The 72,089-nt window shown below is 46.4% G+C and overlaps 2 protein-coding genes across 2 annotated transcripts; both read right to left on the bottom strand.

Moving 5' to 3' along the window:
* Positions 1-56,959: 56,959 nt before the first annotated feature.
* Positions 56,960-58,440, bottom strand: LOC142777109 (uncharacterized). Its single transcript, XM_075881399.1, has 2 exons — positions 58,229-58,440; positions 56,960-57,435 (listed from the first exon to the last, which is right to left on the bottom strand). The coding sequence occupies exons 1-2, from the start codon at positions 58,334-58,336 to the stop codon at positions 57,094-57,096; spliced, it is 450 nt and encodes a 149-aa protein (XP_075737514.1). The 5' UTR covers positions 58,337-58,440; the 3' UTR covers positions 56,960-57,093.
* A 1,313-nt stretch (positions 58,441-59,753) lies between these two features.
* On the bottom strand, positions 59,754-60,600 carry LOC142777108 (uncharacterized). The gene has a single exon (XM_075881398.1). It carries the CDS (start codon positions 60,473-60,475, stop codon positions 59,894-59,896), a length of 582 nt encoding a protein of 193 aa, XP_075737513.1. The 5' UTR covers positions 60,476-60,600; the 3' UTR covers positions 59,754-59,893.
* Positions 60,601-72,089: the final 11,489 nt, after the last annotated feature.

Here is a 72,089-nt window from a genome sequence, read left to right as displayed (position 1 = left end):
AGGGATCGAAACAATGTTTGTCTGTTCATGAGTTTCTTTTTTTAGCCTTTTAGAGCTTTGCTGAGCGACAAATGCGAGAAATCAAATAAAAACATTGACGTTGTTTCCACAGGGAAAATTGAAAACCGGCAATGAGTAAGTGGTTGCAAAATAGAGAAAAAGGTTTCTCATGGAGAAAATTTTACGATGCCACGTTCCACCAACTTAGGGTGTGCTGAAGTGCAAGGGCGCCCACAGCGACTTTGGCAGAAGATGTACCCGCTTGGGGGGGGGGGGGGTCATCCAGCACAGGCAGCTTTTTCCTACCATGAAATCACTGGCAAGCTTAGTCTGTGCTAGCTTGTGATGCGCAAAATTGGCTGGTGATTCTGTAGGTCATTGTACTGATCAAGCTGCGTAGCGTATTGTTATAAACTGCATAGGAAAATATATAAAGCACTGAGGGGGGAGGTGCGGGGGAGTGAGGCAGCCACCCCTCCCCTTACATCCTCCTCCGGACGCCCATGCTGAAGTGTAAGGAGGTATATCTTTCCAAGAACAGCATTCTTATGGCCTGCATATGCAACACTCTCAAAATCCATTTGTACGCATAAATATCTTAATATGTTGTCATTGAACTCTTCGATTGTCGAAGTTGGCTGCTTCGTTTAGGAGTGAAACGGGCCAAAAGTATTACCAACCAGCTGATGGTAGTTTTTTTTTCCGTTATGATTTGGTCTAATACGTACTCGTCTACTCACAGAAACACTATTGCAGTGTTCTACATTAAGGCGTGCTAGTAACATGGACCTGTCGGGCTAAGCCAGGCCTGCCCCTCATTGATAAAGCGAGTATGGAGCGGTGCGAGGAGTTGCTGGAGTTGCGGTGCGAGGAGTTGCTGGCTGCCCTCCATGGACTGAGGGCAGCCAGCATTGCCAGATGGGACTTGCGGACGAAGCTGGCCCCGCACCACAAAACCCTTTCCACGAGTAAATGTTCTTTTTCCTCTTCTTGCTTTACTTGATGACTAGTCAGGAGGTGCCTATTATATCGTCGACGGCCGCGCTTGTCAACCTTGTGCCTTCCTTCGTACTCGTCGGTAACTGCGCAGTTCTCTTGGCTATGTTGTACGAACAAGCCCAAGTGGAACATGGGGAAATTAGGAGATTGGTCAAGGTGGATGGCACTGCAGGCACGACGAGTTACATCGAAGTTCACGTTGGATAAACAAAGTCTCGCAATGACAAATGGATAAGGAATGACGTGGTATATATTGTAAAAAAAGGCAGTGAAGAACCTAATGTCTCGCTATACAGCCAACTCGCGCCTATAGTCTCGCTCAGGATGTAGTGCCGCCCCAATAGTGGGCCCCTTAACCCAAATGTGCGTTTCAACTTCAGAAGTTAACTGAAGAAAAAAATGAAAAGCTTGACGGCCAGAAGTAATATGTTGTTGTAGAGTATGCATCAAGGAAGGAACACGGCAGACACAACGTCACCTTTTGCTGTGCCAAATATATATATATATATATATATATATATATATATATATATATATATATATATATATATATATATATATATATATATATATATATATATATATATATATATATACTGCCACAGGGCAGTAGTGGGATTGGGGCATAAAGCCGTAGAGGGTCCCTGGCTGAAAGAAAAGACTACGAAGTGGATAGAGACTGGTTCTAGCCCACCAGTGCGCCAGGCATTGTCATCGCGTGTAATAGTTGTAAATATCTGTAAATATACGTTTTCTTGTAAGATTATTGGTGGAGGTGCCGGGGTACGCCTACCTGGCTTTTCCGGCAAACCAACACGGAACTTCGGAGTGGTCGCCACCTTCATTTTCCTGCAATGGCTCAACAGGCCTACCCACAAGAGCAACAGCAGCCGCAGCTGTAGCAGCAGCAGCACCAGCACCAGCACCAGCAGCACCAGCACCAGCACCAGCACCAGCAGCAGCAGCACCAGCTGCCTCCTCTGATTCTCCTGCCTCCACGAGACCCCGGAACCTTCTCGGGCACAGGCAAGGACAAGGTGAATGTTGAAGATTGGGTCGCTGTGTACGAGCGCGTGAGCGAATACTATAGGTGGGACCCTACGTTGATGCTGGCCAACGTTGTATTTTACTTGCGGGATACGGCGCTCACCTGGTATGAGACGCATGAGTCGGAGTTGACCAGCTGGGACGTTTGCAAATTGAAGCTTCTCGAGTTATTCAGCAGGCCATTTGGGCGACAGCAGGCCGCGAGGAAAGACCTGGAATGTCGCGTGCAGACATCGACAGAATCATATGTATCCTACATACAGGACGTATTGGGCCTCTGTCGAAAGGTGGACGAGAACATGAGCGAAACTGACAAAATCGCTCACATATTGAAGGGAATTGCCAATGACGCCTTCAATTTGTTGATCGTTAAAGATTGAGCCACCGTCGACGCGGTTGTGAGGGAGTGTCAGCGCTTCGAGCACGCCAAGAACCGTCGCATAACCCGCCAGTTTGCGCGTCTGCCTAATACTGCAGCCACTTCGACCTGTGAAGACAGCCCCAAGTTCACGCAAGCTACATCGTCTGAAAATGTTACCCGAATCGTTCGTCGTGAACTCGAAGCAATGGCTCCTGCAGCCATCGCCTCTGACGGTCCTCAAGACAACGCATCCACCGTCTCCCTCATCCAAGGCGTCGTTCGCCAAGAAATAGCAAATCTCGGCATCACACCTGTTTGCGCCGTTCGCACCACCGAGAGCTCGGCTTCTGTTAACCAGATTCCGGTGTACCCTTCACGCTACCCTTCCCGCTACCGGAACCCTGCTGAATGGAGAACGTCGGATGATAGACCGATCTGCTTTCACTGCTCTCGCGCCGGCCACATTGCACGCTACTGTCGCAATCGTTGGTGATCCAATTCATTTTGGAACACTGGGACATGGCGTCGCTTTGAAGGCAGTTCTCGCCGCTTTTCTACTCCGTACAATCCACAGCCTGCTCCTACTAACGTTCAGGGCCGAAGGTTCAGCCGGTCACCATCACCCCAAGGCCGCCGATCTCTCTCGCCGATGATTTCTCGATCCAGGTCCCCTGCACGACCTGGGCCCTCAACCTCGGGAAACTAGACCATGCAGCTCCCGGAGGTGACGCTGCATTAACGACCCATTCCGCAAATCCTCTGTTGACGATTCTTACACGCCACAATATTTTGGACCTTTTGGTGGATGACGTTACCGTTACAGCCCTCATAGACACTGGTGCACAAATTTCAGTCATGAGCGCTGCTCTCTGTATTAAGCTGTGAAAAGTGATCACGCCTCCTATTAAGTGTGCAGTAATGCTTGCCGATGGGAGCACATCTGCCGTTCTCGGTATGTGTACCTCTCGCGTGTGTATTGCTGGGCGCCCGACCGTCGTATTGTTCACCGTGCTTGAGCAGTGCCCACATGACGTGATTCTTGGCCTCGACTTTATCTCTGCGCACTCCGCCCTTATCGACTGCTCGACGGGTCTTCTTCAGTTGGAACTGCCTTTTGACGCCGCTGTTGCCGATGACGCTCAAAGTCGCCTTTGTGCCACCGAGTTCCTGCATCTTCCGCCGCAAGCCGCGACTTACGTGCAGCTCGTGTGTGATCCGCCTGTGCGCGATGGTGAATATGTCGTTTCACCTATTACCGACGTTGTGCTAAAGCACTCCATTGCTGTCCCGCACACCGTGGTGAGAGTATGCCACAATCAGACCCATCTGTCTTTTTTGAACTTTGGTTTCTCCACGCATGTGCTGCCTGCTGGTATTAAACTAGGCGTCATGTCGTCGTTGCAAGAGTGTGATATTTCTGAACTGTCGGCTCAGCAACCTACTCCACACGTCAACTTGCTCACTGCGCCCAACCTGTCAAGCATTGACATTGCCAAAATGATAGCGCCAGATCTTTCGCCCTCCGAAGCACAAGACCTCCACCGTCTGTTGACATCCTATGCGGACATATTCGATCTTGACAACCGCCCTTTAGGCCAGAAATCAGTTGTGACCCATCACATCAACACCGGCGATGCCAACCAAATTCATCGCCGCCCTTACCGCGTCTCCGCTGCCGAACGCTCTGTCATCCAGAAAGAGGTCGAGAAAATGCTCGCCAAAGGCGTCGTCGAACACTCATCTAGTCCGTGGGCATCCCTGGTCGTGCTTGTCAAGAAGAAGGACAACACATGGCGGTTTTGCGTCGACTATAGACATCTCAACAAGGTCACTAAGAAGGACGTTTACCCTTTACCAAGAATAGATGACGCTCTCGACTGCCTTCATGGCGCAAAGTTTTTCTCGTCCATTGACCTTCGACCTGGTTATTGGCAGATCGCTGTTGACCCACGGGACCGAGAAAAAACAGCATTTGTAACCCCCGATGGGTTATACCAATTTAAAGTAATGCCGTTTGGGCTTTGTAATGCGCCGGCCACCTTTGAGCGCATGATGGACTCCCTTCTGCGCGGCTTCAAATGGTCCACTTGCTTATGCTACTTAGATGATATAATTGTTTTTTCACCGACGTTCGCAAGCCATCTAGAGCGACTGTCCAGTATCCTCCAAGTATTTCGCAACGCTGGTCTCCTGCTGAACTCCTCCAAATGTCGTTTCGGCCGTCGCGAAATAACTGTACTTGGTCACCTTGTTAACGCATCTGGGGTACAGCCCGATCCGGACAAAATTCGCGCATTGACTCAATTTCCCGTGCCCTCTTCTCATAAGGATGTCCGGAGCTTCCTTGGTTTGTGCTCATATTTCCGCCGCTTCATCCGAAATTTCGCCGATATGGTGCGGCCTCTCACCGAGCTTCTTAAAAAAGACGTCCCATTTACTTGGAATTCGCCTCAGAGTGCTGCATTTTCGGCGCTCATTGCAGCCCTCACGACTACGCCAATATTAGCCCACTTCGATCAGACTGCCCCGACAGAAGTTCGTACGGACGCGAGTGGCCACGGAATTGGTGCTGTTTTAGCTCAGCGTCAGCATGGACGTGACTGTGTCATCGCCTACGCCAGCCGCCTTTTATCCCCTGCCGAGAGGAACTATTCCATCACCGAAAGAGAGTGTCTTGCTCTTGTTTGGCCTGTCGCTAAATTTCGCCCGTACTTTTTCGGCCGCAGTTTTACTGTTGTAACTGATCATCATGCACTCTGCTGGCTTTCCTCGCTAAAGGATCCCACGGGACGTCTCGGTCGTTGGTCTCTACGCCTCCAAGAATACACCTTCTCGGTCGTCTATAAATCTGGTCACCTCCATCAAGACGCCGACTGCCTGTCACGGTATCCAGTGGATCCACCAGACGCCACAGAGAGAGCTACGGAGGCTTGCGTCTTATCAATATCAGACTTTCTTGATATCGCTTCTGAGCAACGCCGTGACCCGGATTCACTTCCCATCATAGAAAGCCTGAGTTCCGCTACTCCACCCACTTCTCTGAACTTGTATTTCCTTCATGAAGGAGTTCTCTACCACCACAACATGCGCCCTTATGGTCCTGACCGCCTTCTCGTCGTGCCTTCCCATTTGCGTGTAGATGTTCTCCGACAGCTTCACGATGAACCTGCCGCTGGTCACCTGGAAGTCACCCGCACTTATGATCACGTCCGGCGCCGTTTTTTCTGGCCACGCCTATATCGCTCTGTGCAAAAGTATGTCGCCAGCTGCGACCTTTGTCAACGTCGAAAACGACCAACATCGCTTCCAGCTGGCCTTCTTAACCCTATTTAGATCCCTGCTGAACCATTCTACCGCGTAGGGCTCGACCTTCTCGGGCCATTTCCCACTTCTGCATCCGGGAACAAATGAGTTGCCGTGGCGACCGACTACGCGACACGTTACGCGATCACCCGTGCTCTTCCAACCAGCTGCGCTACCGATGTCGCCGACTTTCTGCTACATGACATCATATTGCATCACGGCGCTCCTCGACAGCTCGTTACTGATCAAGGCCGATACTCTTTATCTCGCGTCGTTCAGGATATCGTACGTTCCTGTTCCACGAACCACAAGTTCACAACGGCATACCATCCACAAACTAATGGACTTACAGAGCGCCTGAATCGCACTATCACGGACATGTTGTCAATGTATGTTTCTCCAGACCACCGTGACTGGGACGCAACGTTACCCTACGTCACCTTCGCTTACAACTCCTCCAGACATGACACCGCAGGCTATTCTCCGTTCTACCTTCTTTATGGACGGGAACCCTCTCTGCCTCTTGATACACTCCTTCCCGCTGGTTCAAGCTCCCCTGTCACATACGTCCGCGATGCCATAGAGCGAGCCGATGCAGCACGACAGATTGCCCGAGAACGACTCATGCTTTCTCAAGCCTCTCAGAAAGATCGATACGATCGTCACCACCGCGAAGTTTCGTATGCACCAGGTTCTCTCGTACTCTTGTGGACCCCATGTCGTCACATCGGCCTCTCAGAAAAACTTTAATTTCGCTATGACGGACCATACAAAGTCCTTCGCAAGATCACCAACCTCACCTACGAGATACAGCGAGTCGTCGACGAAGCGCACTCAATGCCACCACCATCCACTGTTGTGCACGTCGTCAGACTGAAGCCTTATGTGTCACCCAACACTCCCCTTTCGTGACAAGCGCCGGGTCGGCGCGTTAACGCCGCGGGGTAGTGCCACAAGGCAGTAGTGGGATTGGGGCATAAAGCGGTAGAGAGTCCCTGGCTGAAAGAAAAGACTACGAAGTGGATAGAGAGACTGGTTCCAGCCCACCAGGCATTGTCATCGCGTGTAATCGTTGTAAATATCTGTAAATATACGTTTTCTTGTAAGAATATACCATATATATATATATATATATATATATATATATATATATATATATATATATATATATATATATATATATATATATATATATATATATATATTTATATTTATATTTATATATAAATATATATATATATATATATATATATATATATATACATATATATATATATATATATATATATATATATATACGTAGATTATAAAGAGTGTGGCTTCGGTTGCCGTAGAATTAAATAAAACTAAGTATACGCCTCTAAAAACTGTTTATTGGTGACGTTTCGATCGGAGACTGATCTTCATCAGGCTGATGAAGATCGGTCTCCGATCGAAACGTCACCAATAAACAGTTTTTTAGAGGCGTATACTTATATATATATATATATATATATATATATATATATATATATATATATATATATATATATATTGCAAGCACAATATTGACAACGTTTGACCTTCATCTTCATCTGTATATATTCATCATCACGAAAAAACGTCGCCTTCGTTCGAAGGGTTGATCAGGCGATTCGGCCTAATAAATGCCGTCGAGACTCCAACGCTGCTACTGCCTTACAGAGTGGTGGAGGTGCTGGGTAGTCTGGGTGCAATCGAATGGCTTGGAGTTCATCAAGATGCTGACATGTCGTGATGACGTCCTCAACGGTGGTGGGGTTTTTAACAGCCAGAGCGTTAAACGCGACATGGCCTATCCCTTTGATGATGTGGCGAACACGATCAGCTTCTGTCATCGCCGAGTTCACGCGGTGGCAAAGGGCAAGGACGTCTTCAATGTACGAAGTGTACGTCTCCCCGGGAAGTTTGGCACGCCCATCGAGCTTTCGTTTCGACACTTCGGAATGGATGTTCGGTTTTCCAAAAATCCTACGGACTTGTTGAGCAAAAGTAGGCTAATCCGGGAAGCTGCTCTCGTGGTTAAAAAACCACGTTTTCGCGACATCGGACAGATAGAAGGCGACGTGACGAAGTTTTTGAGGCTCATCCCATTGATTATAAACACTGGCCATGTTGTATTCTTTTAGCCATGCCTTGACGTCGTCGCGTGGAAGACCACAGAAGATGGGTGGGTCGCGCTGCCGGGCGTTGACTATCCACGCAGGAATGGTTTGTTGGATAGGGATGCTGGATGTTCCGGGCAGCGGTTCTTGAGCCATGACAGCGGACGGGGGAAGCAAGTGGCGACCCGAACGAAGCTCCAGGGGAACGTGACGTCGAAGAGGACTTGGGGATCAAAGAACTTCCACCACTCTGTAAGAGTCTACTGTCTTACAATATATATATATATATATATATATATATATATATATATATATATATATATATATATATATATATATATATATATATATATATATATATAGGACATCATACTGTTAAAAGCTTTCTTTCGGTAGCATCAATGCTGCACGTACGCATGAACATGCCCCGCTGGCCACTATAGAAATAAGATTATCTATTAGCAGAGCGTAACTGATATTGATTATTGATATCATTCCAAGGCAACTGTTCTAACCCTGGCACTCGACCATGTCCACTTTGATTTTTAAAATTTGAGGAGCTTTAATATAAAACCACAACCCTTCCGGCAAAAAAAAGAAATTTTCCTACGGCAAGCGACATATTAAATTAGAAAAACTCGAAACATGGCTTGTAAAATGCGATGTCAAAAAATCTAGTATTTGATATAGGCTAAAACAAAATTTTCCTCAAAGAAGGTATACGTTTTTCACCAAGAATAATTGTTACGAACTCTTCATTTTTCGTGAGTCTTTTAAGTTGCCTTAATATGAACAATATGATCCATACTAGTGATTTTTTTAAATAAAAAGATGAAGTTCAGTGAGAAGCAATATTTGATATTAACTCATTTTCAGGAACATTTACTGTAAACAAAAGTAATTTCAGATTTATATAGTCAAGAGTCCGACGGAATCCTGTCTGGTCAAACAGAGTGCAAAATAACAAAAACGCCGACCAATGTGAAATTAAGGTAGACTGCCAGAAGTAATATGTTGTTGTAGAATATGCATCAAGGAAAGAACACGGCAGACACAACGTCACCTTTTGCTGTTATTGCGTAAGCGATCGAACAGGGAGCGGGATTTGAGCTTTCGTTGTCTGGTACCCAAGCCCAATGTTTTAGCAGCTACACCACAGGTGCATGCCTCAGCAGGCGCAATACGAGTATCAAACTTTTAAGAATGACACGTACGCGTACAAACGTGTACCTTTAGTCGCTTGGAACGTTCTCACGAAGCTGACGGTTTTTTTTTTTTCAAGTGAGGCGTGCGCTGCCACTGACGGCGCCGTTGACGACTCTTACCACAAAACACACGGAAAGATTTTAGAGTGAGAGTGTAAGTTGGGAGTATGGAGAAGATCAGGCCCCGCCGCGGTGGTCTAGTGGCTAAGGTACTCGGCTGCTGATCCGCAGGGCGCGGGTTCGTATCCCGGCTGCGGCGGCTGCATTTCCGATGGAGGCGGAAATGTTGTAGGCCCGTGTTCTCAGATTTGGGTGCACGTTAAAGAACCCCAGGTGGTCTAAATTTCCAGAGCCCTCCACTACGGCATCTCTCATAATCATATAGTGGTTTTGGGACGTTAAACCCCACATATCAATCAATGGAGAAGATCAGAAGTGAAAACTTGTTAGTAGAAACTGCAGAACACATAGAGGGCCGAAAACAAGTTCAGTGACATTACACTTCCCCTCAATTAAAACGGGATGCTCTTGACATATATTAATCCATGATTGATATGTGGGGTTTAACGTTCCAAAACTACCATATGGTTATGAGAGACGCCGTAGTGGAGGGCTCCAGGAATTTCGACCACCTGGGGTTCTTTAACGTGCGCCCAAATCTGAGCACACGGGCCATCAGCATTTCCGCCTCCATCGGAAATGCAGCCGGCGCAGCCGGGATACGAACCCGCGACCTGCGGGTCAGCAGCCGAGTACTTTAGCCACTAGACCGCCGCGGCGGGGCCATATATTACTCCACATACACACGCACCCTAAACCCCTCCGGTACTTTGATTCCCTTACTAATTCTACCGCACTTATCTTGCACTAACCACTCGGTACTGTCGTCTTTTTTGACACGATAGCGTTAGCGAGCTCGTTTCTCAGAAATTTCGCTGTCGGTGTCATTGGTTGGGAACAAAAAACCAGCATGTCCGTGGGCGAAAAATCGAGAAAGGTGAAAAAAAACTAAGCAATAAAAATCCTTGGTTCTACTGGCAATCGAACGCAGGCTTTCCGTAAGGCTTCGAAAAAGAAAACGCCATATGAATGCAATGTAATAATTAAGTATTGCGTGGCGTAAGCGTAGCATATTTAATCATCATCAACCGGGAAAACATCAACAAAGTGACCAGCTGCGTAGTGTTTGCATGCTGCCTTACAAGCGTGTATCGGTTACTTTGCTGATTCTCAAGAGAAAGAATTGTGGCGTAGAGGGCATTCCGCTATTGTACTTGCAGTAAGCATTGCAGGGTAGTCACAAATGGCTGATGTTACGCGTACACACGTTAGTTTTCTTTACACAGGAAGAGGTGTCCATCACAAGCGAAGCAAGGCCACCGATGGTGAAGGTGGCCCGATTACTCTTAACGCGAAGCTCGAGCGTTCTTCAAATTTCCTATTTTCTGCATATCTCGTATGAATTCAAGAGCCTGAAAGTTCAAGACGACCAGTCACGAAAGTAAGCAGTGCAGTGTGTCTCAGAGACAAGCTTCGCAGCATGCAGGTACATGACACGAGAAAGCTTAAACGGGAGTGGCAAGGGTGTACGAGGACCGTGCATGGTGAGCAGACGTGTGCGATTCCTCGCGCATAGGTATTGTAATTGGTGACGTACGCTGCGTTCAGAGAGCAGATGAATGCCAGGAAATCGGCGAAACAAAAACGGGCCTCGTCACAGGCACGGGCTGCAGAAGAACAACTTACCGCATACGTTTCTTATCAGTGTATTAGTGGCGTTTTCATCGTTTTACAGGAACGCGAAGCACGTACCTTTCCTTTTTACAACACTCGTAATGAAAATGAAGCCATTGCCAATTACAACATGGAAAAGCAGTTTCCAATAAAAATGAGCCAAATCCTGCACCTGTTTGAATCAAAATGAGCCAGATACACTAAACCAGCACTGCGTCAACAATTTCGAACAAAACAACCAACATCGTCTCATTCAATATGTTTATTTATTTATTCATTTATTATTTATGATTTCACACCAGCATCACCGCATTGGGCGTTACAGCAGGGGGGTTACATACAACAGATATACAAAGCAAACACACTCACAAACACGGTAAAATACATCGTCGTCCAAAATGTTCACAATGTTAGGCTATAGATAATTCCCTTCGCCCATGGCTTGTGGGAAAAAAGAATACATGAAGACGTCACCCCTAAAGAGCAATTCACGAACTTTCAGTGCGTGGTCGCGCATAGACGAGACGTAAGTGGGTAATTTATTACACCTTTCTCGCTCAATGCCGGTTTTAAAATGGTATATATCGTGAAAAACATTCAGACTAAGACTTTTCCACCTATCTTGCAAAGTCTTGCATGATAACTTATGTTTGCCTTCCATCATGCTTAATGTTTTATAACTGTTGAGTCAAACCAAACTGTCCTATTTTGCACCCTTTCAAGCTGCTCCGTGAGATCAGCTCTGTGCTGATCCCAACAAATACAACTGTAATCAAGTATGAAGCGAACGTACGTGAAATACAGCAGCTCTTTAAATTCCTGTGGTAACTGACTGAAACTACAGCGAAGGAAACCCAGTGAACTTATTGGTTTAATCTTTATATGCCGAATGCGTCTCCTTAAACCAGACGCTATAGAAATGCCTAGATATTTAAATTCTTCAGTTTTGTTTAGGTCATATTATTGTGCGTATATGTGCAAAACTGAAACATGCGTTTCCTTAAAAAGGTGACGTGAACACATTTTTGAAGATTTAATAATATTTCTTATTCATTACACCATGATCATATCATGGTGTAAATCAGCCTGCAGTGAAGTAATATGACTCTCTTGCGTATAAAACTATAAATCGCACAGTCATCCGCAAACATTAAAAATGAAAATTTGACGTCATTTACAATATTGTTTATACAAAGCAAAAACAAACAGGGACCCGAACTCATCCTTGCGGGACACCTGAAGTTACTGGAGCATACGCAGAAGAGAAACCATTGAGCACCACAGATTGGCGCACTGCACGAAGAAATCCGGCAAGCTACGAGACAAACTATTGCAGTTTTGAGATGAGAAAATCCCGCGAAGCTACATCAAATGTTTTTCGAAAATCGAGTAATACGCAATCTATTATTTGGGTCTTATCTATCGCTGAAGCTAGATCATGAAAACATTCAGCTAGTGGGGCAGAGCATGAAAAACCTTGTCGAAAACCATGCTGACAAGAGCTTAAAAGGTAAAGTATAAATTACTTTCTCCATTAGTTTACATGTTATATTTGTCAACAACACCGGCCTGTAGTTTTCAACGGCATTTCTCGATCCACTTTTGTGAATTGGTACGACACGTGCAAGCTTCCAATCGTGCGGTAATGAAAACCATGCAAATAAACCTTCTTGAAATAAACTAGAAAAGTAAAAACACACTATCCAAGAACATTTTTTTTAAGAATAGCTGCCGGAACATCATCCAGACAACATGAAGTCGACGGCTTCATTTTATGTAATAACTTGATTTGATATGTAGGGTTTAACGTTCCAAAACCACCATATGATTATCAGAGACGCTGTAATGGAGGGCTCTGGAAATTTTTACTACCTGGGGTTCTTTAACGTGCACCGAAATCTGCAGCACGCGGGCCTACAACATTTACACCTCCATCGAAAATACAACCGCCGCAGCCAGGATTCGATCCCGGGACCTGTAGATATTCTTTTTTTCAATTTTTTTTCTTTTTTTTCTGTCTTTTTCCTCTTTCCTTTCCCTCTGATTTGAGATTGTATAAAGCTGAGAACCAACAAACTGTACCTTTAATCCTGTTGAAGGCCAGACTCTAGGCCGAAACGTTGAAATAAACCATGTTGTGACCACTCACGGAGGATCTACTGGACTATATATGTATATATATGTATGTATATATATATATATATAAATATATATATATGTATGTATATATATATATATAAATATATATATATGTATGTATATATATATATATATATATATATATATATATATATATATATATATATATATATATATATATATATATATATATATATATATATATATATATGGGGTTAGCATCGTTTGGCATTTACAAATACTGCAGGCCTGTATTTGGCCGAAGCGGAAAGGGCAACATGATATAAATAATAACGTACATTGGAGCAGCACACAATCAAAAATACTGATAATACAATCACATGCTGCGAAAGCTAAACAAAAATCTCTGGCGAACTGCATATAAACCCTAAACAAGCATACTGTGCTATATACAAAAAAAAGTTTTAAGGCCCTTTCCGAAATCCTCTCCTTCAAATACATTCGCCTGCACTAAGTTCCAGTATTCACTATCCTTGAAAGACGTATACAGGGTGTTTCAAGACATGTGTTTTCTATTATTGAGAAATTACAGAAAGGAGGTATCTTCGAGCTACCTGCGGCGTTACCTTTATGTGGCTGAAAGCATCTTCCGACGTGTACAAACATTACTTACAGCAGTAATTAAAGAAATGAACTCACTTAACTTTTTTTAACCAGCGAAAACAAGCGGTCGAATCAAGTAGGCGCATTCAAGTTTTTTGTGCGAATAGTTCATGGACACTTTAAAATTTTCGAAAGGCGGTTACTAGTAATCACCAAGGGTTAACGAAACCTGGCTAATTTATGAGGCGAAACCGACCCATGCAAACAACGCATTTACCATTCACTTCGAAACGCCTTCACTGACGAGACTCTTTCCCTCGCCGTTACCAACCGTCAATGTAATACTTCGTTTTGTCGCAGTGCTTTCGTAAAGCATGCCCCCTAGACTTTATGCAAAACTGCTGCCATCTATCGGTCTGCAAAATCGGAACGAGAATGGCGTATAATAACAAAAAACACTATAACCGAAGCCAGCACAGAGATGTGGCGCACGTCGGCGGCAAAGAAAAGGAGCCTACAGTTATACCTCGAATACAAGCAGGCTCCAGACCGTGAGCCATTTTACAGGGGCGACCGGGAAAGCGCACTCCTGTTCCAAGCCAGGACGGGGTCACTGCCCACGCGGAAGCGGCATTGGGAACTGTTCGACACGGACCCGTCGTGCCGCCTATGCGGGGCCACGGAAGAAACCATCCAACATATCCTGATGGATTGCCCGCGACTCGGAGCGAGGGACCTACCCAAGATAAACCTGGCGGAATATCTGGGTCTCCCAGATGATCCCGTCGACACCCGAGTCGAACACACCGAGAGTGCCAAGCGACGTCTAAAACTCTGGGACAGACTGTGCTGGCAGGTGGACAAACACCCCGACAGTGTCCAGCGCAACGAAGGGCCGACAGAAAATATCTAAACGACGCCGACGCCACTGGATAGACTTGGCCGAGGGCACGTTTCCCCTGGTGGCGAAACTGGCAATTTACTACCAGACCTTTCTTTCTTCGAACAGTAAAGTGGAAAACGTGTGAGTGCGTGTTCGCGTGAAGTGCGTGTAAAACACAAAATGTTTTTTTTGACGGTGGCGCGGCAAGCGCCTGACTGGTGATGTGTGTGTGCGTGTGTATGGATGTGCGTTGAAGCGCACAACTTTGTCCTGTGGCGCTGCTGGCGCCTGCCCTGTGCCAAAAGGGATTAGGAGCACCTACTTACTTACTTACTTACTTACTATACCATTATGTTAGAGGCTCAGCGCGGCGCAGTACGCACAGTCCGCGTGCATTTACGCATACGTATACGTAAGGCATTTAGACGTGAGGCGTGTATTGGCCGCCAGCGTATCATTCATTGAAAACCTTCGCGATTGTTTTAGCCTAATTGCTTTACAATATACTGGCGCTGCAATACTACTCATGGGTGATTTTAACTTCCCCAACATTGTCTGTTCTGCCATGTCCCCGTTTTCAGTTTTCAGACCTATCGTCAACCGAGTCTAATAACTTTATCTCTTTTTGCGCCGATTTCACTTTGTCGCAGTTAGTTGCTCCACCCACACGCGTCACACAAAGTTCATCACTCCTTTTCAACCTGATTCTGACGTCAGTTAGTGACTCTGTTTCTTCGATAACCCATTTCTCAGGCCTTGGTGATCAGGACATCTTGACTTTCAGTATTACTATAACAAATGCAAAAAACACGTGAACAGTTCTAAACTGTCAAAGATTGTGGAAAAGCTAACTACGATGCTATCAATGAATAACTTAAATTACTCCTTGTTTTTCTACCTGGTGTATTCCAGCGCTCAGTGCAGAGCGATTGGAACATGTTTAAACCTGCTGTTTTAAAACTAGCTCAAGAATACGTACCTGTTCGTCGTATATTATCCAACAGTAAAGCCCCCCAGTAGAATAGGTACCTCAACTGACATTTTAACAAAAATAAACGTCTATTTTGTCCCGCCGCGGTGGCCTAGTGGCTAAGGTACTCGGCTGCTGACTCACAGGTCGCGGGATTGAATCCCGGCAGCGGCGGCTGCATTTCTGATGGAGGCGGAAATGCTGTAGGCCCGTGTGCTAAGATTTGGGTGCACGTTGAAGAAACCCAGGTGGTCGAAATTTCCGGAGCCGTCCACTATACGGCGTCTCTCATAATCATATCATGGTTTTGGGACGTTAAAGCCCACATATCTATCAATCAAAACGTTTATTTTGAAGGGCAAAACTTTCTCAAAAGCATCTGATTGGTTATCGTACAAAAGAGCTACTTCGTCCAACATTTCCGCTTTGAAGTGTAGCAAATCTTTATTATTTATTAGCACTCTTCTAAAGATGATTAAAATGAACCCAAAACGCTATTGGAAGGTGCTAAAAATGACAGTGACCATAAGAAAACGCTATCGTATCCATCTCGTTACCCAATGTCGACATTCTTTACGGCCCAGGTATTCAATGATACCTTCGTTAAATCATTTTCATCTGCGAAAACCAATGAAATACCTAACTTTCAACAACTCAGCTATCTTCTCATGGATCCAATTGTTTTTTATTGCGTTGGAAGAGCAAGGATAATTGACGGACTAAAACTTAGTTCCACATGAGACAGATCACATCAACACTAAATTTTATAAAAACACAAAAAATATCTGTTTACCTATTTTAGTTTGTATCTTTTCCCAATTTTATGACTAGTTCTCTACCTGGAGATAAGAAAATAGGCAAAATCGTACTAATTTTCAAATCCGCAAAAAAAGGGTGATCCCTTAAACTTTTCACCTATTGCACTTGCGTCAGTTTCATTTAAAGTTTTGAGCATACTCATATTTATGCATCTTGCCAATTACCTAGAGGACAAAATCACGTTTCTGTACCTCGCAACATGGCTTCCAAAAATCCTTCTCTTGTGAGACCCAATTGATTGCTTTCACAAACAACTTGCATGCGTACTGTACTCTGGTTTTACTGTAGATTACAACTTGTTTAGTTTTGCCAAAGCTTTCGACAAAGTTAGTCACTCATTGCTGTTACATAAACTAAGTGCTTGTGATATTGGCTCTGAAGTACTTACTTGGATTCGACATTTTCTCTCCTTACGTGTGCAGTACGTTACAGCCAACATTTTTTTTACCCTTAGTTGGCACCAGTTAGTTCCGGCGTACCCGAAGGGTCAGTCCTTGGCCCTCCGTTAATCTTGACTTATATAAACGACTTACCTGCTAACATTTTTTCCCAAGCTTGTGTATTTGCAGATGACTGTCATTTACCAAAAAATAACCAGTGATTCAGATCTGACATCATTACAAAGGGATCTTGATATTGTAACATAGTGGTGCCACACGTGGCACACGGAAGTAAACGTTGCTAAGTGCGAAAGCATGCGCGTGACCCGGCGCAATGCTGCTCCTCCGTTCTAATCTCTTAACAATATTCCATTACAATCTACCGCTTTTTATCGCTACCTTAGTGTCCACATTTGTAGTCACCTATAATGCGAACATCACGTTAATAACATATTAGCTAGAGTGAATCAGGCTTTAAATTACTTAAAAAATTTATCTTGCCTCCCTATCACTAAAAACTTTGCTTTATACTACCTACGTCCATACTCAGCTAGAATACGCCCCATTTGTCCCTGGGACCTACATAGCTCTACATTATACAAACAATTCAGGCAGTGCAAAATCACCGTGCTCGCTTTATTGCATGTAATTGTAATCACACTGCCAGTGTTACAGACATGAAAGCTGGTCTTAATCTTCCTTCACTAACAACCCGTATAAGTCAATCGCATATATGTTTTTTTTTTGTTTTTTACAAAATGTACTACCATAACCACGCACTTCGTTCTTTGTTCGTACACCCAGCTCTATTTCGCTCACACCAACTTCATCGTCATCATCATAGGGTTAACATACCATATTTCTTAACTAATGCCACCTCTAACTCATTTGTTCCTAGTTCAGCAGAAGATTGGAACCACCTAACTGCCTTCAGAACAGATATAACTGATGTAACTGCATTTAAAAATGGCCTATAAAGCCTACTGTAAGATTACATGTTTGTTTCTTCTACATTGCACGTTACTACTTCGCTAGATAATCGCTAACTTGCTTTACAAAATTTTTGTACTTCTTTATAATGCTTCCATTTTACTGTTATTGTTAGGCTTTTTTTTTGTTTTACTATGTACACCCCACCTCTTCTGCAATGTATTTATACCCTGAGGGTACTATTCTTAAATTAAATAAATAAATAAATAAATAAATAAATCATTAAATAAATAAATGAATAATCGCAATGCCGACATATTGCTTCATCCTTTGCTGCACACAGAGATGAACCCGAAATGCCGAAGGAAAAAAGGTTAGCCATAAACTATGCCCCTTGTTATTTTTTCAAGCTGATGACGTTTCCAGCATGTGCCCCGGCTACTGCTACCGAAACACGTGCTTGTGCTTTTCTTTCCAAGCAAGTAAGATGTGCAATAGCATTCGTACTCTTGTTACCTCAAATTGCTGCCCGCCGAAGCAAGACAGTTTTTGCAACGTTTTCGCTATCAGCCGTTGAACAAGTGAAGGCGACTCTTACGCTTCACGCAGAAGCCACGTTAACGCAATGAGCTTTATTGCAGCTAATTGCACCTGCCTGCACTTAAGTATAGCATGCTCATTCTCACTACATACTCATTTAAAAACAAAATACTCATCTGCGAATAACTCGACAAAGGTGTCTTTCAGTACGATGTCAAGTAAATAATTAGAAAAAATAAATGACCTAACCTACCTCGTGTTACACCACAGTGTAAAGATCATAATTGCATCTGAAGCAAGCAGGACATTAGGAAGTCAATGAGACAACATTCTTTCCGGTCGTGTTTATCCTTGTGCCCCTCCTCAAATCTAGAGATGGACGTCAAAATAATCTGTGACGATGCTTAACTTATAGGCCTGCATCAAAAAGACTATCTCGGTATAGTGACTGATATATATATATATATATATATATATATATATATATATATATATATATATTGAAAAGGAGTTTATTGGCGACTGTTGCGACGGTGGCCCTACGATGAAACCACGATGGGGACAGAGCAACGGTCAAGCAGATGCCGGCGATGATCAGCACGAGCCGAGCGAGAGAAGCCCAGCACCCAGTACCCAACCGGTGGCGATGTTGCTTGCCAACGATGCGTTTTCTTGACAATTTGCCCCTGCCGAAAAAGAGCCATCCTGGCAACCTAAGAGTCTGGAGGCAGAGGGCTATGATATGGCTTAAGGCGGGCGACGTGGACGATGTCATGTCCACGCTGGCGCATGTCGTCAGATGGGGAAAGTGGCTCAATGAGAAAATTTACCGGCGAGGTTTGCTCCAAAACGCGGTATGGGCCCTCGTACTTTCGAACAAGTTTTGAGGAAATGCCAGGGGTTTGGTAAGGAACAGCCAGCCATACAAGTGATCCCGGGGAGTAGCTGGGGCTTTGTGAAGAGTCGGCGTTGTTTTCTTTCTGGCACTGTTGTTCTTGTGACGTAAAGGTGCGTGCGAGTTCACGGCACTCTTCCACATTTCGGGCAGCTTCGGACACAGATGGGCATTCGGATGCGTCAGGACGGTATGGAAGGAGAGTGTCGATGGTGTGGGATGGTTCGCGACCATAAAGAAGAAAGAAAGGTGAAAATCCAGTGGTAGACTGTGCCGCGGTGTTATATGCGAACGTGATGAATGGAAGAATGCGATCTCAGTATGATCGGATGTCACATACATGGCGAGCATATCGCCAAGGGTGCGGTTAAATCTTTCCGTGAGCCCGTCAGTCTGCGGGTGGTATGCCGTGGTCTTGCGATGAACAACATGGCATTCAGAGAGCAGAGGCGTGACGACTTCTGATAGGAAGGCTCGACCTCAGTCGCTTAGTAGTTCTCGAGGTGCACCATGTCGTAGTATGAAGCGATGAAGGATGAAGGATGCTACGTCCCGCGCAGTGGCACTTGGAAGGGCGGCGATCTCAGAGTAGCGTGTTAAACGGTCCACAGCGACTATGATCCACCGATTTTCATCTGATGTTGTCGGTAGAGGGCCACAGAGATCAATTCTGATCCGATCGAAAGGTTTGGCAGGGTACGAAAGCGGATGATGCGCACTAGACGAGTGGAAAAGCGGTGATTTGCGGCGTTGACAGTCAGGGCAGCCTATAACGAATTTTCGAACAAAATTATACATTCCGCGCCAGTAGAAGCGATGGCGAATGCGTTCGTAAATTTTTAAAACTCCGGCATGACCACATTGGGGATCGTCGTGAAAGGAGGCGCAGATTTGTGATCGCAAGCTGCGCGGGACAACCAAGAGCCACTTACGACCTTCAGGAGCGTAGTTGAGTCGGTGTAGCAGCCGATCATGAATGACGAAATGAGCAGCTTGACGGCGGAGAGATCGTGTACCGCAGTGGAATCCAGAGAGACAGTTAAAAAAGGAAGCGATCCATGGGACCTTGTGTTGTTCACTGGCAAAGGAGTCAAGGACGAAAGATGCGACGGAGTTGGTACCAGTGGTTCCGCAGGCCGAGTCGGGAGGTAAAGGCGAACGCGACTGGGCGTCGGCGTCAGAATGCTTGCGTCCGCTGCGATAGATGACGCGAATGTCGTACCCCTGGATTTGCAGTGCCCACCAAGCTAGGCGGCCAGAAGGATCTTTCATTGTGGCGAGCCAACAAAGTGCATGGTGGTCCGTTACCAGGTCGAATGGACGACCATACAAATAAGGGCGGAACTTGCGAAGCGCCCACACTAGCGCCAAGTACTCTTTTTCGGTGACACTGTAATTGGCCTCAGCTTTAGTAAATGTGCGACTCGCATAAGCGACGACGTATTCGGAGTAGCCCGGCCTGCGTTGGGCGAGGACGGCGCCAAGACCAACCACACTAGCGTCTGTGTGAACTTCCGTTGCAGCTGTTGGGTCGAAATGCCGAAGAATTGGAGGAGATGTTAGCAGACTACGGGGCGTGGCAAACGCGACGTCGCAGTCAGGAGACCAGGATAAAAGGTCTGCGTCACCGCGTAGGAGGTTGGTCAGTGGTGACATGATCGACGCAAAATTTCGCATGAAGCGCCGGAAGTACGAGCATAGTCCGACAAAACGGCGTAATTCTTTCAGTGTAGTAGGTTTCGGGAACTCAGCGACTGCTCGAAGTTTTGCAGGGTCGGGTCGAACACCATGCTTGGACACGATGTGCCCTAAGATGGACAGCTCTCGCGCGGCGAAGCGGCACTTTTTAAGGTTCAGTTGGAGCCCAGCGTTGGTTAAACACGTCAGAACCAGTTGGAGCCGAAGCAGATGTGTTGGAAAATCGGGAGAGAAAACGACAATGTCGTTGAGGTAGCATAGACACACAGACCACTTCAGTCCACGCCGTGTGTTGTTCGTGAGTCATTCAAACGTGACAGGAGCATTACAAAGGAGGTCCCCTTTCAGCCTTGTGCTATGGGACCTCCTTCTGTATATTCCACCACAATGCGTGTATATTTTATGCGACAAATAAAAATATATTCTTCTTCTTCTTCTTCTTCTTCTTCTTCTTCTTCTTCTTCTTCTTCTTCTTCTTCTTCTTCTTCTTCTTCTTCTTCTTCTTCTTCTTCTTCTTCTTCTTCTTCAAATGGCATTACGTTAAATTCGTACAGGCCATCTGGTGTAATGAACGCAGTTTTCTGGCGATCAGCTTCTGCCATAGAAACCTGCCAGTATCCAGATCGTAAGTCTAAGGAGGAGAAGAATTCGGCTCCTTGGAGGCTGTCAAGGGCGTCGTCGATGCGCGGTAATAGATAGACGTCTTTCCGCGTCACCTTGTTTAATCGCCGGTAGTCGACACGAAATCGAATCGATCCATCCTTCTTTCGATCTAGAACGACAGGAGATGCCCAAGGACTGTGCGATGGTTGAATAACGCGACGGCGTAGCATCTCTTCGACCTGGTCGTTGATGACGTGACGTTCTGCAGCAGAGACACGGTACGGTCTTTGACGCAATGGCTGGTGCGAACCGGTGTCAATGTAGTGGTTCACTGCGGAAGTCCGACGCAATTGCGGCTGAGAAACGTCGAATGAATTCGCGAAGAGCTGGCGGAGATTAAGAAGCTCGGCGCGTTCATGGGCACTTAAGGTGTCGGCGATGGAACTCAAAAAGGTGTCACTCGATGAGTATTACAGCGGTGAAAGGACATGATTTCGGTTGCGGCGCTACTGCACGATTCGTCTGGCATGTTAAGAAATAAAGAGGAATCGAGGTACTCCACTCGACCGAGACATTCACTGGCAAGTAGCGTAAGTGGTGCAGAAAGGGGGTTGTGGACGAAAATATTGCTTCGGCCAGCAGTGACGTCAAGTGTAGCGAAAGGCAAGGAAACGGCTCTGCGGCTCATGAAAATGCCGGAAGGTGTAAACATTACTGTAGCATCGTTATAATCATCGCAGCAAGCAGGGACAACGGCAAGAGAGGGTGGCGGAGTTTCAGTGTCTTTACGTACGACGAGTTTTGGGGAGCGCTCAAGAGTTTCGTGCAAAGGTTCGTCAGACAGGTGCGAAAATTGAACTTCAGCGCGTGCGCAGTCGATGACGGCATGATGATGTGGCAGGAAGTCCCACCCGAGGATAACGTCATGCGAGCACACCGAAAGGACGATGAACTCGACAACGTACATAGAGCCTTGGATGAAAATGCGGGCTGTACAGGTGCCGAGAGGTCGAACTGGTTGTGCGCTAGCCGTACGAAGCGATAGTCCAGAGAGCGACGTGGTCACTTTGCGTAGGGAGCGGCAGAGCTGGGCGGCTATAACAGAAACGGCAGCACCTGTGTCAATGAGGGCAAAGGTAGAAACACCATCGACGGATATGGCAACGACGTTAGCAGGTGAAGTGCGAGGACTTGGGCATTTCGACGACGGCGCAGTTCTTGCCTCTGGAACTGCGGCGTTCAGTTTTCCCGGTTGAAGGAAGCGGGTCGGGGACGCATTGGGGACAGAGAACGCCTGCGAGGAGACGGCGAGCGGGGAGAGTGAGTCGGAGCTGGGGGCTGGGGTGACTGAGTCTTGGGAAGGTTAGTGTAGCCATACTGCGGTGAAGGATAGGGAGCAGGTAGGTGCGTGGGCTGCGGGTCATACGGTAACGGCCAAGTAGCGTTGTGTTGTGATTGGAAGCGACGACGACAATATCGTGCCACGTGTCCTGGAGTACCGCAGGTGTAGCAGATCGGTCGATTGTCAGCAGTGCGCCAGGAATTGCTGACTCGCGGTGCGGCCCAAGGTGTCGAAAGAGGGGTAGAGTGGGGAGCAACAGCAGGCATGGGTGGCAAAAGCTGCTGGCGGGGTCTGCTGCGTACCACCTGGGCATAAGTAAGAGGCGCGACCACGGGCTGCATAGCCGGTGCATGGAGAACAGGCATGGCCACAGGCTGCTGGTGGGCAGTGACGGGAACAGCCTGAGCTACCTCTTCGGCAATAACGTCGTGGAGTGGTGAGGGCAGACGAGGGGACGGCGGCTGCTGCGTGAAGGGAATCAACAACAGCTACCGAGCTACTTCTTCACGCACAAAGCCTTTAATCTCTTGCAGAGTTGGTGAGTAATCAGTAACAGAAGTAAGACTGGATAGTGAGTCGGCGTGTGAGGAAAATGGCCGAGTCAGGGCGCGCTGCTTCTTCAACTCGTCGAAACTTTGACATAAAGTCACAAGTTCCGCAACGGTGGCAGGATCGCGCGCCAGGAGCATCTGAAATGCACTGTCATTTATCCCTTTGAGGATGTGCTGAATCTTCTCCGACTCAAGCATGGCGGTGTTCACACGGTTGCAAAGACCAATAATGTCTTCGATGTAACTGGTGAGCGATTCAGATGGCTTTTGTGCGCGAGTCCGCAAGCGTTGTTCGGCTCTGGACTTGCGGACAGCGGGTCGGCCGAAAACGTCAGCAAACGATGTTTTGAAGACGAACCATGTCGTAATTTCGTTTTTGTGGTTGTTATACTACATTTCAGCCACGTCAGTGAGGTAAAGGATGACGTTAGTCAACTTGTCCGCGTCATCCCACTTGTTGTTTGCGCTCACCAGTTCGCTGTTAGAGAATCAGTCTTCCACGTCGGTCTCATCAGCTCCGCTAAAGACCTTGGGCTCTCGCAAGCGAAGAACGCCGGGGTTGCTGGAGGATGGAGCGGAAGAGCCAGGTTGCGCGCTGTTGGTGGCCATGATGGGAAGTAGCGTTCGGTTGCGCAGCTCCAGGTTTAGGCGACGGCGAATGGCAGCACCCAGGTTCTGTTCTGTTCTGTTCTGTTTTAACTGTTTTGCTGTGGAGAAGTTGAGGAGCCTATTGCCTCGGCTACTCCATATCACAAAGTTCTGCAGCGAAAAATAAAATAATAATACGGAACGGTACCCAAAAATTAACAATACGTAAAAGGAAAAAGAAAACACATAATAGCACCCAAGCTCAGGCGACGGGGATTCTCAGCACCCTCCACCAATTGAAAAGGGGTTTATTGGCGACTGTTGCGACGGTGGCCCTACGATGAAACCACGATGGGGACAGAGCAACGGTCAAGCAGATGCCGGCGATGATCAGCACGAGCAGAGCGAGAGAAGCCCAGCACCCAGTACCCAAGCGGTGGCGATGTTGCTTACCAACGATGCGTTTTGTTCTTCACAATATATATATGTATATATATATATATATATATATATATATATATATATATATATATATATATATATATATATATATTTATAGTCCAGTAGATCCTCCGTGAGTGGTCACAACGTGGTTTACTTCGACGTTTCGGCCTTGAGTCTGGCCTTCATCAGGATATATATATATATATATATATATATATATATATATATATATATATATATATATATATATATATATATATATATATATATATATATATATATATGAGATATAACAGACAGTAATGCCAAGGAACGTACAGGGGAAGTTATTAGAGCCAATGGAATGTAAATAAGAAGAAAGAAAAGTGGATGAAAAAATGGATGAAAAAATTTTCGAATAACGCGTTCGATGCTCTAACCACTGAGCTATCACAGCGGCCGTCCCTCCATCCACTTTTTGGGGTTTATATGTGAATTTAGAAGTAGGAGTGTTTTCACACTCGTTGTTTGGCTTATAGATGGCGCTGACTGTCACTCCTATACTTCTAAATTCACATATAAACCCATCATCTTCAGCAGCAGCATCGTGAAGGCACCATTGTCAATTCCTTTCATGACGTTCCGGGTCTTGTCTGATTCGGACATGCTGCAGCATGCCGTTGTATTTCTTGCACAAGTCCAGGACAGTCTAAAATGTCACTGGTGAATGATTCACCGGCCTGCTGAGCGCGTTCGCGTAAGCGCTGCTCGGCTTGCAGCTTACCAACGGCAGGGCGGCCAAAAACGTTGGTGATAACAGTCTTAAAATCAGACTAGGTGTCGAAATCGGACGCGTGGTTGTTGTACCACAAACTTGCAACGCCCGCAAGATAGAACACCAAGTTTGTTAAAGTTGCCGTCCTCGCCCCATTTTTTGGGTACGCTCACGCGCTCGTAAATTGCGAGCCAGTTTTCCACGTCAGTGCCATCAGCGTCCGTGAAGATGGGTGAATCGTGGATCCTGGGGGCACCGGGACAAGCGGGCGACACGGGAGGAGGTGTTTGCTGAGAGGCGTCGTGGGACGTGGTAGATGGCAGTGTACGTGATCGTAGTTCCTAGAGCATCGAAGAGGATAGTAGCACTCTCCACCAATTTTTTAGGGCGTTTATTAGCCGGCACACAGCGAGCATACACAATGGCGACTGTAACGGCCAAGCACGGACTCTCAGCGCGAGCGGCGTCCTTTTTGGGTAGACCCACTAGAAGGCCCCTGAGAGTTCGACATATTTCAGTGTTCGGAAGCTTCTCCACAATATATATATATATATATATATATATATATATATATATATATATATATATATATATATATATATATATATATATATATATATATATATATATATATATATATATATATATGAGATCTAACAGACAACAATGCCAAGGAATGTATAGGGGATGTTATTAGAACCATTGATATCTAAATAATAAGAAAGAAAAGTGGGTGAAAAAATAACTTGCCGTGAGTAGAAATTGAACCTATGACCTTGGAATAACGCGTTCGATGCTCTATCCATTGAGCTATCACGGCGGCTGTCCGTCCAGCCCCTTTATTGGGTTAATATGTGAATTTAAACGCGAGAGTGTTAGTCAGCGCCATCTGTAGCCATGGTGGCGAGTGTGGCACACTCTTTTATGAGCCTGTGTGGTGTCACGTGGCACGCGAACTTATTACGAGCGCACAGCTGACCAGTATTCTCTCGTATACAACCTAACGGCACCAAGTCTGCGAGTACGAGACCCTCGTTAATGAATTAGAGAAAGAAGTAAGTGGCAAAGGCACCCCGAAGTTTCTCCAGGGTTTTTAGGGCTGACGTTGATGACATGGGCCACACTTCTAACTACTATTGATTTTGAGAATGAGTTGACCAGTATAAGAAACACGTTCGTCCCCTTTTGAGCGAAGTCTATGTGCACGCGGGACCAACACAGGGTAGTGCCATGGTTGAAATGGAACAGGCAGTGCACTTGCTGTTACTGCTTGACAAACCTTGTATCTGTGCACGTATTGCTCAATTTACGAATTGAGCAATACGTGCGCAGATACAAGACAGGGTAGTGCCATGGTTGAAATGGAACAGGCAGTGCACTTGATGTTACTGCTTGAGAAACCTTGTATCTGTGCACGTATTGCTCAATTTCCAAATTGAGCTGGCCACCAAATTCCTGGCCACCAAACTTCTGGCTAGCAATGCCATGCGGCTTCCACCTGGGTGCTCCTCATGTTGCATGTTTAGCACGCGCTTCCTCAGCTGTTCCGGAATTACAACTCTTGGCTCCCATGTGACGCACCCCTGCTCAAGTGATGGCTCATCGCGGCGAACAGTGCCATTTTAATGCGTCTGCATGCTGCCAGGGCCACTCGTTTAGCGTAAACTGAGCCACTGATTGATTGATTGATTGATTGATTGATTGATCGATTTATATGTTGGGTTTAACATTCCAAAACCACCATATGATTATGAGAAACGCCGTAGTGGAGGGCTCCAGAAATTTTGACCACCTGGGGTTCTTTAACATGCACCCAAATCTGAGCACACATACGGGCCTACAACATTTCCGCCTCCATTGGAAACGCAGCCGCCGCAGCCAGGATTTGATCCCGCGACTTGCGGGTCAGCAGCCGAGTACCTTAGCCACTGGACCACCGCGGTGGGGCGTGAACTGAGCCACACAGCTGAGTGTTAAGCTTCGCTTTCAGAACATTGCAATCTCGTCCACGGTGAGTGGGAGGCACTGGAAAATTGAGAAGCACTCTGGAGCCTCGTCTTTAGCGACTCCTGGTTGAGGCAACATAGACAAGGCGTCTGCCGATTTTAGATTTTCACGCCTTCTAAATTTCAGGCAGTACCGGTAAGCTACAAACGTCAGGGCCCAACGTCGCATGCTCGCGGCAGCTGCAGTTGGAATACACTTATCTTGCCCTAGTAACCCTAGTAATGGCTGATGATCGCTGTATATGGTAAAATCTCGGCCATACAAGTACCGGTGAAATTTATTTTAGGCCATAGATTATGTTATGGACAGAAACAGCGCACAAACTCACGGGACGAAGTAAAGAGACACAAACAAGCGCTGACTCTCAACTGAATGTATCACCATAATGTACCACCAACTAGCCCAACTTTCAGCCTTGCTCCACAGATTATGGCCATAGCTTCTCGTTCAGACTGGTGGTGGTCAAACTTTATTGCCCCCCCCCCCATAAAAAGGGGGGGTCCTGAAGGACACTCGGCTAGACGTCAGGTGTAGAGGGCATCTCCCAGGTCGGAACAGAGAGCCCTGAGCATACCTTTTTTTCTGCTTTTGTCAGTGTACGCGACGGAAAGGCGACTGGCTTTTCATCACCTTTGGCTGTCCTGGTGAAAATAACAGCACCTAAGCTATAGGACGACTTATCGCAAAGCATTGCGAGTGGTTTCTGGACGTGATGGAATGTCAGCACCTTGCTGCTTGTCAGCAAGTGTCTCGCAGCTTTAAAAGCATCGCTGCATTTTTTTTCCATGCCCATTTTTCGTCTTTTTTTAGTAGTCGATAGAGCGGCTCCGCTACTGTTGAGGCGTTTTGCAGAAACCTGGAATAAAAAGTCTGTATTCCTAAATACGCCTTAAGCTCTGTAACTATAGTGGGCTCTGGTGCTTGTTATATTGCCCTCTTTTCTTTTCGTCTGTTGGGTACAAATGCTTTCTGCCGTAACCTTGTGACCCAAATATGTAAAAGATTTTTGGAAGAACCAGCATTTATCTATGTTGAGCGTTATGTTATATTCACTCAACCTTTGCAAGACACGTTCTAGTGTTTGCTGAAAATTGTCAGTGTCAGACCCTGTCGATATCCCGTCGTCGATATAGCATCCCACGCGTGGGATACCTCGAAGGATCTCATCCGTGATCACCTGAGAGATAGCGGACGCGCAAACCACCCCGTAAATAAGGCACTGGAACTCAAATAACCCTAGATTGGTGTTTACTGTCAACTACGGAAACGACTCTGAAGTAAGTGGGAGCTGTTGATATGCTGAGGACAGGTATAGTACACTGAACATTCTTCCACCAGCTAAGATCGTGTACAAGTCCCCTGGTCTCGGAAGTGGGTAATCATCTGTCATCAAAGAGAAGTTTACTGTTGTTTTGTAGTCCTCACACAACCGGACGCTGCCGTTCTCTTTTACAACCATGACCAGTGGCGTAGCCCAGTCTGCGCATTACAGGGTGCAGCATGCCTGTTTCCACCAGTTCCCGCAGTTACTGCTCAACTTTCTTCTGTAATGCAAAAAAGACTGGCCTATAACGGCAGAACACCGGCGTCGTGCCCTGCTTTAAGACAATCTTTGCTTGAAACTTCCTAATTGTTCCCAATTTTGTTGAGAACACGGCAGGGTACTTCTCTTTCAAGCCACAACTCGGTCTTCTTCCGCAATTTGGCCAATCTGCAGCCAGTCAATTTTTAGCCGTTCGAACCAATTTATCCCCATCAGAACGGGTAAATTCCTGCCATTGTCCTTTACAACAATCATGGGTGACGTCATACTCGGGTCTTTGTACTTAACAGCCTCGTCACACTGCTCTTTTTTGCTGTATATGCTCGCCTGTATAAGTGCGCAGTGGCATTTTGCACGGCCCACACTTCACGTGTGAGAACCGATAATCGTAGACCTGTTCCGGAATAATTGTTACTGTCGTCCCCGTGACTATTTGCATATTCAGTGCGCGCCCCTCTACTTCTATGCTCACGTCGTAACATGACTGGGTTGCTTTAACCGAATGGTACAGTTCATGCCCCGATTCCTCGTCAAAACATTCGAGCGCATGTTTGCTCTTTGGTCTCGCTCTGACATTTGGGCACTTTTTTTTTCAGATGAACTACTTCCGAACATTTCCGACAAGTAGCATTTTTGGACCAACACACTTCAGACAAGTGCCCTCTGCCACACCTTTCACAGTTTTCGCTCTTGCAGGCTCTGCTTTCCTTGGGCTTAAAACAGGTCTCTGGTCTTGATGGGATTGACCCTTGAAGACGTGCACTGGTGCCTCCTGTTCTATAGACTACATCTGCTCAGTGTCACGAGCCGCTAGCTCTCTGTCGAGGGCAATTCTGCGAGCGCCATCGAATGTCAGCTCTTGTTCAGCAAACAGCGCGCGCTGGGTTTCTTGGTTTCGTATCCCCGCAACCAGTCTATCTCGGAGGGCGTCTTGCAAAAAGGCACCGTAGTTTCACCCCTTCACTAAGTGTTTCAGTTCCTTGATGAACGCTTCGACATTTTCCCCTTCCTGTTGTACGCGCCGGTTGAACTTGCACCGTTCCGCTATGACAGAACTTATGGTGCTGTACTGCTCCTTCAGGAGACGTTTTACGTCTTCGTATGACTTTTGTCCCGGGACCTCTGGCACAACCAGACTTCTTAGTACTTCATGAGCCTGTGGGCCTATTACTGTCAATAAGACAGGAAGGCGCTTGGCCTCAACTATCTCACTAGCTGTTACCAAATGCTCAAAACGCTCCAAGTACGGCTCGAAGTTCTGAGTCTTTGGGTCAAACTCCTCTATCTTCCCAAATGGCGGCATTTCGAAAAAGTAGATGTTTGCTACTCATCGGTTTGATTTCCCTTGTTGTGAGCGCGACCTGCCGTCACCGTTGGTCCAGTGAGTGCCTCTGCAAAGGGTTCGGTGCCGCATCCCGGGAGCGCGTACGGAGCACACCGGCTGCCGCCTATAGTACGCGGGCACGTAGGAACCTCGTCGCCAGTTGTAATAATGCTGTCGGTGAGGTTGACGGGAATGGATTGCCCTTATTCAGCACCCACGTACATATATATACCGATAAATGACGTCACATGAATTCCGTAAGAGTGTGAGCCAGATATGGACGATGCGCGACATGCTGCGCTATCACACTTTCAACTTCGAAATCCAACACAGCGCATGGTCGTCGGTAACGAGGTCAACAAGATTACCATATAAAAAAAGGCAAAACTTGCCAACTACCCACACAATGGCCAAACGCTCTTTCTTTGTCACGCTGTAGTTGCTCTTGGCCTTGGTGAGAGTGCGACTCGCGTATGCCACGACATATTGACGCTGTGCGAGCACTGCACCCAGGCCTACGCCACTTGCGTCGGTGTGGACCTCAGTGGGAGCTTGAGGGTTAAAGTGGCGAAAAATGGGTGGCGTCATGAGGATACGTCGCAATGTTGTGAAAGCCTCGTCGCAGGTTGGGGATCATGATGACATATCTTGAAAGCCACCAAGAAGCTGCGTCAAAGGTGATATAACCGACGCGAAGTTTCGAATGAATTGCCTGAAATAGGAATACAGGCCAATGGAACTGCGAAGTTCTTTGATGGTAGTGGGTTTAGGAAACTCAGTAACGGCGCGCAATTCATCAGGATCCGGGAGAATGCCCTCCTTGGACACAACGTGTCCTAGAATGGTGAGCTGACGTACAGCAAATCGGCATTTCTTTGGATTTAATTTTAACTGGGTGTTTAGTTAAGCAAGTAAGTACGTGCTCAAGTCGGCGCAAATGTGTTGATAAATAAGGGCGAACAACACGGTGTCATCAAGGTAACATAGGCAGATTTTTCTTTAAGACAACGCAGAACATTGTCCATCATTCTTTCGAGCGTAGTAAGTGCGTTCCACAGTCCGAAAGACATCACGGTGAATTCATACCAGCCGTCTGGGGTGACAAAAGCGGTTTGGGGGCGATCAGCCTCGCCCATTGGCACCTGCATGTAGCCCGACCACAAGTCTGATGAGGAAAAGCATTCAGCACCCTTTAAACAGTCAAGACCATCGTCAATGCGAGGCAGTGGGTAAGGAGCCTTTAGCATGATCTTGTTCATTCTTCGAAAATCGGCGCAGAGCCGGATAGACCATCTCTTTTTTGTGGCGAGTACCCCTAGAGAAGCACATGACCTCTGCGAAGGCCGGATGACGCCTGGGCAGAGCATTTTGTCAACGTGCTCTTCAATAACCGAACCATCTGTAGAGGATACGCAATATCACCGTTGCCGCAACTGTGAGTGAGAACTAGTGTCAATATGGTGTTCAATGTGCCTGCACAACCTAGTGATGTTTGTGCAACCTCGAAAGAAGAGAGGAAGTGGTGAAGCACGGTAAAGAGCTGCCATGACTGCGAAGGCGTCAAATCTTCGGCGATGAACGGGCTGAATACATCCGTAGACGATGCAGCAGGCACGGAGAGAACACCCAGTTCATACTCTGCTTTAGAAGATACCTCATCGGGGACAGAGACGATTCGTGCAAAGTTGACCACCCCGACATTATCAAGGCAATCGCGAAGGAGGAATGACAGTGGTAACAAATAAAGGTTGTGAATGGGCATTGTGCCAAAACGTCCGGATAAAGAAGAGCTGCAAAATGCAATGGATGGGCTCTTCGGGTAAGAAAGTTTCGAGACGGCATGAAGAAGACCATCCTGTCAGATGTGGGGCTGCATGACATTTGTATATACGAATGCGTTAAAAAACCTCAGGTGGTCGAAATTTTCGGGGCCCTCCACCACGGTGTCTCTCATATTCATATGGTGGTTTTTAGACGTTGAACCCCAAATAACAATCAATCAATCTTTTATACGAATGCCGTAGAGCGCGGTGCGGTATGGGCGTCTTTCTCCACGATAAGCTTAGCGGCAGATTCATTGACGACGGAGGTTAAGTCGGCAAGGGAGGAGAATTCAACCTCCACACGAGCGCAATCAATTATGACATTGTGACGCGAGAGAAAGTCCCATCCTAAGATTATGTCGTGGGAGCATGATGAAAGCACAGTAAGTTGTATAGTGTACACAATTTCTTGAATGGTCACACGTGCTGTACACGCTGCGGTTCGTTGAAGGGACTGAGAACTTGCTGTTCGAAGCGACTATGCAAAAAGAGGCGTCGTGACTTAACGAAGTGAGCGACAAAATTCGGCATCGATTACAAAAACAGTGGTATCGGTATTGATAACAGCGACTGTTGTGACATTTTCGAATAACACAAGAATGGCATGGGTAGGTGAAAACGAGGACTTGAGGAAACCAAAAATTGCACAGTTCTTGCCTCAGAAACTGCGTCATCTAGTTTCCCTCGTTGTTTGAACATCGGGGATGAGGGGATGGTGAGCGGGCATGTTCAAATTGAGGACGGTGATCAACGTGGTAGCGAGGTTCCGGTGCGGCGGAGGGAGCGTAAGGCGCGTCGGAGTCAAGTGAGAAGTAGGCAATCGCTGACTGTAATTGAAGGTCTGAACGCGGTGGTGGCATCGCCTGGCGACGTGTCCGGGTATCTGCAGGCGAAGCATATGGAGCGATTGTCGAGCGTTCACCATGGGTTTAGGGGGGCAGTGTTGGACCAGGAAACAGGAGGAGGAGGAGGATGATGGCTCACAGGACGCTGGATAGGTGACACTGGCCCTCTGCGGGCGGGCATGGAAACTATAGCACATGTAAGTGGGGCTGCCACCCGATTTTGCTCGCGGGCAGCTGGCAGCACTTCAGTGACCTGTCGTGGGATGACGTCCAGAATGAAGGACGGCAGAGTTGAGGTAAGCTAACAAGTGAAGGGCACCAGTGAGAGCTGCCTTGAAACTTCTTCGCGATCGAACGCCTTGATTTTCGTTAAAAGCGACACACGTTCGGGGCCAATGGTGAGACTCGAGATTGGCGCCGCATTTGGTGGTGGAACTCGCCTTGCAGAGCTCATTGCTTGTGCAATTCATCGTAGCTCTGGCACAATCTATTAACGTCAGCAATTGTGGTCACGTTCTTCGCCAGCAATATTTGAAAATCATCGTCATTTCGTGACGTGCTTTATTTTGTCGGTTTTCGTCATGTGATCGTTGACACGTCTGCATACATCGACAGCGTCTCCTATGTAACTGCTGAACGCTTTACCCGTGTCCTGTGCAAGCGAGCGCAAACGCTGTTCGGCGTGCAGTTTCCTGATGGCGGGTCAGTAAATACTGCCGTGATTGCCATATTGAAGAGTGACTACGTTCGGACGTCACCCTCATGGCTCCTGAACCACAAACTGGCGACACCCACGGGATAGAACGATACCCGCATTAACTTCTCTGCGTAGTCCCACTAGTTCAGAGTGCTCATCCGTTTGTAAGTCGACAGCCAGGATTCAACGTCGTTGTCATCGGTTCCGCTGAAGGTTGGAGGCTCTCACAGCAGAACTCTTCCAGTGCAGGTGACGGTTGGTGAAGGAAGCGTCTGCTAGTCCGCGTCGGGCATGACAGATGGAAGTTTCTGAGAACGGTGTTCAAGGATGGTACAGCACTGCTCCATCAAAAATGAAGGTGTTTTATTTCACTGCAGCTGTTGGCTGATCGCGCACAGCTCAGAACACAGTCCGCTAGCTGGTGCCTCTGCTGAACACACGATGTTGCTGTCCTTGCGCCGATCTAGGTCTACTTCTTCATAACAATATATATATATATATATATATATATATATATATATATATATATATATATCTTTGCATTCAAGATCACCCTACAAGTTGGTGGGTAACCATCGTCAACACGGGTCAACACGGTTGCTCCCAAGCAATTTGTCGCCGGAACGCGTCTGCGAAAATATGCTCAAGCATAGCATCAATTCGAAGGCAGCGCATACCCTATATGATCGGCTTGGAGCGCGGCCCTCACGGCCCTGTTTTCACCACTTCCGAGCCCCTTCGACACTTGTTTTATGCTCATGCGGTCACGTAGGCAAGGTGCGACCGAAGACATCGCAACCTACATCTACGACAAGCTGTACCTTTTAAAGGCTTGCGACATGCCATGACCCTGCTCACCAGCCAGCCGTTACGTCATCGACGGACGCGGCTGCATTGTCGGTCTACACCCACCTGGCCGACATCTCCGCTTTTCTACGCAAGGCAGTGAAATTGCAGGACACTTTAATTCGTACCGGCACGCAACTACAGTCTTGCCACAGCATAGAGTTTCCTAAATATACACTAGAGAGAACTCTGGCGCTAGTGTCTACGGGAGCTGCAACGCATCGCGCTTCAGCGAGCACGGGAATGATGAGTAGCACACGGATTTCTCTCATCTGCGGACTTTTGGTTTCCTTTGTGGTCGCGTGGCGTGAAGCTTTTTTGTTACGAAACAAAAATCTACTAATGTTCAGCGGCTGCGCTTCACTACCCTATTTCTTTACGCTTACCATTTCAAATCGGGTAAGGAAATTCAAAAGGGACCATTTTTTACTTCGAAACAAAACCGAAACACAACAATAAATGAAGCCAAAAGTGTGATTCGCCGCCCGCAAATACGAAGACTAGGCAAATCCGTGAACTACCCATCATTCCCATGGTCGCGGAACTATCGCAGCGCCAGAGTCCTCTCTAGTTAATTTTGGGAAATTCTATGGCCCACAGGAGCCGCATCCGTCAATACGCGGGTGTTATACGTGTGGGAGTTTCATGCACGGATGTAAAAACGGCTCAAAAGGTCAGCATCCATTCCTGCAGTTTTAAGCACGCCCATTTCCAACACTGTTTGTACCCGTCGACAACATCAGAGAACTTACGGCTCTCGTCGACACGGGAGCCTAGCCTACGGCGTCACTTCGATGCCACGCCCCAGAAGATATCCAGCCTTCGACCTGAGCCAGCTCTGCGGGGCCTTGTTGGCGACCTACTACTTGTCGGTGCCTTGAACATGCAGCTACAAACTGACACTGGCAACAAGTCCTTGTCCTCGGTGCCCGTCTTCAAAGACCTGCCGGCAGACATGTTCTTAGGGTCCGGCTATATACCTGCCAAATGAAGTGTGCCTCATTCCGGAAAGAACTGGCGTCAGCCTCAGTCCCATGGCTCCGAGTACGCCATCAGCCGCTCCAAGTACGCCTTTGGCCCAGCCTCAAGGTGAGCTGACAACGTCAATTATTGCTGCTATACACGAAAGGCACACGTCGCTTTTCGAAACAGACAATCAGCATCCCGGAACCAGCGTGCTACAGCACCATATTACAACCGAGAATTATCCCCCGTTGTCAATAACGTTGCGTAGATACGCCGAACGAGAGCAGACTGTAAATTACCATCAAGTGCAAGAAAGGCTGGCCGCTAACATCATCAGGCCGTCTTCTAGCCCATATGGGTAGCATCTGTCGTCTTAGTCTGTAAACACGACGGCAGTCTCCAATTATGTGTGGACTACCGGGAGTAGAACAAACACACGATACCAGACTCGTACCCACCACCACGCATTGATTGATATGTGGGGTTTAACGTCCCAAAACCACAATATGATGATGAGAGACGCCGTAGTGGAGGGCACCCAAATCTGAGCACACGAGCCTACAGCATTTCCACCTCCATCGGAAATGCAGCCACCGCAGCCGGGATTTGATCCCGCAACCGGCGGGTCAGCAGACCACCCCGCATTGATGATGCTATTGACGCTGTACGCCATGCCATATTCTTTTCTTCTCCAGATTTAAAATCAAGATACTGGCAGATAAACGTGACTGAAGAAGAAAAATTTAAGGCATACTTTCCAGACACCATATGGCTTATACGAATTTAAGCGAATGCCTTTCGGTCTGCGAACGGCCACAATTACGTTTCATCGTCCAATGAACAAAGTATTGGACACACTGATAGACGGTATCTGTGTGTTTACCTTGACGACGTTCTAGTATTTGGGGAAACAGAAAAAACAACATCTGCAAATGTTCTATGAAATACTACGGATGTTGCATAACGCTGGGTTAAAAGTGAACCTCAAGAAGTGTCAATTCGGGTTGACAACAATATCTTACCTTGATTACAAGTGACCTCGTAACAGCGTACAACCCCTACCTTAACGCATAGACGCCGTAGCCAAATATCCCACGCCAACATATGTAAAACAGCTCCAGACACTTGACGTTGTATTTGCGCAAGTTTTTCCCGAACTTCGCGTCGACTGTTGCTCGCGTCTCTCATAATCATATGGTGGTTTTGGGACGTTGAACCCCACATATCAATCAATTGCTTCCCTCGAGGACTTGCTGAAAAAAGGCTCTCGATTTCAGTGGGATACTTCCCAGAATAAAGCCTTCCGAACCATCAATTACCAGCATACACAGAGCACGATATTCGGCCCCTTCAACGAAGATTTGGAGAGCGAATGAACACCGATGCAAGTCGGACTGGCTTAGGGGCAGCTTTGCTTCCGCGCTACACAAGTGCGACGGACACGTTATATCTTACGCCAGTCGTAAACTCTCAGATTCGGAACGTGATTACCATTCGAATGAGCAGGACTGTTTCTCCGTAGCGTGTAGTGTGGATGGAATGTTCTACCACTTGGTCGCCGCGTCACCGTCTGGTCAACAGTTCATGGTGGTAATAGACAACTCCTCAATTGCTTCGATGTTTCCAAAGCAGCATCTACGACACAAGTTTGCTCGACGAATGGTGCGGCTCCTATACACGTACGACATTCGTCAACATGCTGGAGCGCAAAATCAGCTTGCGGACGCGTTGTCACAAAATCATATCAACGAAGCCTCCCCACGGAATCGAGAAAGCTGGATTATCTTTTTTCAACAAAATCTGACGAAGACCCAACACGTCGACGAAGGTCTCGCATCCCTCATTAATTCCACTAAGGGTATGGTACAGAATGCTAAGTTCGTTTTACGGGGTGGTACGTTGTATCATTGTCACTGCACTGATAAGACGAACGACATTAATTTCTGGCCCCTTATGATCGAGTATTTTGGGTGCTATTCTTGACAGCCCCGAAGGAGGTCATGTCGGTTATTGAGCCACTTTACGCAAGGCCCAAAAATGATTTTGGTGGCCGAAGATGTACAAGAGTGTACGTTCGTACGTGGCTAGCTGCGAAGTGTGTCAACGACACAAACGAAGTCAGTGAGCTCAACATGGGTCCCTTACGCCCGTGGTTTCCTTACGCCCACGCCCATTACGCCGCCGGAGACAATGTTCCACACCTTGGGTATAGACCACATCGGGTCCCTCCTGATGTCGGCAGCGAGTTATCACTGTATTACACTCGCGGTAGAGTATTTGCCGAAGTTCGTAGAGGTCGCAGCCATGCCTTCACTTGCTACTAAATACGTCAACGAATTGTTAAGGAAACGCTTCGAATGGCGACATGGTCTTCATGACGAGTTCATCTCTGACCGATCAACCACTTTCCGCAGTCGCGAGCCCTGCAACAACCTTTATTACAATTACCAATTACCTAGTTGAGCCCCATTTCGCGTCGGCATACCATCCGCAAGCGAACGGACTGACGGAAAGGTCGAATCAGACTATCGTGGCTCGGCTCGTACTGTATTGTAAGAACCACATACGAGGAGAAGCTGACTGGGATGATCATCTCCAAGCGGCTGCATACGCAGTGAACAGGGCTGCACACATCTCTGCAAGAATGTGTCCTTACAAGATTGTTCATACGGCCAGCTACCGCAGCTAAATGCTACATGCGGTTTGGAGATGATCGTGAAAGTTGGATGCTCCATTGCATGCCAGACACTTTGTCGTGACATCCGAGCTGAGGCTCGCTGGAGAATTGTACGTGCTCGAGAGGTGCAAAAACGGTGCTACGACCGCCGCCACCATCAGACACTGAAATATAAAATAGACGACGAGGTGTGGCTGCAGCGAGGTGCATCGACGTCCGCAAACAAGCTGCGCCCAAAGTTCTTTTCGTAATTTCCGAGTGCCTAGGAGAAAAAACTTGGCGAGCGTGGTTCATGGCTCCCGATTCACGCGAGGACAACAGAAAACGAAACAACTTTGCTGTGTATGTGACACGAATTAAGAACTGTGCCGGTCGACAAACACGACGTTGGTGTACGTGCATTTCTAGCAGGAGTAGACTAGCTGCAGTGTGGCCGAGTGTGGTGAACAGTGGGGCCATGGCTTGCAGGTTGTAGAAGCAGAAAAGAAGGAAGAAACAATAAAAGAGTGGCGTGTGAGCGACGGAACGTCTCATTCCTACCGTCACAAGACACAGTGCCAGTGTAGTGTCGTTCGTTGTTTGTTGCAGCTGTATTTTCTGCCCTGCGCTTCGTTTACCATGAAGTATACGACGCTTCTTATACGCTTTAATTAAATGAGGTAATCTTCAATTATTAGGCAATTACAGACCCATCTTTTCAAAAGGGGGCAGGACAAAGCCCAAACTGAGCCGGAAATACGACAGAGTTCCTCAAAAACTAAGTGTATACACACATTGTTAAATACTTGAGCATGTTATCTTCAAACACATCATGGGATTCCTTAAAACAAATGAAATTCTGAGCACTTTCCAGCATAATTTCAGACGTGGTCTTAGCACCATTACTCAACTGACAGAATTTGTTCATGACATAAGCAGCCCCTTAGACAAAGGTGATCAGGTTGATACTACATTCATTGACTTCGCTAAAGCCTTCGACACTATATCACACCCTAAAATATTGTACAAACTGTTTGTTATACTAAACAATGCATCATTGGTTGGCTGAATAACTGACTTTGTTTTGCAGCGTTCGCAATATGTGTCCTTCAACTCTTCTAACTCGCATTCGATGCCGGTTCGATGAGCAGTTCCCACGGGTTCTGTGCTGGGACCCCTTTTATTCTTGCTTTATAATAATGACCTACCTCTGCACACTTCGGTGAAAAAACGCCTTTTCGCCGATGACTGCATCCTCTATCATGCTGTTAAATCTGCACTGAATTATACCATTCTTAATAATTCATTTCCTTATTTTCGTAGCTAGTCCGAATCTTGGCAAATGAATATCAACTTCGCTAAGACAGTAATGTCATTTACCAAACGTTCGTGCCCATTGACATTTGACGATGGTTTCAACAATGGTAGTTTGTGCAGAGTGTCCGAATACAAGTACCTTGGTATCTTTATGGCACATAACTTATCGTGGTCTAAACATAGATTTCACATGCAACAAAGCCCTTTAGAGTTTGACTTATTTACATCGTACGCTCCGTCTTGCTCCTCAAGAAAACTAACCACTTACCTACAAAAAATTTATTGGGCCTATTCTAGAATATGGTAGTGTGGTTTGGAAGCCCCATAAAAATGCAACATCAAAAACTAGAAGCCGTTCAACAAAGAGCTGTGCGCTTTGTATGCAAGAGATCTGACGGGCATTTATCTCCGACGAATCGCCTTCGCAATAGGTAGGTCTCACTACAAGTGTGAAATGTCGCCATGTTGAATGACTAAAATTTCTGTACATTTTAATTAATTCTTCTCGCTTTGGCCCTCTCGAAACATATCTGAAATTTTTGAAATTTTCATCTACGAAGAGTGGCCATGCCCTTAACACCGCAACTGTTTTCCCCCACACTGACATATTCAAATACAGCTTTTTCCCTTCAACTACACAAGCCTGGAATTCACTGCCCGGAAGTGTTCGTCGTCTACCCCTTCAAAATTTTCTGGAATCCTGCTGATGAATGTTCACTTGTTCTTGTTTTTTCTTCCCCCATCCTGCATTAGACTGATTGAGGCTGCAGTATGTAAAAATTAATAAATGAATAAAAGTCCAACTATTGCTCGGCAAGGAGGGGCCACTTCAGGTAATACGGTGTCCGACTTGTGCACCTAGTAATCATCATCATCATCATCATCATCATCATCAGCCTGACTACGTCCACTGCAGGACAAGGCCTCTCCCATGTTCCGCCAGTTAACCTGGTCCTGTGCTTGCTCCTGCCAATTTATACCCGCAAACTTCTTAATCTCATCTGCCCACCTAACCTTCTGTCTCCCCCTAACCCGCTTGCCTTCTTTGGAAATCCAGTCAGTTACCCTCAACGACCAGCGGTTATCCTGTCTACGCGCTACATGCCCGGCCCATGTCCATTTCTTCTTCTTGATTTCAGCTATGATATCCTTAACCCACGTTTGTTCCCTAATCCACTCTGCTCTCTTCTTGTCTCTTAAGGTTACACCTACCATTTTTCTTTCCATTGCTCGCTGCGTCGTCCTCAATTTAAGCTGAACCCTCTTTGTAAGTCTCCAAGTTTCTGCTCCGTAGCTAAGTACCGGCAAGATACAGCTGTTATATACCTCTCTCTTGAGGGATAGTGGCAATCTACCTGCATAACTTGAGGGTGCTTGCCAAATGTGCTTCACCCCATTCTTATTCTTCTAGTTACTTCGATCTCGTGGTTCGGCTCCGCAGTTATTACCTGCCCTAAGCAGACATAGTCTTTTACAACTTGAAGTGTACTATTACCTATCTCGAAGTGCTGCTCTTTTCCGAGGTTGTTGTACATTACTTTCGTTTTCTGCAGATTAATTTTAGGACCCACCTTTCTGCTCTCCTTGTCTAACTCCGTAATCATCAGTTGCAATTCATCCCCTGAGTTACTCAGCAATGCAATGTCATCGGCAAAGCGCAGGTTACTAAGGTACTCTCCTTTAACTCTTATTCCTAACTGTTCCCATTCTAGGCTTCTGAAAACCTCCTGTAAGCACGCGGTAAATAGCATTGGGGAGATTGTGTCCCCCTGCCTTACACCCTTCTTGATTGGTATTCTGTTGCTTTCTTTATGAAGCACTATGGTAGCGGTTGATCCCCTGTAGATTTCTTCCAGGATGTTTATATATACTTCATCAACGCCCTGATTCCGCAGTGTCTGCATGACGGCTGATATTTATACTGAATCATACGCCTTCTCGTAATCTATAAAGGCTATGTATAGTGGTTGGTTATATTCTGAGCAATTTTCTATCACCTTATTGATAGTATGAATGTGGTCGATTGTTGAGTAGCTTGTTCGAAATCCTGCTTGTTCCTTTGGTTGATTGAATTCTAATGTTTTCTTTACTCTGTTAGCAATTACCTTTGTAAATAGCTTCTACACGACAGAGAGCAAGCTAATCGGCCTGTAATTTTTCAAGTCCTTGTCATCTCCTTTCTTATGCATTAAAATGATGTTAGCATTCTTCCAAGACTCTGGTACTCTTCCAGTCAGGAGACACCTCGTAAACAGGGTGGCTAGTTTTTCTAACACAACCTGTCCTCCATCTTTCAGCAGATCTGATGTTACCTGATCCTCACCAGCAGCTTTGCCTCTTTGCATGCTCTCCAAAGCTTTTCTGACTTCTTCTATCATTACTGGTGGGGTGTCATCTGGGTTTTACTGCTAGTTCTTATAATATTAAAGTCGTGGTTGTCCCGGCTACTGTACAGATCTCTGTAGAACTCCTCCGCTGTTTTAACTATCCTATCCATATTGGTAGTTATTTTGCCTTCTGTGTTCTTAGTACATACATTCGATTTTTGCCTATACCAAGTTTCCTCTTCACTGCTTTGACGCTTCCTCCGTTTTTCAGAGCGTGTTCAATTCTTTCCATGTTGTACCTTCTTACATCGGATACCATACGCCTATTAATCAACTTCGAAAGCTCTGCCAGTTCTATTTTGTCTGTTGTACTTGAGACTTTCATAATTTGACGCTTCTTAATGAGGTTCTTCGTTTCTTGGGAAAGCTTGCCAGTGTCCTGTCTAACTACTCTGCCTCCAACTTCCACTGCACACTCCGTAATGATACTCGTCAGATTATCATTCATTGTATCTATGCTAAGGTTGGTTTCCTCACTAAGAGCCGAGTACCTGTTCTGAAGCGAGACTCTGAATTCCTGTACTTTCCATCTCAGTGCTAGCTCATTGATTGGCTTCTTGTGTATCAGTTTCTGTCGTTCCTTTCACAAGTCTAGGCGAATTCGAGACCGTACCATTCTTTGGTCACTGCATGCATCGTACCTTGCCAACCACTCCCACACATTGCACGATGCCTGGGTGTGCACTCATTATAAGTCTATTTCGTTCTTATTTTCGCCGTTAGGGCTCCTCCATATCCACTTGCGGTTTTCTCGTTTTCGGTAGAAGGTATTAAAAATCCGTAAATTATTGCGTTCTGCGAATTTTACTAGTAGCTCTCCTCTGGTGTTTCTAGTACCGATGCCATAATCTCCTACTGCCTGGTCTCCGGCCTGCTTCTTCCCTACCTTTGCATTAAAGTCTCCCATCAGTATTGTACACTGTGTTTTTATCTTACTCATTGCCGATTCCACGTCTTCATAGAAGCTTTAAATTCAAGCGTTATCATGGCTGGATGTAGGCGCGGAAGCCTGTATCACCTTCATCTTGTATCGTTTATTCAGTTTATTACGATACCTACCACCCTTTCATTATTGCTATAGTATTCCTCTATGTTGCCAGCTAAGTTTCTGTGAATTAGGAGCCCCACTCCCAGTTCTCTTCTGTCAGTCAAGCCCCTATAGCAAAAAACGTGCCCATTTTGTATCACCCTATAGGCCTCATCTGCCCTCCTAACCTCACTGAGCCCTATTATATACCATTTAACACCCTCTAGCTCCTCGAATAGTACAGCTAGACTACGCTCGTTAGGTAAGGTTCTAGCATTAAGCGTTGCCAAGTTCAGGTTCCAATGGCGGCCTGTGCGGATTCAGAGATTCTTAGCACCCTCTGCTGCGTTGCAGATCTGACCGCCGCCGTGGTCAGTTGCTTCGCACCTGCTGGGGACTGAGGGCCGTGAGTTATTTGACGTATGCATGTGGGAGGTAGGGGCCAGATACTGCACCAGGATGGCCAATCCTTCTCTGGTGAGGGAGTGCGTTCCCGGTGGTGGTTACCGGTGAGTTCACACTCCAGGCCTCGTAATGCAGTTCCATCACCACGCGGATATTTTTTTATCCGGTTGGGAACTGCGCGGCACCGGGATTTGAACCACGGACCTTTTTCATGCGAAGCGGATGCTCTAACCACTACGCCATCGCTGCGTGCACCTCGTAACTTGTGGCATTTTATGTGATAAACAAGATGTCCATTTCTTTTTTTGTTTGTTTATTCTAAGAAAAATTGTAGTATAACTTCTGAATTGCGGTGTATTTGCAAAAGCCTGCTTAGAGATTTGGCATGTGTGTACACGCTTAGTGTGTGAGGAATTCTGTCGTATTTCCTGCTCAGTTTGGGCTCTGTCCTGCCCCATGAAATGAAACTGAGATTCGTAAGAAAAAAGATCGAACTATCTCCTCCTACAGTGTAAGCGTACAAGCTAATGTCATTCATGTGAAACGTTCGAGAGGAATGAGCACAATAGCTATCATTTTCTAAGTGCATGGTGAATGATAGCACAGTTGTTCCGCCCAACGTAACAATGCCGACGTGTGTAACACTGCCATTCAAAGAGAGTATAACCCTTATATGAACAAAAGCGCATTGTAAAAATACAAAAGTGCACAAAGAATGTAGATACAGGTCTCTTATCTATCACTCATGGTGATCAAGAACGACGAGAAATATGCTCATGCACATGGTAACTTTGCTGGTGATACAGGAATGACAAAAAAGCACAAAAGCCTGCTGCTCATTTAAAGGTCCTATGGGACAAAGAAATGCGTAACAGTTATGACTTATCTTTATACATCCGAACGTAGTACGCATCCACACAGTTCGATTACCTCCCTATCATCAAATTTTTCTTCCATTAGACACATGGACGAGGCTTCTCAGCTCTAAAGTACAAAAGTGTTTTCCGGGATAAAAATGTCTTGTTCTGAAATCATGCGGGCAAACAGAGGTTGGAGGTCAGAGTACCTTTATTGTGCAGAGAGTTCACGTATTTTTCATTCATGTTTTTTTGTCGTGCACTGGATATATAGTCTCCACAGGCGTCAAAAATGGGCCGTTGATACCATATACAGCTTAGCTATATCACCTAATCACTGCGCCTACTCGGTTGAATAATTACCTTTATGGCGACAGTACCTCCTTCATATTTGAGCCATTTCAAATGCTATATCATTAAACACGCTTCCGTTTTTGCACTCACCATCGCTGATATTCCCTTGATAATGTGCTAATATAAATACGCGCGCACTTGTGATTCTTATTCGCAGTATGTCGCCAGCTGTATATTGACGCGCGTATGTGCCAGTGGTGAGGACAACGAAGGAGAGCGAGTGTCTTTGGCCGAGGGTAAAAGACGAGGAAGTCGTTGCAGTCTGTTTCCTGCGATCGATAAATCGTATTTGTTTGAGGCGCTTTGTGTGCTCGTCAATCTCGCGTCGTCACACTGGTGGAGGTGCTGGGTACGTCTTCACGCTTGGCACCCCTTCGCGGACCCGACATTCAAGCCCGGAATCACCACCACCCGTCGACACACCAGTCCACCGTTCCAGCCGCCGTCTGCGAGGCCTGGCTCCCGAGCTCAATCCCTTTCCAGAAACTGCCAGCAATCGCTTGCCTCCTTCAACCACCATGGCCACTGCAGCTACATCGCACATGACACTTCAGAATCCCATGATTCCTGACTGCTTTCATAGTGAGACCTATGAAGATGCACAAGACTGGCTGGACCAGTTCGAACGCTGCGCGAAGTACAACCAGTGGGCCACCCCAGAAGACAAGCTCGCGAATGTGTACTTCTACCTGAAAGACAACGCCCAGACGTGGTACTTTAACAGGGAAAGAAGCATGGCTACGTGGGATGACTTCCGCAACCAGCTGACTGACACCTTCAGTAGTCTTGACAGAAAGGAGAATGCGCAACGTCTCTTGGAAGCTCGAATTCAAAAACCAAACGAGAGCGTCGCTATGTTCGCCGAGGACATGACCCGTCTTTTCGGCAGGGCGGATCCCGAGATGCCAGAAGACAGGACGCTCCGGTATCTAATGCGAGGCGTGAAGGAGCAACTGTTTGCTGGGCTTGTGAGAAATCCGCCAAGAACAGTAGCTGAGTTCACGAAAGAAGCCACAGCTATTGAACGGGCCCTACAGCAACGGTACCGCCAGCAGAACCCGGTCAACGTTGGAGCGAGTAGCCCTGTCACGACTGCGGCGAGCCTCTGCGACAACGACAGGCCTCTGCGAAAAGTCATCCGGGAGATTTTGAGGGAGGAGCTTCGGCAGCTTGGTTTAATTCCAGCAACTGAACCGACGCCGGCATTGTCTTTTGTTGCTGATGTTGTCCGGGATGAGGTCCGCCATGCTCTCTCTTCATCCGGCTATAATGGTGTGCGACGACATTTTACTTATGCTGATGCAGTCCGACGCGCCGTCGTCGCTCCTTCAGCACAGCAGACCCCAATGACTGGACCACCACCAACCCTGCAAACACAGCCACTGTCAGCACCGACCACTTTCGCAACCTCACTGATTCCTCCGACAAGACGAATGCCGTATAACCAACATGCCCCACAACGTCGCCCCACAACGTGGCCCAATAGTGAGTCTCGACTTACCTACCAGCGTCGGAAAACCGATTTGTGGCGTACCGCTGACCGTCGACTGGTATGCTTTCATTGTGGCGAGGCTGGGCACGTCTACAGAGTTTGCCGTTATCGCGACGCTCAGTACTCGAGATTTCCTCGCTACCCTGATTACGTTGCGTACGACGATCAACGCATGTACAACTACGCCCATGTGAACACACCGCCGCAGAATCCAGTAATGCCAGATCACGTTCTCCATCTCCTGCGCGGCCCAGTTCACCTAATCGTCGCAGTTTTGCCGACGTCACCAGGGGCAGGTCCCCTAGCCCGCGACGGGGAAACTAGAGGCAGCGACCTCGAGGGGTGGGGTTGCCAATATTCGGAGTTCCGAACAGCCCCCATTGCAGACAAGTGACAGCTCGAAGCCATCGATACCGAAGAAGACGACAGCAACGACTAATTCGACGAATGAGACAACTGCCGACGTAACCGACGTTATCAGCGCTGACCTCGTCGTTCACATTGACGGCCACCAAGTGACGGCACTTGTGGACACTGGCTCCCACTTTTCTATAATAAGCCTACAGCTAGCCGAAAGACTCAGGAAGGTGAAAATGCCATGGCAGGGACCCAATATAAGAACTGCAGGAGGTCAGTTGATGACACCGGTTGGAAAGTGCACGGCCCGACTCTTCAATGCTGGTTCCACTTTTGTCGCCACCCTCGTCATTCTCCACGAGTGCTGTAAACAGCTCATATTGGGAATGGATTTCTTGCGCGAATACGGGGCTGTGATTGACATCCGTGACAGAAGCGTAACGTTCACTGTAAGCTCGGAGACTGCTACAGATGAGGAACACCAGCCACCTCACTTCCGTATTGCCGATGAGGAGGTCATACTGCCGCCACGAAGTTGTTCTCTCGTATCCGTGCACTGTGACAAATTACGAAATGGTACTGGCGTCGCTGAACACATCAAGGAGCTCGCATTCACTAGCGGCATTTCTGTTGCCAGGGCTGTAATCACTGTTATTGACGGATGCGCTGAACTGCTATTGACAAATTTCAGCAGAGAACGCCGACACATAGTTAAAGGCACGGCTGTTGCCTATTTTGACGAACTCTCGCAAACAGAAGATTGTCATTTAGTGGAGGAAGCAGCAGCGTCTACTATCACTACACCGACACCTGTAGACGTTGGTCCAATGTTATCTCCCATTGAGCGAGACCGCCTTCTCACGCTGATCAACAAGTTCCACGGCTGCTTCTCATCCACATCAAGAGTTGGTCAAACGGCACTGACGAAACACCGCATCATCACGGATTCCGATGCCAGACCCATCCGGCAAAATCCTTATCGAGTCGCCCCAAAGGAGCGTGAGGTAATTCAAAAACAGGTGAAAACGATGCTAGAAGATGGTGTTATTCGGCCGTCTAACAGTCCTTGGGCATCACCTGTAGTACTCGTCAAAAAGAAGGATGGTAGCTTGCGTTTCTGCGTCGACTACCGTAAGCTTAATCAGATCACAAAGAAGGACGTCTATCCTCTGCCGCGTATTGATGATTCATTGGATAGACTACAAAACGCACGCTACTTTTCGTCTATGGACTTAAAAAGCGGCTACAGGCAAATTGAAGTGGATGAGAGAGATCGTGAGAAGACCGCCTTTGTTACGCCCGACGGACTCTATGAATTTCAGGTTCTTCTTTTCGGTTTGTGTTCGGCGCCAGCAACATTCCAGCGTCTCATGGACACGGTTCTGTCGGGACTTAAGTGGCAAACCTGCTTGGTGTACCTCGATGACGTGATTGTCTTTTCGGCGACTTTCGAGGAACACTTACGAAGGCTCGAAGCAGTTTTTGAAGCAATACGCTTGGCCGGTCTTACTCTAAAACCAGAAAAGTGCCACTTCGGCTTCCACGAACTTCGATTCCTCGGTCACGTCGTGAGCAGCCAAGGGATCCGACCCGACCCGGATAAAATTGCCGCCGTGGCAAACTTCCCGACACCATCAGACAAAAAATCAGTGCGACGTTTTTTAGGTCTCTGTGCCTACTACCGGTGGTTTATTGCTAATTTTTCGCGCATCGCATGGCCATTGACACAGCTTACTCGGGAAGATACCCCCTTCAGATGGGGCGAAGACCAACAGCAGGCATTTCACGAGCTTCGTCAGCGAATGCAAACACCCCCCGTGCTGGCCCACTTCGATGAAGACGCACCGACAATACTTCATACAGACGCTAGTAATGTGGGTCTTGGAGCAGTGCTCGTACAGTCGAAGGACAACAATGAAAACGTGATCGCCTATGCCAGCAGGGCGCTGTCCCGAGCTGAAGCTCATTACACTACGACGGAAAAAGAATGTCTTGCAATGGTATGGGCAGTCCTGAAGTTTCGTCCTTATTTGTACGGCCGCCCATTCACCGTTATCGGCGATCACCACTCTCTTTGTTGGTTAGTCAACTTGAAAGATCCGTCTGGCCGCCTTGCACGATGGAGTCTTCGGCTCCAAGAATTTGACTTCACTATTGCCTACAAGTCGGGACAACGACACACCGATGCCGACTGTCTTTCTCGGTCTCCTGTTGAGATGGCATCCCCGGACAACGACGATGACGACACGGCCTTTCTCGGAATTGTGTACACTGCCACCTTTTCTCAACAGCAGCGTGGCGATGCTGAGCTGCTACCACTTATAGATTACCTTCAAGGGCGAGCGAATAGCATTCCGAAGTTATTTGCGAGAGGGCTGCCGTCGTACTGCTTGCGAAATGACGTTCTTTATAAGAGGAACTTTTCACCCACCGGCAGCAGCTACTTGCTAGTCGTTCCTTCTTCGCTTCGCCGTGAGGTACTGCAAGCCTGTCACGACGAACCTACCGCTGGTCACTTGGGTTACGCAAGAACATTGGCGAGGATAAGGCAGAACTATTACTCGCCAAGACTTGCCGAAGTTGTCAAAACTTACGTGCAGGCATGTCTAGAGTGCCAGCGCCGCAAGCCACCATCCATCAAACCAGCTGGCCTGCTGCAGCCTGTTCGAGTGCCGGCGACACCGTTTGCACAAATTGGCATGGATTTTCTGGGCCCCTTCCCAAAGTCTGCCACTGGAAACAGGTGGATAATCGTCGCCACGGATTACCTGACCCGATACGCGGAGACAGGCGCTCTGCCACGGGCAACGGCAGCTGAAGCGGCGCAATTTTTCATCGAAGCCATCGTCTTAAGACACGGTGCCCCTGCAATAGTAATCACCGACAGAGGTACTGCGCTCATGGCCGAGCTTTTGAACGCCATTTTCCGACTAAGTGGTACAGCTCCCAGGAAGACAACGGCGTATCATCCCCAGACCAACGAACTCACCGAACGCCTCAACAAGACCCTGGCTGACATGATAAGCATGTACGTAGATGTAGAGCACAAGAACTGGGACATCATTTTGCCCTACGTCACGTTCGCCTACAACACAGCTCGTCAAGAGACCACTCGGAAGACACCCTTTAGTCTCCTCTACGGACGCGAGGTTACAACAACGTTAGACGCAATGCTCCCTCATGAAAATGATGGCAATGAGACAGACGCCCAAGAGTTTACCCAGCTAGCAGAAGAAGCCAGACAACTTGCCAGGTTGCGAATCACCAAACAGCAAGACGACGATGCCAAGTATTACAACCTCCGGCACAGACCCGTCATATACAACGTGGACGACAAAGTATGGGTCTGGACACCTGTTCGTCAGCGTGGGCTTTCCGAAAAGCTGTTGCGAAGATACTTCGGACCCTACAAGGTTCTGCGACGCATTAGTGACGTCAACTACGAGGTTGTTCCAGACGGCGTGCAGTGTTCAAAGCGGCGCAGACATTCACCAGAAATTGTCCACGTGCTTCGGATGAAGCCTTCCTTTCAGTGACTAACTGTGCAGTTTTAGTTTCGCCTTGCTTCTCAAACGTTTAACATCGGGACGATGTTTTTTTTAAAGGGGGAATAATGACGCGCGTATGTGCCAGTGATGAGGACAACGAAGGAGCGCGAGTGTCTTTGGCCGAGGGTAAAAGACGAAGAAGTCGTTGCAGTCTGTTTCCTGCGATCGATAAATCGTATTTGTTTGAGGCGCTTTGTGTGCTCGTCAATCTCGCGTCGTCACAATATATACGCAATAAGTCGCAATGTGTTCGATGAGTGTTTGTCGAACAGCGGGCTGACCACTATTCTATTAGGCATAACTAGTGGTTCATGCAACAGCCTCCTCAAGAACACTCCTCGCTCCTCCGCACACACAAAGAGAAGTCCAATGAACCCCACCACCACCTGAACACATATAAATCACGCCCCTCATATACCACGTCGCCTATCTCTCCTCGAAACCGAACTCCTAGGCGCCTGAATAAACTTCCTAACAGCACCTTTAAGAGAAGCGATCAGTAATGTCCGGTAAGGAACTAAGGACACCCACTTCTCGCTTAATGCAGATGAATACACCGCACATCCAAAACGACAACAGAAAAAACTGGCCCCATATCTGCATGGTAATCTACAAATGTCGTCGAAAGACGATAGTCTTGCGTGTGGAGAGAGTCAACAAGACATTTATTTGATGTTCTGCGCAAGAAAATCGGCGAATGGTATTCTGGAGGCGCTGCGTTAGAGTGCGTAGAGCATGCAGCGGAGGCGAACGAGCGCATCAAGTCACGTCACACGTCAGGCTTGACCGCGATCTGCAATTTTCTTAGAAATAAAGCGCGTGGCTCTGAGACGGGTATGCGCACCCATCTCAAAGGTGATAAGGTGTAGAACGCAAAGCGACTGGTAGGTGCCAGCACCGTCTCGTCCTAGTGGAGCGTTGGGAACACTCGCCTTTCCGTGCAAGCGTTGCATGGTCAGCGCAGCGTGATAAGCTCTACGATCCATAAAATACTTATGTACGCATTTTCTAGTAAAAGACGCACATGCAGAATATATACGTGTTGTTATGGTGCCCCAGACATGCACAATAATTGCTTTTTAATTGACAATCGCACAAGCATGAACGCTCAACCTTGAGCAACATTGGTGGGCGCTGCGGATGGAGTCAGCCATTTCGAGTACCCGATGCCGTTACAGTGGACAAACATAAAAATAGACAGACAGACACACAGACCAAAATTTTTCTGTCGAAGGTCCCCAAAAACGACTATCCTCTTTAAAATTCTCCCCTTGGGTTTCGCCAACAAAAAGATTTGAAAACCTGATGACGACACCGTTGTTTCCAACTTGCACTTGCGCGCCTGTCATTTGTTGTATTGGGCACGAAGACATATCGTGGCGCCACCATCCCTGTGACGTACGTGGTTGGATTGCTCCGCCAATGCTCTCGCGTGCAGCCCGCAGCCGTTTTCGTGTCTCCTTTTTTAAATGCCAAGCATTTCTTAGCGAACTTCAGAGACTTTGATCTATCTATCTATCTATCTATCTATCTATCTATCTATCTATCTATCTATCTATCTATCTATCTATCTATCTATCTATCTATCTATCTATCCTGCCACCTACGACTTTTAGCTCTCCTGGCCGTTTCGATAATGGAATCGATACCATAATTGTTATGGCATAACATGACTGTATGACGAACATAAGGGACTAGTAATATCCCGTATCGATTACGAGAAGGCATTTGATTCAGTAGAAATGTCAGCCGTCATGCAGACACTGCGGAATCAGGGCGTCGATGAAGTATATATAAACATCCTGGAAGAAATCTACAGGGGATCAACTGCTACTATAGTGCTTCATAAAGAAAGCAGCAGAATACCAATCAAGAAGGGTGTAAGGCAGGGGGACACAACCTCCCCAATGCTATTTACCGCGTGCTTACAGGAGGTTTTCAGAAGCCTAGAATGGGAACAGTTAGGGATAAGAGTTAATGGAGAGTACCTTAGTAACCTGCGCTTTGCCGATGACATTGCATTGCTGAGTAACTCAAGGGACGAATTGCAACTCATGATTACAGAGTTGGGCAAGGAGAGCCGAAAGGTGGGTCTTAAAATTATTCTGCAGAAAACGAAGGTAATGTACAACAACCCCGGAAACGAGCAGCGCTTCGAGATAGGTAATAGTGCACTTCGAGTTGTAAAAGACTATGTCTACTTAGGGCAGGTAATAACCACGGAGCCAAACCACGAGATTAAAGTAACTAGAAGAACAAGAGTGCGGTGGAGCACATTTGGCAAGCACTCTCAAATTATGACAGGTAGATTGCCACTATCCCTCAAGAGTGAGGTATATAACAGCTGTATCTTGCCGGTACTTAGCTATGGAGCAGAAACCTGGAGACTTACAAAGAGGGTTCAGCTTAAGTTAAGGACGACGCAGTGATGAATGTAAAGAAAAAATCACAGCATATCCACGGAGTGAATGATGATTGGTGGGGCGCAGCGTTCGTCAGTCTGTCTGTCCATTCATTCTTGCGTCCGCCTATCTGTGTGATCCTTGGTGCATCCGTCCGTTTGTTCATTCGTCTTTCTGTCCATCCATATCTTTTTGCGGCCATCCCTCTGTCTGTCCATCCGTCCGTGCGCCCCTTTCTGTCCGTCCGTGTGTGTGTCAGTCCGTTCATCCGTCCATATGTCTAGAGAAAACTCCAAGCACAGCCATCTCACATCTTTTCATCATGTATTCATCATATACAAGTGCCCCCATCCAGCAGACATTGTAAGGACCGCTATTTCGGGTATGTGCCACTAGTGGTTACGTACTACGAGGGACGAACAAGCCACGCCATAAGGAGCTTCGCCCCTAAAATGGTATGTGTAAGCTTAAGAGACAAAAAGAGAGCAGAGTGGATTAGGGAACAAATGGGGGTTAAGGATATAATAGATGAAATCAAGAAGAGGAAATGGACATGAGCCGGGCATGTAGCGCGTAGACAGGATAACCGCTGGTCATTAAGGATAACTGACTGGATTCCCAGAGAGGGCAAGCGGATCAGGGGGACACAGAAGGTAAGGTGGGCAGATGAGATTAAGAAGTTTGCGGTTATAAATTGGTAGCAGCAAGCACAGGACCGGGTGAACTGGCAGAACATAGGAGAGGCCTTTGTCTTGCAGTGGACGTAGTCAGGCTGATGATGATGATGATAATGATGATGAATATCCCCAAAATCATGACATGTATGTCATAAATGTCATGACTTACATTTCATGGTCTGGCTGCTATTGCCGTCGTTCGTTCACGTGACGTATTGCAAAACTGGCATAGTATGACATGACTGCAGGGCGAACATAGGTGACAGGTCCTAACGCGGAAATCATGATATGCATGTCCTGTAAGTCATGACCACATGCCACGCTCATGATGTGCTCGCAGTCATTTCGCTAGCTTCACATATACTAAATTTGGTATTACGGGACGTGAATGGATGATGAAGGTACATGACTGGTGCAAACATGATAATCATGAAATCCGTGTCATGTAAGAGCATGCCTAGATGCCACGATCATGATGCGCTCGCCGCCGTTTCGCTTGCGTCACATATAACAAATTTGGTATTACGTGACGCATGCAGACGACGAAAGAAATGGCACATCCAAACATGATGTGATGACATGCGTGCCACGTAAAACATGACTACATGCTATGCTCATAGTGCACTCGCGGCCGTTTTGCTAGCTTCAGATACCAAATTTGGTGTAGCGTGACTTCACGTATACCAAATTTGGTGTGATATGACGTGATCAATGAGAAAGGTATATGACTAGTGCAAACAAGATAATCATGAGATGCGTGTCATGTAAGAAAATTATCATGCTCATGAAGCGCTCGCAGTCATTTCGATAGCTTCACATACACCAAATTAGGTATCACGTGCCGTGAATAGAAAACAAAGGTAAATGAAATGTCCAAACATGATAATCATGACATATAAGTCACGTACAGCCCAATTTACGTCCGGCTCGTAACGTTCTGCTGATTTTAAAGTGGCATATCAAGCTTCCTCAATTGTGCTTCGCATATCATCGATTCCCACTGTAGGTGGGATCTGCCAATTTTTTATTCTTATTCTTGTTGTACTTCACCTAACGAAATCATAAAATGCTGATGCAGCTTCTTCACTGATTGTACGAAGTGCGAAATAACTGCTCCGGAAAAGTTTTCGCCTCTCATAATGCCTGACTGCCGGCGTCGTCTGCTGTGGCCACATATATGAAAACCACGCGGGCGGAACGCGCTGTTTTGGTAAAAGCCTGGTAACGACTCATTCCGTGTCGAATGGAAGCATCAAATAGGCATTAACTCATGCTAGCGGGAAGGAGACATTTTTGCTGAAAGAAATGTGCGCAACCCCCGCTATACTTCATCTATTGTAGGTGTGCATCTAAAGACGGGTCGCAGTTTATACGACAACCATGCGTCAATTTGCATTTTGTTTAGCACGCATAGCCTTATGAAGCACAGCGCAAGCAGTTTTCCCGCTTTCAGGGAAGCAACACAGCATTATTACAGCCGCATGCAGCCGCAACTTTTATGTTACGATTGCGGGCAAACGCTAAAGTCACACGCACGCGCGTGCCTCATTCAGAGCTGTAACTATAGGTAAAATTTAGCACGAGTATGAGTTTGTCTGTGGTACGATTCTAATATTTAATGCAAAAATTTTGTATGGTTGAAAGTTGTTGAAAACTTCTATAGGCTAAGCTGAAGAGATCATAGATATTTGAGGCACAAGTATATATATATATATATATATATATATATATATATATATATATATATATATATATATATATATATATATATATATATATATATATATATATATATATATATATATATATATATATACTTGTGCCCCGCCGCGGTGGTCTAGTGGCTAAGGTACTCGGCTGCTGACCCGCAGGTCGCGGGTTCAAATCCCGGCTGCGGCGGCTGCATTTCCGATGGAGGCGGAAATGTTGTAGGCCCATGTACTCAGATTTGGGTGCACGTTAAAGATTCCCAGGTGGTCGAAATTTCCGGAGCCCTCCACTACGGCGTCTCTCATAATCATATGGTGGTTTTGGGACGTTAAACCCCACAAATCAATCAATCATATATATACTTGTGCCAATTAGTATATATATATATTAATTGCATTTTGCTATAGCAAAATGCAATTATACTGACGTCGAACAGTCGTCAAAAGCAGTCGAACAAAAACGTCGCGTAAGAGCTAAATGACTAAGAAATAATGATCATTGCTAAGAGTAGCACCTATATAAAATGGCCTTGGTTAACTGTGAGAACCACTCTGTTTGAACTAGCGGAGAATAAAGCAACGTTCCTGAAGGCCCCATTTAAAAAATTGGCGAGGGTCCTAGCGACTGCAAAATTATGATACAAGATTGTGACGCTTGTAGAAGTTTGCTCCACTTTGAAACCCGGCAGAACCATTTTTCATGACAACACAATGCGCCTTTTTCGGCGAGAGCTGCAGCTCTTAGCGAGACCCTATAGTCTACGTCATTGGCTGTTGCGTGCTTACGTTGCGCGCTCGGTCAAAAGCGCTACAGAAGGTATGAGACCAGGACTTTCCTTTTAGAGTAAAAAAAAAACAGTGGAAAGATGTCAAGCCCGCTAATTGAGGCCTTGATCGACCAGATAGTGACAAGCAGTAATATTCACCTGCATAGAAGCAAAGATACATTGAACCAGTGACACACAGCTAGCCGCTGATGTCACTTCCAATGTTCTGACGGCTGCGATCGAGTGACAGATCTTACGCGCCTTTGTGGCGGCAATGCGATTAGACTACCTAAATTCATCACAATTAAAAGCCCGCAATTAGGTCGCCAGTAAAATTACTACGAAGGACGCAACGGTTTGAGGATTCGGCGGCAGGCAGAGCAAGTTCCGAGTATAGCAGTGACGCAAGTATCGTTAATCTCTAGGGCTGGCGTGGCGTGACGAGAGACTCGTCGCAGATAACATGGTTGCGGTGAGACAACTGGATAGTCGATAAGTGCACGAGGGGAGACCTTCGGACGAGTCCTTTTGTTTTTCAGGCCCTGAAGCAACAGACAGCGCGCACCTGTTCGGAGAGACGCGCGCCGTCACTGCACACTCACATGCTTGCGCGTGTACGACGAAACTCGTAGCTTGGGGGAAAGGTAGAACAAAAGCACAATAAATAAAAGCATCCACGGGCGCAGCTGCACTGAAATCTAAAGGAGCCAACGAATATCATCCTCCGACAAGAACAATCGTCCCAAAATGGCTGGACACGCGTACGTCCGAAGGTCACCTGCAGGCAGCAGGACGAGGCCAGACCGCCGCCAACGAACAACACGTATACATAAGCAGTGCCGCCTCTTGCTATTATGGACAATCTCTTGGCACTTCATACACACAATCGCCACAGTATAATTGACCTCCTATTCAACATGGACTGCCTTATCGATCGCGCAGATATAGCCACCACAGATCCTCCAGACCACAGTGCTTCCGCCTCCTCCCATTTATCTAAGCATCGTGCTTTCGAGAGTGCTTCCTGTTCGAGACTGTTGGGTGCAATGGCTATTTTGTGTGACTGGAGCGTACCAGTGCACTAAATCTTCAATTCTCATCCGCTATACGAAAGCTAACAAGTTTCAGATCCGAAACATTAGTTCACATTCGATCTGGTGGTAATTTGGCTATAGCCTGTCGCTGCGACAATGCTTTAGTGGCAACGAATTTCTACCGTTTACCGAATGTGGAGCTTGTTGAAAGATAGTACAAACGGTAGAAAAAAAATTCGTTTATATACATGACGAGGGCATAATTGATAGGGTATAAATTTTGGGAAGAGTTGAATTATATGGTAGACGCGACGCGTAAAGGGAAAAAAAAGAAAGAAAGAAAGAAAGAAAGAAAGAGAGAAAGAAAGAAAGAAAGATGAAAACATCAAAACGACGTGAAAATGCTCTCGGCAGCGTGCATGCGGTATAGAAAACTTCCCTTTCCTAATGTTATATTTCAAGGATGGCTGCTAACTGTACACGACGAACAGTTTCAACGTAAAGGTGTTTTTCTTAATACGGACCAGGAAACAAAGTAAAAGGGTCATTTCAAGTGTATCAGTGCGAAGCGATGTTGCACGACAGAAAACTTCATGAGGCTGCCGGAAACAAGGGCAATGAACTGTTTTCGGCCACTGATTCCGCACTTGGCATGCAGTGTTATCCAACCAAAGGTTTTCGGATGAGTTTCAAAACAACGCGAAGAGAATAAATACATTAACAGATCAATTACGTGTAATCCACACAAAATATGTTAAAACCTATCTACACATTCGCTTGCGAAGTGTTTGGTGCAATTCATAAAATGCAGGAAGTGGGCTGACTTCCGGCCCTAGAGATCCTTAGCGGACGCCCTAGTATATTAAGGGCGTCCGCTCGAAAAATTCATACATGTATCCCAACGAAGAACGTTCACATTGACAGACTTCGTGTCCAGAATATAAAATATTCAATCGTACCGTTTGCGTAGAAAAAGAAAACTACATACTAACGGGGTTGGCGCTCTTCACTCACACAGCCTCCCTTCGAGAGCCTCTGTTTAGGGGATTGAAGCGCTTATGAATGGTTGAGATTTACAATGCACTTAGCAAGAAGTAATGGCAACCTTTATTAGGCCTTCTTAAAGCGATAAACTATCTGAACATGAAAGTCCCCTGAAATTCTTGACCTACAAGTGACCGTCACGAGCGAGGCAACTCTGGCGTCACTGGGTCCGCGCTGGAGTTAGCCCAGAAGTGTTCTGGCTCTACTTCGACGACATTTGCCAGAAGCTTTTCTAAATCAACGGCCATGCCGTCCTCTGCGGCGTCAGTCGTCGCGTTGGCAGAACCACCAGCGTCCGACGTCTCAGCCCCGAGCGTGGAGTCGCGGACATAGATTTCTCGTGCCCGGCCATCGATGGGCTTCGGCAGCGGCGTGAGGAGCAACATGGAGACCAGGACCAGCAAAATCACGCCCACGAGGACGGGCACGACAAGCCAGAGTTTTACCATACGGGGGTGCTGGAGACGGCCAGAGATTCGCTGCGACGCGCACAGCTGTTGTTGAACTTTGTGCATGCTGAACGCGAAGACTCTTCAACGCTCGCTTTGCACGGTTGCGTCTAGTCACACGACGAGCGGTGAAACGCCGAGAAGTGTTCGTGGCGTAACATTAGGTACAATACTCGCTGCGCAGATACCAGTCCTTCAGAAACGATGTAAAACGGCTAACGGAAAATGATATTTACCGTGCAAAAGGAAACAATCTACAATAATCATGAGAATAAATGATTATTTTATCAAGCGAGTAGCTGCACGGCCGCACATCAGTGCATTACACATGCGCATGCTTTTCCACGCAAGTCTGTCATTCCTCCTTACACACAAACGTCGACGGGAAAATAATCGCTGCAGCCACTCGCGCTACGCTTTATCAATTTTGCCTCATCAGGTATCGGCACATCGCGGCATATCATGAATAAGGCTACTACTAAATAATCTACCTCGTAGAACCCATCGTTCGCACAATAATTATATACCTTTTCTGCCTTAGATATGCAGCTGAAATGTTGGTAGTTCACCTCGTTTTTTGTAAGGCTTACTTAATATTTACGAGAAAAAAAAAGTCAGCTGCCTTGCTTGGCTGTGTGAATTATCGAGAATTCACCGAAGCAATCACCTATCACAAAGCATCGCCCGAGTGTTCTTACCCCGAACCCTTCAAGCATGGCAAACGAATGCGATGCTATGCGCACTATCGCTACCCGCGTATGCAACACAAGTGCGGAGTGAACGGCATGCAGTCGCTGTTGGGTGAGCGAGACTGGGCGCTGACCTGATGTGGAGGAGGGTAAATGTGGATAGTTGCCTCGTCGATCCCGATGCCATCTTCGACTCGTGACCACGTCTCGGAGGAGGCGGTAGTTGTCCCATTAGCAGACATCACTGTGGAGTAATAAGGCGATGATGATATCGTTACTTCGCCCCATGGCACGCATCCACATCGGCTTGCTACCGCACCATATCATTTTCGCCGCCCATGTTCTTTTTTTTATGAAGGCCAACCTTTAGTGTTGACTGGAACAGATATAGCACTGTCAACGGATATATTATTCTCGTGTGACATAGCCAAACGCGCATCATCCCATGTGTGTGTGTGTGTGTGTGTTTTTTTTTTTTGCTTTGAAGGTGGACATACTTGTCGAATTATCGCTGTTACCGATTTATTGCTCGGTGGAAGGCATGCACGCGGTTATTGAAATTTCTGGAATATTATAGCCGGTTCAACTAGGACAGAGTATTGACTCATCAAATTATTCGCGCGATAATTATTTGCGCCCGTGCTGTACAGAATCTCGAACGTACACCTGAGCGTCCGCAATTATTCTGGAATATCCGACGTTCCAGGTGTGCACAGAAAAGAGGCAGACGCTTGCAAATCTCGAGCTCGAATTTAAAATGCCCGTGCTGCTTGCTACCACGCTGCCTCCTCTTCTCTTTTTGTACCTCTGTATATTTCTCGAAGAACTAGTGGCTGACGGGAGATCACATTGTCCTGTTCACATGGTTCTTCCCAATGTAGAGTGACTGATATGTGGAGTTTTACGCCCCAAAACCCTCATATGATTATGAGAGACACCGTGGTGGAGGGCTCCGGAAATTTTGACCACCTAGGGTTCTTTAACGTGCACCCAAATCTGAGTACATGGGCCTACAACATTTCCGCCTCTATTGGAAATGCAACCGCCGCAGCCGGGATTCGATCTCGCGACCTACAGGTCAGCAGCCGAGTATCTTAGCCATTAGACCACCATGGCGGTGCTTCACATAGAGAATAACAGCCGTGCTAGAATGAGGCTTGTCTAGTTGGCTGTTGCTTTGTCCCTTGTCAGGCACTCTTAGTGACTTAAGGAGAGTCTCGGCGATGGAAGTTAGCAGGCGATTAGGAAAATCTGCTTGTTCAAGACGGTGAACTTGGTTCGAAAAGCCTCATGACCTTGTATGCAATAAAGTTAGCCAGTGCATTGAGCGTTATGGCAGCACCGAACTTCAGAATGCATGTGGAATTCATGTTCACATGTTTATGGAAGTACTGGGCTTTTATTTACTTTCGGCCTTTGTACTTCTCAAGGACACCTGCTACACTCAGCGGGAAGGAGTGTGCATTGGCTCGTGTTTAGCTTCGGTTCTTATATAGTGACCTTTTACTCACGCGGTATGACAGAAGTCTCATGGCTAACCTTCATGAGACAAGCACAGTTAAAGTATTCCGCTACGTTGGCGGCTTTTTAGTGTTTTACAGCATCGATCAATTTGACCCTTGGCGTACTTAGGCGTGAAATAAAGACACTACAAATAACGTCCGAGCCTGTTTCTGATGACAAGCTACGTTTTCTATATTTAGAAATGCTTCTTGGTGGATCACGCTCAAAGAAAAGCCTTCTCTCTCTTTTTTTTTAGGTCTGCCGCAAAAAGGCCCGAGCAGAAGACTAGAGCGCTGTCACGGCACAACCCCTAGGTCCGCACCGTCGCGCGCACACACGATCGTCATCGACACTGTCACGTTGAGCGCCTCCGCCGCTGAGACAGCGTCGTGCTGCGAGCGCCTGGGCGTGCGCTTGGCCTCGCGACAGCGCTGGCAGATGAACTCATCGGGAATCTTGTTGCGTCGAATCTTGGCGCACGACAGGTGGATCCACGTGAGGCATTCTGAGCACTCAATCATGGGCCGCCCGGCAAATGGCTTCAGACAGAAGCAAGTGATCAGGCCATAGTCTTCGTCCGCCTGTGTTGGTACCTCGGACAGAGAGCCCCCACCTTGATGCTCGCTGTCTTCTTGCTTGACGCTGTCGACGCTGTCGGCCGAGCAGTCCCAAGGGCTGGCCGCGTCCTTCTCTTGCAGTTCTTCCTCCTGCTTCATGCTCTCGTAGTTCACGTACTCGAGGACGAACTTGCAGAAGGACCGGAAGTCTTCTGAAGTCCGCTGGCGTTTTCGTGGGGGCTCGCCGTCGGCCGTTGTGGAAGCAATGCACTCGCTCCTGAACACGAGAGTCTTGATGGTGCCACTCACGTCTCCTTCCATGCTCGTCGAATTCACGCTGGAAATCGGAAACGATCATTACATTATCGTCCAGCGGCTTCGACCGGACTACGCAAAAACCGGACTCGCTCTTGTCACCACCAGATAGAATGCAGTTTTTCACATCAAGTACTTCACCTTCAACAAGCAGGTTTTCCTAATCACCTGCTAACTTCTACCGCCGAGACTCTCCTTGCGTCACTAAGAGTGCTTGATAAAGGACAAAGCAATAGCCAACTCAACAAGCCTCATTTTAGCACGGCTGTTATTCCCTACATACACGACGTTTCCCATAGGCTAAAGAATGTCGCTGGCGAAATAGGTGTAAGAGTTGTGTTCTGCGCACGCGACAAGCTCCCTGGGCTATATCGCAGGGTAAACAGTGAAGGACTTAATAAAGAAGCATGCACTAAGAAACACGCTAAGCACTATGTTCAATGTGTTTTAGCGATTGTATACAAGATATTATTTACTTGTGGGCTATGTTATATCGGACAAGCAGGCCGATTCATGAATGATCGGTTGAGGGAGCACGCTTACTCTCTAAAAAGATCTGTTTCCAGCCATTTGGCGCACTATCGTAAAAAGTGTGGTTGTCAGCCAATTCTTGACAAATGTGTGATCATGGGGCGATATAATAATCAGGGCGAGCGCGAGGTTAACGAAGCCTTCTACATTCAACAACTTGGTGCTTCCTGTGTTAGCGTACTCTCAATTTTTTTCATTGTTGTGAAATTATTTATCTGGGGTCCACTGATATATGCCTGGCTCTTGATAAGGTAGGCCGTTTAGCGCATGTATGTGTGATTTGTTGATGTTGCGTGTTTATGCGCAGATTCTGTTTTCCTATATATTGCAGTTTGCAATAAACTTTGGTTGTTAGTTGAGCACTTTATTCTCGTCTCTTCTATCTCTTCCTGTCATTTGCGCTGTTAAGCACTTTCTTCGTCTACCATGCAGCACCAACCAGACGAATCAAACACTTTGTTAAAGGAGAAAGTAGAACGAACAAAACAAGGATCAGGAAAGGAAACGCAAAAAGACCTCTTTTCAATCGCCGTACGGACACGCTGGCGTCTTCCAAAATGCTTTGGAGAAAAAGTTTCATTGATGGCACACGGCAGTACACGCCTAATTCTTTGGGAGATTTTGGCTTCCACAATAAGCTCCGGTTTTTCAAATAGGTGCCGCAAAAAGAAAAAGAAGAAGAAAACGAGCGAAAAAAAAAAAGCACCGCTAGTTCAATCGGCATGAGGAAACACATTTTAAAAACGACGCTATTGGTTGGCGCCAATTGTGTAGTGTACAATGATCTACACAATGAAAATGTCACTGATGGAATTCAAAATGGCAGTATAACCTTGTTGGTAAGCTCAAGCCGGCGATCACTCAAACACATTCCAGTTATGCCTGAAGGTGCACAATGGGATGAGGGTCGCAAAGCGACTAGCTCGCTTTCAAGAAGGTATAGAGTCACTTTCGGCCTCAGAATAAATGAAGAAATGGTGGGCGCATATCTCGCCGCTGACTGCCAAGATCACAGAGGTTTGTTTTTTTTTTGCCATTGTTGTGATAGAGTGCGCGGAATTGAAAACGGGTATACAGTGTGCGGAACTTGAAACGGGGTGAGCAGAATTTGAAGTGCGCGCCGTGAACCAAGTTCGAAGTCGGCAAGGAAGAAGCGGGCCCAAATGTTAATGAATACCAAGAAATACTGAAGCTGCACACCATACTCCCTAAACAAAAGGTTAACGTTAAAGGAGTGGCATCTCCTTACAAAACGTTAAAGGAGCGGCATCTCACCCACTTCGATGCGCAGGAGCCTGGGCACGAAGGACGGGGCTGATGTCGTCACCCAAGTTGGCGTCCCCGTCGAACAGCCGCATGAATCGCAGGAGCAGCAGCCTTCATACGCTGCCGGTGGACGCTACCTTTCACGCACTGTCCTCGAGGTGAAGTCCCGGCCGGACAGCCTCACCCGAGCTCGAACCCGAAGATTGACAGCTCAGACGTGTCCACGGGAACGGCAGTGCAGCCAGGTGGTCCTGGAGTTCCTCTGGCCACTGGAGAATGAAGGCAGCAGCCTTGTCTCTGGTCCCGAACTCGTTCCGCCCTGATGTCGGGCTTCCTCTGGCCACCGCTGCGACTCTTCTTTCTCTTCTCGTCTCGTGCCTGCTTTTAACCATGCGGCGTCTGCGTCGAATTGGCGCTTCAGTCATTTCTTGTTATTCATTTAACATTCGGGCCAGCTTCTTCTTCCTTGCCGACTTCGAACTTGGCTCATGGCGCGCACTTCAAATTCTGCTCGCCCCGTTTCAAGTTCCGCACACTCCACCCGTTTTCGATTCCGAGCACTCCATCACAATTGTAAAGACGTCTCATCTCATTAAAAAATATATCGAGATACCCGTGTCCTGGATAGTGTAGCGATACGGGCGATACATCGTAAAATTATTTCGCTACTGAGATACAAATACTTTTTTGAAACGCATCTCAATGCAGCAATACAGGTACTCAAAGTATCTGTGAAATAATATCGCGATAGTCTTGTATCGCAACACTGCTCAGCCCTGGTCCTAAGTTATCTCGACAGATTGTTTAGGCATAGTCTATAGGTCTAAATTTCCGAAGCCCCCCACTACGGCATCTCTCACAATCATTTGGTCATTTTGGGACGTTAAACACTCCATATAAATCAATATATCAGAGTACTTCAATACGTTTACTCATCTTGAAGTTTCTGCGGAAAGTTCGTATAGGCACAGAAGCGGCCTCTAGAGCCGCCCTCGCCCGCGTGTGGGCATCGGAGTGGCACCGGCGCTGCAGCTTTAAGGCCTGCGTCTGAACCGCAAAACATGATTAAATCTACCGGTGAACGTAGATTATTTACCTCAGAGCGATAATACCTTCCAGGAAATTTGGGGGAGCTCTAATACAGCGCTATTTATTGTCGAATGAGGCCTTGGAGCTAGAAACTAGATCGCCACAAACGCACGCGCCTTCTGCTGTGAAAAGAAAGAAAATAAGATGGCTTTCGCCTTCGAGTCGCCTTAGGTGAATCTACATATAGGATCCTGTGAGTTTATGCCGCTCTTTATTACAGCGACAACTGTCACTAAACTATTTTTCGTTACTTGCGGCCTTTGTGGGTGCCTATACGTCTCCATCAGATGGGTGCCATCATTTCATTTCAATTCATTTATTGTACCTTCCGAGTCTGAGCATTACAGAGAGGAGTAGTATTATACAAAAAATAATGAAGATGAGCAAGAGATACGTCGGCCAAAACTAATAAGTTACTATTAGTGAAAAGTGTCCAAAAAATTGACGGTAAGTAATGTCTGCAGTGATAGCAGGAAGGTGCTTCCCACCCTCGCAAGTCCTAGAAAAAATGAATTATGGAAAGCGAATGTCGAGCAAAAGGGAACTGCTACCTTATGTCGGTGATCAATGCGTGACGGTACATACTGCGCAGGTGAGATGAAGTCATTGCGAAATGAACTATGATAAAATATGCGAGGAAAGAGACACAGACGAAACGTCGGGATGATAATGATGGTAGTTCAAGGTTCGCCTTCATGTTAGTAACCCTTTATAGTTAGCCTGTCAAAACAAGGCTTATTTTGCACGACGATCGGGAATTGTTCATTTTCGCACCATATTAAATCACGTGAGACTGGTACTTGCAACGAAATATTCTTATTTATTGAATGCGAAGCATTTCTTAGTGAACTTTGGTGGTGACTTTCACCGTATCTATCTGCCTATCGAGCCACCTCCTGGCAATTTGATTGATTTGTGGAGTTTACCGTCCCGAAACCAACATATGATTATGAGAGACGCCGTAGTGGAGGGCTCTGGAAATTTTGACCACCTGGGGTTCTTTAACGTGCACCCAAATCTGAGTACACGGGCGTACGACATTTCCGCCTCCATCGGAAATGCAGCCGCCGCAGCCGGGATTTGAACCCGCGACCTGCGGGTCAGCAGCCGAGTACCTTAGCCACTAGACCACTGCGGCGGGGCCTCCTGGCAATTTCGATAATGGGATCTACGAGTATACGAAAAGTGGTTTGGCATAACATGACTGTATGAAGCGCATAAATGACTGGCCATAACATGAAAATTATGACATATATGTCATGAATGTCATGACTTAGATGTAATAAATAGCATCTCTGCTCTTGCGGTGGTTTCGTTCACATGACATAGTGTAAAGCTGGTATTGTATGACATGGCTGCATGGCGACCATAAGTGTCAGGTTCAAAAGCGGAAATAGTGACATGCATGTCATGTAAGTCATGACTACACGCCACGCTCACGGTGCGCTCGCGGTCACTTCGCAATCTTCACATAGACAAAATTTGGTATTACGTGACGTGAATGGAGGACGAAGGTATACAACTGATGCAAACATGATAATAATGGCAGGCGTGTCATGTAAGAACATGACTACGTGCCATGCTCTTGATGCGCTCACGGCCATTTCGCTAGCTTCACATATATCAAATTTTGTATTACGAGGCAAAAATAGACGACAAACACAAATGCCAAGCTCAAACATCATAAGCGTGACATGGAAGTCATGTACGGCATAATTTACGCCCGCCTCATAACGTTGTGCTGATCTAAAAAAAGCTTCTAAAGAAACATCGAAAAAGAGCCTTCTGCAACAACATTTAGAGGAGATAACTATAATAATATCATAGCTACAGATGCCTCGTAATCTGAACAGAAATCTGCCATTGACACTTCATTTTCTCTGAGACCTTTAACTGGTCCTTCTCACAAAGACTACCCAATTTCTTGACAGCGTTCCCAGCAGAATTTATGGCGGTGATTATGGCATTAAGAAAGCTCAGCCAAACCAGCCTCTAGTGCAGCTATAGTTACCAATTCGTTATCTTTGTGTTCGGTGCTCACCTCTATTAGTGGCTCATATTATCACGCATGTTTCATTTTCTGGTCCCAACTCATATAACTTTAATCTGATTGATCTGGGTTCCGGAACACAGTGGCATTAAAATGAATAAAATGGCGGACGCCCTGGTGAAAGCCGCTCTCAGTGGCCCAGTAGTTTCAATTATCCCCACATCAGCACTGATAGTACGTGACAGATTTCGAAGGCGTGCCATAATCGAAGACTCTGGTAAAACATAAATCACTCACCTAAATGAATATCAGCACCTTATGTTCTCTTGGCGTATGAAGTTCTGGTCAACAGGCAAAGAAGTTGATGCTGATGCTGATGACCTCTGACGGATGGCGCTTACCCACAAAGGGGGATGGGCCAAGAACCGGGCGGCAGGATACTTAAATGAAACTAAATTGAAAATGAAGCCAATCTGAAAAAGTAGCTTAAAATAATACTACCAAAAAGCAAAAATGTTTGCTGAGCAAGCGGTCAAACCATCTTTCGTTTTTGAAAGACATAACTACGAATTATAAACTAAAGATCTGAAAAGGTAGGGGTTCACTAGCATGGTAATCTTTTAGTTGCGTTGATGTAATCAAACCCAGCGGAGCATATGTGGCAGTAACCAAATGAAGTTCTGCCAAGTGATAAAATTACTGGTAGATTTACTTGTATTCCTAGCTTTTGTAATGGGGCTACTAAAAATATTTTTCTCTGATAAGAATAACGATGACAGAATAAAAAGAAATGTTCAATTGTTTCAATTTTGTTGCACCAAATGCATAGCGGTGACGCCTTGAGCCGAGCTTTATTAAGGTAATAATTTAGTTGTGGAACTGCACAGCACAATCTGGTATAAGTGACCTCTAACGGGCGAGATACACACCACTGTTTATTCCAGCAATAGCTCAAATGCTCGAAATCTTTGAATTTATCCAAATTACCTTTTCCTCATTGCAGGCAAGCATTTCGGAACTTTAGCGCGGTTACGTAAGCCGTATCTGGCAAAACTGGGATGGTTATATTTATGAAATTACGCTGTAGAATTCCAAAACTACGTTACTACATGCATAAAGCTGGTCTGGCTTCTTCCTTCTCTTTGCCCGTTCTTTAACAAGGATGAAACAATCGAGCATTATTTTTTATGGCATATAGTCGCTTCAAGTCACCGAGGAAAAAGATTCGTAAAGCTGCTTCTAATAGCACTAGACTGAATTTCATAAATTCTAATATTCTTTCTTTGGGAGCCTCCTCATTAGGTCATCGTCACCGGGATATTTGTTCTGCTGCAAAAAGATTCTTAATCTGAGCAAGGCGGTTTTGACTGCAAATCTCCCAATTAGTAAAATTTGATTTTTTCTAACCATTTTAATGTTAACTAGATTTAAAAGTAATGTGTGATCTACTATCTAAATAATTGTTTCTTGGCCAATCCCCCAGAGTTGGTGTGAGCCATGCTTTTAGGCCATCATCATTACTTGGACGGGGGACGGCTGGCACACCGTCTTTTCACGCAGAAGAAAAAAAGAACAGTAAAAAAGCCTAAAAAGTCCGAGAAGGGACTGGAGAAGAAAAAAGAGAAGTCACCGGTCAACACGCCTGTCGAGGCAGCATGGGAATGCCAAGCCAAGCGGTATTTCCAACGCCGAAAACGCCAATTATCCGAGGACTCTCCCAAAGGAAGACATAAAGGTTATCCTGAGACCGCACAAGGGCCTCACAGTAACAAATATACTTGGATCAAAGCCTTCTATTCAAATAATAGAGGACTGCTGGAACAGCTTTGAAGGAGACAATTTTTTGCTGCGAGTCCACCTGAGATCGAATATTGTAATAATGTTGCACGCCACACGAAGTGGCGGGCGATCTGAGAGAGAAGACAATACAAAACAATCAAAGGACGAAGTCACCCCTGCAATGCGTACTTGGCCGACCCTGAGGACGTCATGCGAGTCATCGTTCATAGATTACCACCCGGAACCACCCAGACCAACATCATGGCAAACCTACAAATACGAACACAAGGGGTGAGGAGAGAGAGAGCCAGGATGCTGGGCTCTTCGAAGTCAGCAATAATAACTTTTACGGGCAACGTGATCCTGAGGTGTGTGTATGGGTGCAGAGGCGATGTGTTACCCATACGAGCCTACCGGTCTGCAAGATCTGTCGCTCAACTGTACACCGAACCAATGTGTGCCCGACCCCAAACGCCAACGTGTGCTCCAAGTGTGAGGCATTCGATCCGACCAAAGGACACGAATATGCCTTGAACTGCGCCATATGCGGTGAGGGGCACGTGACAGGAGACAAATCATGCAAAAAGAAACTGAAAAATGTGGCTCTCTGAATATCACGAATGGAAACGCCTCGAAGACAAACAAAATGGACCTACGCGGAGATCGAATTCCCTCAACTTGAGCAACACCAACAGAAACCTCCTCGCTAGCTCAGCTTGGACCGAGATGAAGAGGCGCAATAGAAGCGGCAGACACCATGGTCCAGCTCCCCATCACGATCAAAATATATATCAACATCAAAAACCCCGCAACAACCAAACCACATCAGCAAGCCTGTGGAGGTCCCTGGCAAACCAAGCTTGCAGAAAACATCGAATAGCAGCTGGGAAAAAAGCTCCACTCGCACCGCCAAAAAGGAAGCACCATCAACCGCTGGCCTTAGTACGGAGGACGCACCGACCAACCACCTAAACAAAGTGAGCTGGGCCAGTTCAGGGCCTCTCAGTGCCCAGGTAACTGATAACAACTAGTATAAAAAATTTATAGAGAACAAAAGAGTAGCACAAAAAATGAAAAAAAGCTAAGAAATCAAATGGCTGCGGAGCGTAAAGAGTATGAACTGCAATCTCATAAATGGAAAGCAAATTTGAAAATGGAATTTAAAAATTACAAAACCCAGGGTCGGATGCGACCCCTACGACGACAATAGGGTAATAAAAATGTGCGAGAGCGTCTAGCCGACAAGGAGGAAAGTACTGAAACTAGCGAGGAAACAATAGGAGAAGATTAGTTCACTACTCAGTCACAAAGCAGAGAACTAATAAAGCAAGTGTAGATTAAGGTTCGAACAAACAGGAATCGCATAGGTAATTTTAATAAAATTTTAGCAGATTTTATGGCAGAAGAAAACGTTTGTCGGAGAAGAACTGAAAAATCAGAGGCCGTAAATGACGCTGAGGGAGGCTTGCAGTGGGCACTAAACGAACGTCCCCTCTCCACCGCAGTCAGGGACAAACCATCCGAAGCGGGCCGTGACTACGCGGACACGACCATGCCGTATGAACGAAAATAATGTGAAAGGTGCAGAAAAATTAGAGATTTCGCAGTGGGATTGTATTACTTTTCACAAGCACGCCATTGCACTTAAAAATTGCATGAACTGGTCACCGATCCCGCCAGACGTTATCTGTCTGCAGGAGGTTGGGCCCAAGATGGTCAAACTTCAAGGATGTTATTGTGTTTACAAGATCCAAATTATCCCTGTTAGCCTCGCTGGTTAGCAAAAGTATTGCAGCAAAGGAACAACACATAGAAAGCTTGTGAATAAACAATTATTTATTTTCCCTCCTTCCTCCTAAGAGAGGCAATCAAGGTGAAAACCGTGATATTAAATTTATACAGACCTCCAAAAGATAAGCCCGAAGACTTTGTTGAACTTTTTACATACGTCTTCAGCATTGCACGGTCAGCATTTCAGCCACATCTACGAAGCTGAGTAACAGCGTAAGTCGAGACACGTTCCAAGATCTGGCATTCACACATAATAATAACGACACTAACTGGACAAACATGGAATATAATCGAGAATCTCGGGAGCGATCACTAAAATCAGCATTTCCCTCTAAACTCCAAAACTGCGTCAGGCCATAGGCGATGTGGTGATCACTGACTGGAAATGGTACCGACGACGCAATCCCCTGCTCGACTCCGAGCCGGGGTCGATTGGGGAATGGTCAGTTTATTTGGGGACTTTATTACCTGTGCGATCACAGCGCCATCTGCCCTGCGACGCGTTAGACAGCCACGATTGCATATGAAGCGGCCTGGAGGCTGCGTGTTGAACGGGCAAAAATTTACAGCCTGACTGAGCATCGTGCAGAATATACTACAGTATATAGCTGGTGACTTCAGTGCTCGCAACAAAATGGAGAGATGTCTTGCAGAATGTTTATTCCATATAACCGGTGCAGAAGCAAAGACAAATTTTTTTGAGGGGGGGGGGAGGGGGCGGGCAACCTGTCATTTGAAGAGGGCCCCTGCGCAGGCACATGTGGTCCGGTGTCACTTTGGACTCTACATGCCATGACAAAATATCAGAGGGGGGCTGGGGGACATGGGCCCTGTGTGCTACCTCCTGGCTACGCCTCTGCGCCGGTACCTGCTTGTAAGAAGAAAGAACCAACTTGTTGCATATCATAATCAGGCCTATTCTTCGGGCTTGTCACTTGGATGTACTACATCCTTGTCATAGGCTTCCAATTACATATGTTATCACACGTTCATTGGCGATGTCTTTCTAGTAACGTTGAACTCGACAAAAGAATCATCTGCACGCACTTTGATGGAAATTAGAGTTACTGTAGGCGTTTTGAAGGATGAACCTACTTAGACAACCACTTATTGGCGAATTCAGCCTACATTGCTCTAGTACAACGCGTCTGTGTTTTTGTTCTTTTTAACAGCACAGAAATTTAATCCACAAACCAAAGTTGGCTGACTCATAAGAGAAGTGTTCCCGAATGAAATGACCACTGCATATACTGCAGGCGTAAAACAACAAAAAAGCATTTTTGTATACCACCATCAGCACATTTCACCTTATCTTGCGATCTCTCGGCAATGATCTGTGTTTTTTTATAAATAGCAAATCAACCTTATCAATTTTTGAAAAGACACTCCAGTGTGAAGGTTCCACACTTGACGCCGCTTTTCATCTTTTCATCAGAGGCTGTTGCTACGACTGTAGTATCTAAAGTACACTCTTACGAGCCAATATTATCAAGACTTCAGGGGAGGCTTTAGTACAACTTGCATAATATTACAGGATATATAGCTGACGATCATTTCACAACATATATTTTATGTCTAAAGGCCACAGCACGCATGTTGGATAGATGGCCACAAAGGAGACACCTTTTTTTTTCTCTAATTGTTGGGCTAACTTTATGGTGTCATATTGACTAGGAGTAATGGGGCAGTTTTTCATTTCTTTCTCCTTTGCAGTGTCACAGCAATCGCTGATGCAACGCGTAGGAGTGTCATCTGTACACAATATTGACCAATGGGACCCATATTTATCACTTGCGAGAACTGATTGCACAGCTGCCTACAGTGGGGATATCCCATTTATGCCGCCTTACACCCAGGCTTTGCCCAACAAGAGCGTCTACGTTTGGTGCAGCTCCTAGTCATATGAAAGGCATTTGCAAGCCTTAGGATCAGTTTGTGATACGGATATAGAAACAGTGACCATACCGTTTCATTCGTATGATTTTACGTATCTGTATATCAATCCGCTTCATGCCTTTTTACGACCATATTATGTCCATTACTCAGTGCTACAATGTGTAGCTCTGACGTCATTCTACTACGTTTACTAAAATGTTATTGCTTCAATTTAATAATTTATATTAAAAAACCTATGTATCTAACACTCCGCAACATTCTTCCCGTTGCAATCTTTTAGAATGATTTAGCTCCCCATAGTTGATTTATTTATTGATCACTGTATTGCGGTGCTTTTTAAATACAAAAAAAAAATCGTTTGCGCATGCAAAACACAGAAGGATATCGAAGCAAAATAAGCAATTGGTGTAAACATAGAGTTTCCTAATGTACACTAGAGGGAACTCTGGCGCTAGTGTATATGCGAACTGCAACGCACGGCACTTCAGCGAGCATGGGAATGATGGGTAGTACACACATTTGTCTAATCTTCGTACTTCTGGCCTGCTTTTAGCTCCGTGTGTGTTCGCGTGGCTTTCTTACGAAACAAATATCAGCAAATGTTCAGCGGCCGCACTTCACCCTCTTATTCTTTTAGACTTACCTTTCCAAATCGGGTCACGAAGTTTAAAAGAGTTGAATCTTTTTTTCAAAACAAAACCGAAACACCGCAATAAACGAAGCCGCAAGTATGATTCGCCGCCCGCAATACGAAGACTAGGCAAATGTGTGTACTACCCATCATTCCCATGGTCGCTGAACGATCGCAGCGCCAGCGTTCTCTCCAGTTAATTTTAGGAAACTCTATGGGTGTAAATAACCAGGAATAAGGCCTACTTGTCGCCTGCTATACGAGTAAAAATCTCCCGCCTATACGGTTAACCAGTATAGTTACGGTGATCGGCTGCTGGCACGAAAGTCATAGGCTCGATCTCGGCCACCATGGTCGCGTTTCAGTGGAAGTGTAATGGTATAAGCCTGTGCACTGTGTGATGTCAGTCTAGGTTAAACAACAGCAGATGGCAGAAATATTCGGAGCTTTCCACTATGGCGTTCCTCATAACTACAGCATGGTTTTGAGACGTTATACCCCAGATACTACTGTATAATCTGAATGAGCTCCAACTTTCATTGCCGACCTAGGCTCTATCCCCATGACGGTCCTGAGCGCAAAAAAAAGGCACACTAAAAGCAAGAAAGTACGCGACACAAGCACTGTCTAACAACGGAAAGTTTAAT

This window comes from Rhipicephalus microplus, chromosome X, assembly GCF_043290135.1.
Source record: "Rhipicephalus microplus isolate Deutch F79 chromosome X, USDA_Rmic, whole genome shotgun sequence".
Taxonomy (NCBI): domain Eukaryota; kingdom Metazoa; phylum Arthropoda; class Arachnida; order Ixodida; family Ixodidae; genus Rhipicephalus; species Rhipicephalus microplus.
Note: the sequence above shows the minus strand (reverse complement) of the source record. Positions and strands in the feature narration are given on the sequence as shown.

What these genes read in the sequence shown, in the direction of transcription:
- LOC142777109 (XM_075881399.1), bottom strand. Translation starts at nt 58,336, where the DNA reads ATGTCTGCTAATGGGACAACTACCGCCTCCTCCGAGACGTGGTCACGA. An exon ending in TTTACCCTCCTCCACATCAG is followed by an intron (nt 57,436 to 58,228) that starts GTCAGCGCCCAG and finishes TGCGCGTCGCAG; the next exon opens with CGAATCTCTGGCCGTCTCCA.
- LOC142777108 (XM_075881398.1), bottom strand. Translation starts at nt 60,475, where the DNA reads ATGGAAGGAGACGTGAGTGGCACCATCAAGACTCTCGTGTTCAGGAGC.